This window comes from Alexandromys fortis, unplaced genomic scaffold (assembly GCF_014885135.2).
Source record: "Alexandromys fortis isolate MF-2015 unplaced genomic scaffold, M_Fortis_MF-2015_v1.1 scaffold_39, whole genome shotgun sequence".
Taxonomy (NCBI): Eukaryota; Metazoa; Chordata; class Mammalia; order Rodentia; family Cricetidae; genus Alexandromys; species Alexandromys fortis.
In genome coordinates, this window is record NW_026067918.1 from 8,232,659 (window position 1) to 8,294,534 (window position 61,876).

The 61,876-nt window shown below is 50.1% G+C and overlaps 4 protein-coding genes across 6 annotated transcripts; 2 read left to right on the top strand and 2 right to left on the bottom strand.

Moving 5' to 3' along the window:
- The first annotated feature begins 14,037 nt into the window (after window positions 1–14,037).
- On the top strand, window positions 14,038–23,974 carry Slc16a5 (solute carrier family 16 member 5). 2 transcript variants are annotated; one of them, XM_050140361.1, is made up of 4 exons: window positions 14,038–14,381; window positions 17,224–17,367; window positions 19,192–20,001; window positions 22,289–23,974. In XM_050140361.1, exons 1-4 carry the CDS (start codon window positions 14,183–14,185, stop codon window positions 22,543–22,545), a joined length of 1,410 nt encoding a protein of 469 aa, XP_049996318.1. In that variant the 5' UTR covers window positions 14,038–14,182; the 3' UTR covers window positions 22,546–23,974. The 2 variants fall into 2 exon arrangements, with proteins under 2 accessions (XP_049996318.1, XP_049996319.1); XM_050140362.1 differs by lacking the exon at window positions 19,192–20,001.
- A 1,815-nt stretch (window positions 23,975–25,789) lies between these two features.
- Armc7 (armadillo repeat containing 7) lies at window positions 25,790–36,585 on the top strand. 2 transcript variants are annotated; one of them, XM_050140428.1, is made up of 3 exons: window positions 25,790–26,131; window positions 26,224–26,367; window positions 34,747–36,585. In XM_050140428.1, exons 1-3 carry the CDS (start codon window positions 26,041–26,043, stop codon window positions 35,106–35,108), a joined length of 597 nt encoding a protein of 198 aa, XP_049996385.1. In that variant the 5' UTR covers window positions 25,790–26,040; the 3' UTR covers window positions 35,109–36,585. The 2 variants fall into 2 exon arrangements, with proteins under 2 accessions (XP_049996385.1, XP_049996386.1); XM_050140429.1 differs by having other exon boundaries at window positions 26,224–26,303; window positions 34,747–34,887.
- On the bottom strand, window positions 36,543–38,015 carry Nt5c (5', 3'-nucleotidase, cytosolic). Its single transcript, XM_050140427.1, has 5 exons — window positions 37,763–38,015; window positions 37,430–37,530; window positions 37,297–37,357; window positions 36,975–37,089; window positions 36,543–36,876 (listed from the first exon to the last, which is right to left on the bottom strand). Exons 1-5 carry the CDS (start codon window positions 37,940–37,942, stop codon window positions 36,731–36,733), a joined length of 603 nt encoding a protein of 200 aa, XP_049996384.1. The 5' UTR covers window positions 37,943–38,015; the 3' UTR covers window positions 36,543–36,730.
- A 3,488-nt stretch (window positions 38,016–41,503) lies between these two features.
- Window positions 41,504–60,111, bottom strand: Jpt1 (Jupiter microtubule associated homolog 1). Its single transcript, XM_050140386.1, has 5 exons — window positions 59,931–60,111; window positions 47,132–47,274; window positions 46,574–46,674; window positions 45,643–45,661; window positions 41,504–41,758 (listed from the first exon to the last, which is right to left on the bottom strand). Exons 1-5 carry the CDS (start codon window positions 59,984–59,986, stop codon window positions 41,610–41,612), a joined length of 468 nt encoding a protein of 155 aa, XP_049996343.1. The 5' UTR covers window positions 59,987–60,111; the 3' UTR covers window positions 41,504–41,609.
- Between the last annotated feature and the right edge of the window lie 1,765 nt (window positions 60,112–61,876).

Consider the following 61,876-nt stretch of genomic DNA (forward strand, 5'->3'; position numbering starts at 1 on the left):
GTGTCTGGATTTCTGCTTAACTCGTTCCAGTGAACCAGACATGTTTCCTAGGTGACTTCTGGGCCCATGACTCTTAGGTGGCCCAAGGCTCAGCGTTATAGATCTGTTTTCTGTCCTGGTACAAGTTTAATGGGTGTGTTTGATTCCCGTCTCCCTTACCCTCCTATCTGAAATCAATTTCAGTTCTTCAGGGAAACCCTCACCAATACCCACAGCGCTCACTTCCTCTGCCTCAGAGCTTGTAGCCCAGTGTGTGGCTTAGTGTGGTGTACTCTGAGTCTGCTCGCGCTCGCTCTCTCTCTCTCTCTCTCTCTCTCTCTCTCTCTCTCTCTCTCTCACACACACACACACACACACACACACACACCGGTGGTGGTGACAAATGCTTTTTTAATCCCAGCAGAGGCAGATGAATCTCTGAGTGTGAGACCACACTGGTCTATAGGGTAAGTTCCAGGACAACTAGGGCTACACAGAGAAACTTATCTCAAAACACACGCACACACGCACACACACATGAGTGCATGCACACACACACACACACACACACACACACACGAGGATTTCAGGATTTCAGTTCTGAGTTGGCCCCTGGGTGGCAGGGGGTAGAGTGAGTAGTTTGGAGAATTTCCATAGGGAGATCTGAGCAGACATCAGTTCATCCCACACAGGGCACTGACCACAGGCTAAAGAAACTGTTCCATCCCAGCCGACTTTTGAGAACTGACTTCACTGGAGTCTTGGGTATACAGGTAAAGGGTTACTCCTAGGAGGGTGAGTGACTCTCAGGCTCCTCCGCCACCGATTACCCATCTCATCATGGATGACAAACCACAAAAGCTACATCCCTGGAGCTCCCTGCCCAGATGGCAGGCCACTCCACTGAAGAGCGGCTGCTCTGTCCCAGCAACCATTCACTGCTTGTAATCTTGGAAAGGAACCTTGGGGGTCTTGTAGCTTTCTGAACTTCCCAAGTCTTGGCAGTTTGGGGAAACTTGAGCTTTGTGTATTTTGTTAGTTTCCTGTCTTAAGGATTTCTCTCCTCCCTTCAGGAGGGACTGTTTCAGTTCAGAGTAAATAACTACACAACACTCCACCCCTTCCTTCATCTCTCACACTTAAATTCCTTCAGTTTAGATAGAGTGATATAGATGCCTGGTTGTTTCCTTCCTCTTAAGGCTGAGCAACAGCTGGACCAGTTACCGGTCTCCATGGTAACTCTGAACTTCTGCAGAGGAGAGGGAAAGGGATTCCTCCGTGTCTAAGGCAAACAGCAATATTCCACAGATGTAAACACAAACATTTAGACAGGTCTCTGAAAGACGTACTATGTTCATTTAATAAAACAATCGTATTTGCATCCGTACTGGGGTCTATGAACCCCTCTGACTTACAGTACCAGATGTGGTGAGCCTTTCCTGAGAAGCAGTCCTACGTCCATTCAGAGAGCAATTGGTAGATCCCATAATGGTTGGGACAGCATTGCCTAAGTGGGGACATCTTGCCTGGTTATGCAGGCAACGTAGCTCACAGGATCCAAATGGAAGAATGTCTGTCAGAGGCCACTCTCTAGCAAGCTGTGTAGTGCCTTCTGGCACTGTGAAAGCCAGACAATAGGAAGAGAGCTTCTAATTGGCTTAGATGCAGCATGACTTCTTGATGCCCTGAACCAAAGTGTGTGGTGTCGCCGGCATTGTAACATCTGGCTTTGGCATGCCTCCGACAGCTGTGAGAGTAGCGTGGTTTGTGGGGCCTCAGGCACTCTCCCGACTCACAACCTGTAATGAGTTGACTCAGGCCTGGTTTGTAAAAACAGACAGAAGACTATGACATTTTATGAAAGTGACACTTAGGTGGGTGTGGTGACATGTGCCCTTAATGCCAGCATGTGGGAGAAAGAGGGCGGTAGATCTCTGTGAGTTTGAGGTTACCTTAGTCTACATAGTGAGCTCCATCCAGGCCAGTCAGGGCTACAGAGTGAGACTGTGTTTCAAAAAAAAAAAAAAAAAAAAAAAAAGACAACAGAAATGTTAGCAACGACCCATATAGCATGAACGAGCAACAGTAGATACAGCTGCGGGGACAGGAGACACCAGCCCAGCTGGTCCTCCATAAGGCATCCAGCCGTCCCCCACTCACCACCTGTGGGCACTCCAGTGCTTCCACGGTGCCCTGTGTGCCTCCTGCCCCTCCCCAGGCTAGGCGGGGTAGGTTTGTCCTTGCCTGAGCGGCAGGCATGAGAAACCTGTGCTCTTGCTTGCTGTACCGGCCGCTCAAGCTGGCTTCGCGGGCTTAACAGGCTCTGGGCTTGTGCCATGACCCTTGCCTCTCGTTTAGCTACACGTGATTGTTGATGGAGCCCTGGGCTGAATACATTCTTCCAGGGGAGAAATGTGCACAGCATACTCTGACGGAGTCACTGCTCGCTCCTGGGACAAACTTAGTCCTGATCGCCTGCACCACCGCGGTGTCATTCACTCCTTCTTTCACACCGTTGGTGTGTGCGTGTGGTTGCTCAGGCTTTCGAAGCCTCACGAGCCCACAGGCGGCTGTCAGATTCCTCCCTAGGAACTCTGTCTCAATCCCACCACATTTGCTTTAAGTAACGGAGACGGACCCAGCGTCTGCCTTAGCACCTTCCCGCCTACTTGGCCTGCCAGGCTGTGTCATTCAGATCTTTAGTGCCTGTTGGGAGCGTAGCCCGAAGATCCTGGCACCCGCAGAGCTCCGGAGAAACCAGGAATGATGAACATACAGGGTTGTCTTTCCATTGTGAAACATGAAAAACCCGGTCTCCCAGCCAGAAAGCTGAGAACTGGAAATGGTTGACTCCCCGATGATCTGTTGGGTCAGGTCATTCAAGCTCTTACAGCCAAGACTGGAGGAGGCTACTAATCTAAATGACCCTGATAGCCAAAGGGCTCCTCCAAGCCCCCACAACTCAGACCAGAGGTGGTTAGCAATGACGTCTACACTGTATGGCTGAGACCAGGATAGACCCTCCCCATTGTGGTCCAAGACCAGACCAGACCATAAATTATTTCTCTGACCAGAGGGGAGGCGTGGGAATAATTGAGGCACAACTCACATGACTCTATCTGGAAGGAGATTTTCAGGGATCCCTCATGAAATCCTGAGTTCATATCCTGAAAATCACCCGCGTTTATTCTCCAAACAGCTTTTATACCAAAACGCAAACCGAGGGGGGAATTCATTAGCATTCTGTCTCCTAGGTAGCCGGGAGAATGACTGTGGTCACATCCACACCTTTGTCTTCCTGCTCTGTGTGCCTGCTCTGTGTGCCTGCTCTGTCACGTAGACTGAATTAACACCTCTTTCCCAGGTGACCTCCCAAAATTACAGAGAAAGAGCAGAATGACATTAGCATATCCTGACCCTTTGTTTAGGATGGTGTCAGTTTGTCTCAAAAGGCAAGGTGACCACCTTCTGTGCGGCAGGTGCAAGCAGTGGCCTGAAATTCTGGGCGCCATATAATGTAGAAATATGGGCCTATATAATACAGCCCCACACCTCCCTCAGGCCCTTAACCTAGAATGGGTAACCTATCTCTAGAACTGCTCTTCTTGGAGGAAAGGATGTGTGCCTGAGTTGAGTTTCAACATAATTATGCTTCTTTGTGCACCAGGGATTGTATTACACAAGGAAATGTTTTTTCAGGTTGTACTGGGCTTAAATACATCGGGAATGATCCGCTGCCTATCATTAGGCTCCCCGAAGCCTGATCCAGGTTGATGAAGTCCATCTGCACCGAGTTTTCATTATCTCTTCGTGAGGTTCACTTCCCTGTATGACACCTGCAGGGACCCCCCCCAAGCACCTGTCTGTGCCATTCAGATGGTCCAGAACCTCCCCTACCTCATGAAGGTAACATTTCACCCCAACCCAGAGGTCCCTTCCCGTGTGAGTCAGGGTTCCCTAGGGTAACAGCACTGATAAGCGTGATCTCTGTATATACAGAAAGGGGATTTACTGGAATGGCTTACAGGCTCTGGTCCAGCTTATCCAACAATGGCTGGCTGTGAGCAGAAAGTTCAAGAACCGGGTAGCTGCTCAGTCCACAGGACTGGAGGTCTCAGCTGGTCTTCAGTTTGTGCTAGGATCCCGAAGAAGTCGCCTCTAAAGCCGGTGGGGGAGTGGACTTGCTAGCAAGGTGAGAGCAAGCAGGCAAAGAGCCAGAAAGCATAGAAGCCTCCATTAACGCTGGGGGAGAAAGACAAAGAATCGTTCCCAGGGACAGGTGCAAAAGGGAGGGACATACACATGAGACATTCCAGCAGCCTGTCCCACCAAAGTCCACTGTTCCTGATGTCCCAGCAGAGGGCACAGGCGCTATCAAAACTGGATCTGTGACTAGGCTGTGTGCTCAGTCCTACACTCTCAGGAGATAGGGTGACAAGAGCCCTGGGCAAGCCTAAGAATCCTGGCTCTGGACCTGCAGCCACTATGATCACACCCCAGCCCAGTGGGAGCCTCTGCCTGAAGAGGCGTCTCAGTTCAGGATAGGGAGAAGGGTGTTCAGAAACCTATCCACTTCATCTTGACAAAGAGGAGGTCAAAGTTTAGGGTGGGGCTCCCTGGAGGTCCGAGGAAAGCTGTTTGACTTTTACACAGAAGACAAGGTGTCTCCAGTTGTGAGTCCCCGCCAGAGCACAGGGTGAGGAGGGGAGACAGAGAGACCGCGTGGTGTGGAGATGCTGTCCTTCACAGAACTGTGCTGGGCTAGGGCAAGGGATGGCCGGATATTATAAGTACAGCCTTCACTGTCTCTGCTACAGGACTAACAGGACCACTGAGCAAATCTCATCAAGCAAATCCCATCTCTTTCTCCCAGCCATGTATCTGAGGGAGCTCAGAATAAACTGACTCTCCCCATGTGAGTGGCCCATGTTTGACAGGTAAAGAGAGAATACCAACACTGACTTGTGAACTGTCAGCCAAAACAATGATGCTCAAGCCCAAAGGTGGCCTCTACATGAAAGGTCCTTGCAGTTGGCATCAGGACAGAGACTCCCACTCAATCTAGAGTGAAGCCATCCCACTGGGTGAAGTGATGTCTTTTTGTGGGTTGGCTGAGGAAAAGCTTCTCCTGAAGGAGTACACGCATCTTTCCAAGTATTTATGGGACATTTGTGTAGCTTCAGACGAGCGTCCATTCAACCCTTTGCCCTTTCTTTTGTTTCTTTATTTCAGAGCTGGAGTTGTTGGCCAGGATGCCTTGTGCTGGGAGCTGCCATCACTCTTGTCTACTTTTTCAAATGGGGTTGTTTGTTTTTCCTACTAGTGAGCTGAGGAAATTCTTTATGTTGTGAGTTTTGGCTGATTAATTAACCGACTAATTAATAAATGTGTACACTCATGTTTATGTGTGTTTATATGTGTGCAGGTGCAAGGTACGTATGTGCCCATACAGGTGGGGATCAGAGGTCAACTTTGGGTGCTCCTTGGGAGTCACCCATCTTGTTTTAGGGGTCGGTTGTTTGGTTGGTTGGTTTGTTTTTTCGAGACAGGGTTTCTCTGTGTAGCCCTGGCTGTCCTGGAACTCGCTCTGTAGACCAAGCTGTCCTCAAATTCACAGAGATCCACCTGCCTCTCCCTCCCAAGTGCTGGGATTAAGGGCATGCACCATCACCACACCAGGCCTTGTTTTGTTTTGTTTTTAAGAATTACTTTGTGGAGCCGGGCGATGGTGGTGCACGCCTTTAATCCCAGCACTCGGGAGGCAGAGGCAGGCGGATCTCTGTGAGTTCGAGACCAGCCTGGTCTACAGAGCTAGTTCCAGGACAGGCTCCAAAGCCACAGAGAAACCCTGTCTCGAAAAACCAAAAAAAAAAAAAAAAAAAAAAAAAATTACTTTGTGGAGCTGGAGAGATGGCCCATCAGTTAAGAGCACTGACTGCTCTTCCAGAGGACCCTGGTTCAGTTTCCAGCACCCACATGGCAGCTCTCACCTGTTTGTAACTCCAGTTCCATGTCTTCTGACACCCTCTCACACACAGACATATATGCAGGCAAAACACCAGTGCACATAAAATAAAAATAAAGTATTAATAAAATTTACTTTTTTGGTGTGTAGGTGTGTGTGTGTGTGTGTGAGAGAGAGAGAGAGACAGAGAGAGAGAGAGAGAGAGAGAGACAGAGAGAGAGAGAGAGACAGAGACAGAGACAGAGAGACAGAAGAGGGTGTCAGATGCCATGGAACTGGAGTTATAGACGGCTGTGAGCTGACTAGTATCGGTTCTGGGAACCAAGTTTGAGTCCCCTGGAAGAGTAGCATGTATAGAGGACAACTTTTGGGAACTGGCTCTCTCTTCCCATCAAGTCAGACCTGAGAATTGAATTCATATCATCAGGCTTGGTTGCAAGCGCCTTTTCTCCGTGGCATGCGTCATCTTTCCAGCCCAGAGGGACCCCTGTTTTCTCACTCCTACTCCTTGGGCCCTGAAGCCAGAAGAGAAACACAAGGAAGCCAGAGAGTGTGCTTCTGGAGTACGAAAACTATAGTGACCGGCAAATGTACTTGGATCGTGACCCTGGACAGTCAAATCTACTAGGGTCCCTGACCAGGTGACCCCAAGTCCCCATGAGGCCAAAACTCCTACAGAAGCCCCATCTGAACTCCCTGGTTGGTTGGAAGGTGGGTTCCACCCACAACAACTTGCAACCTGGCCTTCCCAGGCTTGCTTCTTCACCTGTCCCTGCCTCACAGCCTAAGGGACGGGGACTTGCTGTGCGTCCCTGCCTCACCCTCCAAGTAATCTGCTGTCCCTGTTGCAGGAGGGTGGGGCAGCCGCCACAGGGTTAGAGGGAGTGGAGCAGCCTCTGGCCTCTTTAGGGCATAGGAGAGTATGACTGGGCAAGTTTCTCTGCCTCCAGAGTATCCCTGCCACCCTGTACAGAGTCCCTGACCATCCTGATGCACAGCCCCTGCTGGTGATCTCCGGGTCCACCCTGTACAGACTGCCTGTCCCTGACCGTCCTGATGCACAGCCCCTGCTGGTGATCTCCGGGTCCACCCTGTACAGACTGCCTGTCCCTGACCGTCCTGATGCACAGCCCCTGCTGATGATCTACGGGTCCCTTCCTGACTGTGGTGGCTTCAGTGGGGGCAAAGAGCAGGAACACCTGTGCCCAGCTCCAAAGCCTGGGGTGCCTGAGGACTGCGGTACCTTGAAGTGTGGGTTCTCCAAAGTCCCTGTCCTCTGGGGATAAATAGCAAGGCTGGGCCTGCCTAGGCGTTTGGGGCTGTACCTGGTGGGACAGGACAGGCAGAAAGAGCGAAGGTCATGTGCGGACATATGTGCTTGCCAAGTGACATCCGCACTGCATGAAACAGTAGCTGCAGCCTGGGCCTCGCACCCCATTCCCAAAGGGGCCTCTGGCATCTCTGTGAATGCCGGTGCAGAGGCAGGGGGACTGAGTTCCTGCACGCGAACACCGCCACCTGCCCAGCACCACCCTGAGGTTCGGACTGATAGGGTAAAAAGTTTATCCAATTAGATGGAGATGGGAGACAACTCAGTGGGTAAAGCACTTTCTGAGCAAGCATGAGGACTGGGGTTTGGATCCCCAGAAACCCAGGAAATGCCAGGTTGGCCAGTGGCCCACCTGTAATTCTAGCCTCAGGAAGCAGAAACCAGGTATTCCCCAGGCAAGCTGGCTGTCTAGACTAGCCTTATCAGTGAGCTCTGGGTTTGATAAAGAGAGCCTGCTCCGAAGAATAAGGTGGAAGAGCCAGGATTCCCACATCAGACTCAGGCCTGCATGCTATTGTGTGCAAGTGCAGGTGCACCCAATGCAAGTGTGCACTCATACATGAGAAACATGCATACAGACATGAGAAACATGCATACAGACATGGGACACATGCTTACAGACATGAGAAACATGCGTACATGAGAAACATGCATACAGACGTGAGAAACATGCATACAGACATGGGACACATGCTTACAGACATGAGAAACATGCATACATACATGCTTACAGACATGAAAATGAGACGACTTCAGCCTGGAGAGATAACTCAGGGCTTAAGAGCACTGGCTACTCTTCTAGTAGACCTGAGTTCAGTTCCCAGCACCCACGTGATGGAGACTCACAACCACTTGTAAATTTAGTCCAGGGTTGGGGGGCTCCAATGTCCTTTTCTGGCCTGGCTCTGAGACCAGTCTTAGGATGCTAGGGCACCCCTGAGAGTTGAGGTTGACAGCTCCCTTGGCTCAACTTCACCCCCACTTAGAGAAAGTGAGAACAGAGAGTCTTGATTCTGTTTTTTCCGATTCCCAAGTATTCACCAGAGAGGGTCCATGATCTGTGGTTTCCAACAGGAAAGAAAGCCAGATCACCTTGGGTCTTGAGTTCTTTTGTCCCTTGGGAATCACAGATGGACCATATTAAACTTTGTGCTCAGCCTAGGGCTGATTGGGGGAAAGAAACAGACCCCTGTTCCAAGTTAGGTGGGTGATGGAAGGAGTGAAAGGAGTTACCGAATGAGAAAATGGCCCGTTCCAGTCAGTGTGAATACTAGCTTTTGCTTGTTTTGTTTTTCAAGACAGGGTTTCTCTCTGTAGCCCTGGCTGTCCTGGAACTCACTCTGTAGACCAGGCTGGCCTCGAACTCACAGAGATCCGCCTGCCTCTCCCTCCCAAGTGCTGGGATTAAAGGCGTGCGCCACCACCACCTGGCTTACTTTTTATTTTACATTTATCTTATTTTATTTATTTATTTATTGTTATTGTTCGGGGAGGGTGTGTGTGCGCATGGCATGTGGGTAGTAGTCAGACAATAACTTTCAGAAGTCAGTTCTACCTTCCAGTGTAGGTGCTGGGGATCAAACTCCCAAGTTCAGGTTTGTGCAGGAGGCATTTTCTCCTCCGGAGCCATCCAGTCAGCCCAAAACCACTACTAAAGAGTGTTGTGGAATATTGCTTTAACTATGTAAAGATGTGTTACATTTGTTTAACAATGTAAAGACCTGTTGCTTTGCCTGCCTGAGGCGCCTGATGGGTCTAATAAAGAAAACCAAAGTCCAAAAGCTAGGCAGGAAAGGGATAGGCAGATCTGGCAGGCGGAAAGAATAAATAGGAGGAGGAATCTAGGGAGGAGAGAGAAGAGAGGGATGTGCTGGGGTCAGCCAGCCAGGCAGCCACCAGCCAGCTAGACACGGAGTAGAATATACAGAATGAAAGAAAAGTAGAAACCCCCAAGGCAAAACATAGATGAAGAGAAACAGGCTCATTTAGGTTATAAGAACTCATGGGACAAGCATAAGCTTAGGCCGAGCATTCATAACTAATATACGTCTCTGTGTCATGATTTGGGAGCTGGTTGGCAGTCCAAAAACAACCCGATACAAAAGAGTATGAGAAGGGCTAGTGTAACGTAGAGCAATCAAGGAGGCTGGACTAAATCTTGAAAAACTGATGTGATTTCTCTTGGGCCAAGAACTTGAGAACCAGAGCAGCCAAGGTCCTAAAAGGGACCAGATGGAGCAGAGCGGGGGCTGAAGAATCACAGGAATGCATGTGTGTGACGCTGGCGTTCTGGCAGCGTGAGAGGAGGCAGCCCTTCTACAGGAGGGATGAATCTGCAGGGGTCCCAGAGGACACTCGGGGTCCTCGGCGCTCACACAAGGGTCCCTGTGTACAGAGGCGAAGCCCTGGCTCTGACTGACCTTGGTTTGGGGGCCCTGGAGCAGAGGTCTCCTAGGGTCTGGAGCAGAGGTCTCCTAGATTGCCAGGAAGAGGCAATCCTAACCCTGACAGGACCAAGGAAGGTCGGGAGTACGGAGTATAAAGGTCACAGGCACCTGTGCTGTGCAGGCCTGATAAGGGCGTTAAACGAGATTTCTCCATCTAGAGCGTGGTGATAGCTTGTTTGTAATCCAACAAATAAAACTTGCCTGAAGATCAGGGTGCAGGGCTGAGCCACTAGTTAGCTATAGAGGCCAGGCGGTGGTGGCACACATCTTTAACCCCAGTATTCCAGAGACAGACTGTAAATTCAAGGCCACTGTGAATTCAAGGCCACCCTGGGCTACACGAGATTGAATCAGTCTAAAAGAGAAACAGAATTCACACAAAGGTGGCCCCAGTATATGGATCCCATGCCTTTAATCCTAGCTCTAAGGAGGTGGAGACAGGAGTGATATGGCTGGGTAGAGAGAGGAATAGAAGGCACGAGGAGACAGGAAGCTCAGATGAGTCGGAGAATTCAGCCGGGAGAGGCAGTCGGAGGTTTCCTAGAGACAGGACCCCGCCCCTTTCTCTGATCTCTCAGCTTCCACCTCCTATGTCTGACTCAGGTTTTTATTACTAAAAACAATTAGAGTTCGTGCTACACTAGAGGCCTGCTCATAGGAGAGCAAGAAAGAACCAGAACTGGTCAGTGAGGAGAGGAACCTGTGAAGGGCTGGAGGAAGGGAGCAAGGCTTGTAAACTGGGGAATGAGCTAATACAAAGGTTTAAAGCCTGGGTGAGTTGGGGAGCGGAGCTGGCCTTGGGGAAGGGTATAGAAACTTGACCTTGGGGTAGAGAGCCCCCAGAAGCACCTGTGGCTTTTCCATCCGCTTTAAGAACTAAGAGAGGGCAGAACCAGTTTCCTGGGGCAGCTGGGAGAAAGATGGCTCAGGGGTATTACTGGCGCTAAGTGTCCCATGCAGGGGAGCAGAAGGAAGCAGGTGATGCCTTCGTCCTGGACATAGGCCCCTCACATCCCGACACTGTGATGGAATAGCCATGTAGGCAGAGCCCCTAGGTCCTCTGTGCACAGGTGGGGTTTGGAGCCTGGAAGAAGACAGCTTAGAGTAGATCCAGCTTAGGTGAGCCACGAGCCGCTGTGCTGTGGGCCTACGGACCAGTGTGTTTGTTTCTTCCCACGTGGTCAGAATGCGCTGACTATCAAGAGTCGCAAACAGTATCAGCGTCACTGACTTCACTCCTCGCGTCCCCCGGAGCCTGTACCACACCGCTGTAAGCCCTTCAGTACACTCGAGCTCTGGCGGCCTGGGGACCCACACACATGCCACAGCGCTCTGGTGGATGTCATAGGACAGCTTTTAGGAGACAGCCCTGCCCTCTGTTTCGTTTTGAGGCAGGATCTCTCCTATCATTTCTGCTGCTTCTCCACAATTTTCAGGCTAGCGGGTTCCCAACCTTCGCCTTCTGGGGAATCCTCCTGTCTCTGTCTCGTATCCGGACGCAGTTTGAGTAGTGGAGTTACAGATGCAAGCTGCCAGCTTTTGTTATTAATCACATTTGTTTATTTGCGTATACATAGATCAGAGGCAACTTTTGAGCATTCACGCTCTGTTTTCCCTTTCTTCCATATGGGTCCCAGGGGACTGGAGCCATTGGTCTCGGCCACAAGCGATTTTACTGAGTCATCTCGTGGGCCAACATTCAGTCTTCTAACTTTTCATGTGGCCTCTGGGGACCCAACCTCAGGCCGTCAGGCGTGCTGACCAGCACTTTTACCCTCTGAGTTGCCTCCCCAAGCCCTTCTAGTCTACTGATAGCTCTAAGACTCAAGTTATGCCAGCTGGTGGTGGTACACACCTTTAATCCCAGACAGGACAGAGAAACCCTGTCTTGGTAGGGGAGGGTGCACAGCTTGACTCAGCTTGACTCACATTAGGGGCTGGAGAGATGATTCAGTCAATAGGAACACTGACGGCTCCTGCTGAGGACTTGAGTTCAATTCCCGGTACCCACCACAGTCAGCCCACGATTGTCTATAACTTGAGCTCCAGGGAATCCAGTACCTCTGGCCTCCATGGACACATGCACTCACGTGTAGACACACATTCTTAAAAATAATACAAATAGGGGGCTGGAGAGATGGCTCAGAGGTTAAGAGCACTGACTGTTCTTCCAAAGGTCCTGAGTTCAATTCCTAGCAACCACATGGTGGCTCACAACCATCTGTAATGGGGTCTGGTGCCCTCTTCTGGCCTGCAGACATACATTGAAGGAATGCTGTATACATAATAAATAAATAAATAAATAAATAAATAAATAAATAAATAAATAAATAAATAAATAAATCAAATAGTGCTGGACAGTGGTGGTGCACTCCTTTAATCCTAGCACTCGGGAGGCAGAGGCAGAGGCAGGCCAGCCTGGTCTACAAAGTAAGTTCCAGGTCAAGCTCCAAAGCTACAGAGAAACCGTATCTTGAAAAAACCAAAACCAGGGGCTGGAGAGATGGCTCAGCGGTTAGGAGCATTGCCTGCTCTTCCAAGGGTCCTGAGTTCAATTCCCAGCAACCACATGGTGGTTCACAACCATCTGTAATGAGGTCTGGTGTCCTCTTCTGGCCTGCAGGCATACACGCAGACAGAATATTGTATACATAATAAATAAATATTTTAAAAAGAAAAAACAAAAACAAAAAATAAACCACAAATAAATCTTAAAAAAAAAAAAAGAGTCAGCTATTTGGTGGTGGCACACCCCTTTAATTCCAGAATTTAGGAGGCAGAGGCAGGTGAATTCAAGGCTGGTTTACAAAGCTAATTTCAGGACTGAAAAAGTCCTTTCTCAAAAAAAAGAAAGAAAGAAGAAAGAAAGAAAACTCAAGTTACATCACATTATACCTCACAGAACACACAGGTTACAGATGATCTTGAAGAGGAAGTACAAGGGGGGGGCATGAGTAAAGAAGCCGTCACAGCACAGCGGGGCAGAGTCTGCAAGGGACTGGCGGACAGACAGACAGGCGATGGAAAGGCAGAGCGCCCTACCCCCACCCCGCTTGGACAGACCACAGGCTGAGCTGAGTCGGGGACAGTTGCGAGTGTCACCTGGCAATCTGTTGGGCCGAGGCTGTGAGATGTGGAGGGTCAGACACGGACTGAGAACTGGTGTTCCGTTACACTCCACCCTGTCTCTCTTCTTATGTCTTTGACGAGGAGGTTGCATTGTTCCTCGGTCTGGTGTGCCCAGAGCTCACAGAAGGCATGAGTGGGCATGAGTAAGTCTTATGGTGGTCTCCACAAATGATGGTGCTCGCGGGCATAAACGAGAGGCCGCAGCTGGGAGCTTAGCGTGGGAGGCTGAGTGAACTGCCACCCGTTCAAGGCCAATACTGACTACACAGAGAGTTGTGGGCTACCCTAAACTATGGAAGAAAGACTTCCTTTTATAGTATTAACTAATTAAGTCAGGTGATGCACCTAATTAAGTATAGTGATGCACACCTTAATCCTACCACTCAGGAGGTAGAGGCAAAGGGTTTTCTGAGAGTTAGAGGAAGGAAGGAAGGAAGGAAGGAAGGAAGGAAGGAAGGAAGGAAGGAAGGAAGGAAGGAAGGAAGGAAAGAAATAGGGATGGGCAGAGGAAATGCAATAAAGGGAGCGGGGAAGATGGTGTCATATTTCTATGTATGTGGGGTGTGCTCAGAAAAACGTCCTTAGCAACAGGATTCAGCCGAGCTGGGTAGCTCAGACTCTTGGTCTTCAATACCTCGTAAAAGGAGTATTATAAGGCGGTTCCAAAAGGAAGGAATGTTGTATACGTAATAAATAAATAAATCTAAAAAAACAAAACAACAAAAGGCTCCCCTTGCAGCCTTCAGGCCCCGTGTCCTTGCTGAATGCCCTCTGCAACAGCTTGCTTACTGAAGGTGAACTGGGTTGATCCTGAGGTGTGGCGAAAGTTGGTGCTGGAATGAAGGCTGCTTGGTACAAAGGAAGTTTGGAAACGGATTCATATCCAGCTTGAGAGACACCAGGACCTTACTGACCCATGGTCCACTCATCTGGAAACAGTTATCAAGTGATTTAGAAGGCGCTGCCTGCCAGTTCCCAGGTGATGTAATAGCTGGAGAGAATTCCACTGACCCACCTGTGCCATTGGCCACTGCCCGCCCCGCCCCGCCCCAGCGGCTTTCCTGCCACCTCCAGTCAGGCTGTCCCTGGGAAGAGGGTGGAAGGAAATGCCAAGGCCAATGCGAAGGCCTCTTGCCACCTCCCAGGGGGCGGTGCCCCTCCTTGATACTCAGGGCTGGAGTATAAGGAAGAAGCAGTTTGAGTCACCCAGGCAGGGTGGCAGGTGGGCTGAGGGAGGGCTGGCAGCCTGCCAACCACAGCCTCCCGTTCTCTTCTCTACCTGGCTGTGGTCACAAAGTAACCGTAAGGCTGTGGCAATCCTAGGAGCTGAGAATGCCCCAGGTTCTGGAACAACCAGATGGCCGATGGGCCTGGGTAGTCCTGCTGGCCTGCGTGGTCACCCAGGCCCTCACCTTGGGCTTCCCTTCCTGCATCGGCGTCTTCTTCACTGATCTGCAGCGTGACTTCCAGGCCACCAACAGTGAGACCTCATGGTTTCCCTCTATCATGGGGGCCACGCTCCATGGTGGGGGTGAGCATCTCGAAGAGGGGGTGAGGGAAAAGGGACGAAAGGGTCTGCTGGGGGCTCTGTGGGGTAGGGGACACACGATCTTCCTGAATTACGAGGTCCCTCTCTCTGAGGCTATAGGCTTCACCTCCTGGATGTATCCCTGAGATTTGCTTGATTTGATCAGGGCCTGCCCCCCCCCCCCCCCCGGCTAGGATCCAGTCTTGTTCCTAGAAGTCTGTGCTGCATTGGGATTGGAAAGTGGGGGTGGCACCTGAGGCACACAAGCCAGGTAATGATTCCAGAGTCCTCCTGGTGACTGATCTAGAGCAGAGGCATTCAATGACAGGCTGAGTAACCGCTGGCATTAGGACCAGCAGTCCCAGGCCAGGCCGTCTCTCAGGACCTTTTCTTCCCTCCAATAAGGAGATAATAGCCAGCATCCTGCCCAGGGCCCATGTGACATGACGGGGAGACCTCGTGTTTCCTGGAGCTAGTAAGAGCTAGGAAATACATGGGGCTGTGAATTGTTAGTATATTAGAGATCCTCACTGTGGCTTCATGATAGGAAAGGACAGGCCATAAAGAGGGGTCACAGGAAAAGCCACCCCCACACACAAAGTCTGGAGCTTAGAGAGAAGACAGACCGCATCTTCCCTTTCTCCGTGTTCTCCTGCCACACCAAGTGGCACCAGGGACATCTTCCCAGCACCTAGGAGGGTTATGCTATAGAAAGAGACCTCAAAGGGGGCTCGGTCAATGAGAGCAAAGCCAATTATCCTCTCTCTCTCTCTCTCTCTCTCTCTCTCTCTCTCTCTCTCTCTCTCACACACACACACACACACACACACACACACACACACACACACGTTTGTTTGGCTTTACTGATCCCAGCTCCCCAGCAACCTTTCTGCCACTCCCTCCATCAGAGTAATGATTGGTTATTCTAGATACTTCTCTCACACAGAGAAAAAAGGAAATTAGCAGAGAGAGGGTGATGGTGCAGCAGGGGGATTGTCAACCTCCATGAATGCCCTAGGGCTGGGGAGTCCAGTGGGAATTTCAGGTGGATCTTTATCACGCAGGTCGAGGAGGGGTCTCGATGAGAGACTGGAGACTAGGCATCCCATGGAAACCCCAACTCACCAGCCAGCTTTGGCCTCACTATCCTGTTGCACACACACACACAACTTCTGTTGGTGTGAGATTCCTGCCTGGCCATCTTCTCGCCTACATAAGTGTGCTAAGCCTGTTGCTCACCCAAAATATTGGCCAGTAAAGGAAGGAACGCAAACACCAAGGGCAAGGCTGGCAGAGATTGAGGAGGGAACAACAATACCCAGCCAGGCAGAGGGCACAGGTGGCTCAAGATCTCCATCCCAGCTCCACACCCTCCTCACCTGTGAATAGGAGCTCTTCCCAAGGTCACCTTCCCGAGTCACGTAAAGTCCCAGAGGTGGGGAAGACACACCCCTTCCAAGGCTTGTTTCAGTTCTGCCTTGGCGGGACTGTTTCTGAGTGACAGACCGTTACCCTCCCTCTGTTGTTCTCGTGTCAACACTGACTCAAACCACACTTCCTCCCATCAAAGATCCACATACATGTGCTGCGTGTGCATACACTTTCTCTGCCCTCTTAAGTTATCACAAGAAACTCCATTGTATATGTTCCCTGGGGGCAGGATGCTCAAAGATGTGGGTCTGTGAGAGCTAGGAACAGCTGGCCAATCTGGCTGGTTTCTACTTGCCAGATGTAGTAGGGCTACTAAGAAAGCAATTGGGGGTGAGACAGCCCCTTCTCCACAGGGAGCCAATTGTTTAAGTTTGGATTCAGGGAGCAACAGTTTGGATTCCTTTCTTCCTTCCTTCTTCCCTCCCTTCTTTTTCTCTCAGTTGCCTCTCTATATCCCTCAGATCAGGCTCTCCCTGCTTCCAGCCTCTCTGTTTCTCTCTCCCTCTCCCAGTATATCTCCCTGTTCAATCGTTCTCTCTCTCCCAGTCAATCTCTGTCTTTCTGTGTGTTCAAAAGACAGAGCCCGCCGGGCGATGGTGGCGCACGCCTTTAATCCCAGCACTCGGGAGGCAGAGGCAGGTGGATCACTGTGAGTTCGAGACCAGCCTGGTCTACAGAGCTAGTTCCAGGACAGGCACCAAAGCTACAGAGAAACCCTGTCTCGAAAAACCAAAAAAAAAAAAAAAAAGACAGAGCCCAAGGCCTACAGCAGAACATCCTCTCGCCCCCTGAGCTACCAGTCCCTAGGTGCATGTCCTCGGTACATAGACTGGGTAATGGCTGGAACCAGCGACAGAGGGCAGAGGGAATCTAGCCTGATCTGTCTCCCTGACGCTCCAAAGCTCAGAGCAAGGAGGTGCAGAGTAGTCCAGGACCCCAGTCAAAGGCACAAGGTTGGAAAGTGATGGGTCCAATCTTCCAGAAGACTGTGGAGTTGGTGAGAGCAAGACCTGGAGGTGCAGACTGAGACCAAGTGTTCTAGGGGGCTCTTTCTAGGGTGAACCCCAAGCCACGGTGTGATGCTCATTTAGGTCATGATCCCAGATCGGTAGACCCACATGGAATTGTTCTCAGCTTAGGTGAGTGGAGGGTTCTGTATGCTCTTTAGATGTCCTTATTGTGGTCACATTGTCTAACCACTCATTCTCTAGGGGAGGAAACCGAGGCAGAAAGGAGCGTCAAGCCTTCCTGGAACCACATGGCCAGCCTGTGGAAGGGTGGAGACCAGAAGCTAAGCTAGCAGATTTTAGTTCTCTCTTAAGGCCCTGACTAGTTCCTCTCAGAACCCCTCTCCCAGCCCTACTGTGCCCTGACTCCAGATCTGCTCACCCACTGCCACTGATCTCGCCTACAGGACCCCTGTGCAGCATCCTGATAAAACGTTTTGGCTGCCGAGTGACCATGATGCTAGGGGGCATGCTGTCCAGCCTGGGCATGGTGGCCAGCTCCTTCTCTGGCTCGCTCAGCCAGCTCTTTCTCACGGCGGGATTGATCGCAGGTAACTGTCACGCTACTCAAAGGCGCAGGGTGGGTGGGATTGCTGTCAGCCCAGGGGAGAAAGACAGTCACGGGATAGGTCCATTAGAATGTTTAAATGCTTGAGAGTACGGGAGAGGACAGGGCTGGGGATGTGAGAGCCTCCTGCTCTGAGAGGATGAGACCAAGCAGGAAATGAGTCAGGAGGAAAGATACCCGGGGCTACATAATGAGATCTTGTCTTAAGGATCATTGTGAATTTGAGGCCAGACTGGATGGCTGGAACTTTGTAACTCTAGATGTAGACCAGGTTGGCCTCAAACTCACAGAGATGTGCCTGCACAGCCTCCAGAGTGCTAGGATTAAAGGTGTGCGCTACCACAAAGAACGGTCCAGTAAAGAAGGGGAAAAAAATGATGCAAACCAGAGAATTTACTGGTGGGAGGGGCTGGATTACTGGTGGGAGGAGCTGGATTGCTGCTGGGAGGGGCTTGATTATTAGTGGGAGGGGCTCCATCGCTAGTGAGCGAGGAGACAGGACAAAGGACAGAAATAGAGATTTAACCCTGAGGCCATTGTGAGCCACTGCCCCACAGACAGCGGACAGAGGAGTGAGGGGGTCAGGAACCGGGCTTTGGACTGCAGAGAGGAAGAGACCTAGATCGCCACCTATGGGCAGGCAGGTGGGAGACTGAGTATGTAGTGGCACAGGGCTGGGGGATTCCTTTTGCACTGACCACTATGGGGCAGAGGCGGCACAGAAAGAAGCAAGAGATCCCTCTGGGGAGGTGGTGTCCAGGCAGAAGGCACGGCCCTGGGAAAGGTCACAAAGTATGGGATCAGTTTGCTGTCCAGAGGAGGAGGAGCGTGTAGGGTTTGGTCCTTGTGATTGACAAGAGTGGCTTCAGATGGATCCCAGGACTTAGGCCAAAGTCAAACCGCAGTCTTCCAGGATGGAGGAAACTCTTAGGTTGTTTAAGTGTAAAGGAAATCTTTGGGAGGCATTCATAGCTGATGTTAAAATGTCACTGGGAAGAGCTCGAGAAACGGCTCAGTGGCTGAGTATATACTGCTTTTGCAGAGGACCTGAGTTTAGTTCTTAGAACCCATGTTAAGAACACCATCATTCCAGCCCCAGAGGATCTGACGCTTCTGACCTCTGCAGGCATGGAACTCAGACACACACACACACACACACATACACATATATACATATGTGCAATTAAAAATAAAAATAAATCTAGGGTCAGAAGAGATGGCTCAACAGTTAAGAGCACTTGTTACTCTGGCAAGAGGACTTGGGTTCAGTTCCCGGGACCCACAAGGTGGCTCACAACCATCTGTAACTCCAGTTCCAGAAGATCCTATGTCCTCTTTGGAGCTCCACACGTACCAGGCATGAACATGGTGCATAGACACACATGCAGACACAACACTCATACACATAAAATTAATAACTCTAGAAGAAAATTTGTTTGAGACAAAGTCTCACTATGGAGCCCTGGCTGGCTTGGAATTCCCTATAAAGACCAGGATGGCCTAGAATGCATAGAGATCCACCTTCCTCTGCCTCCTGAGTTCTGGGATTAAAGGCATGCACCATAATAATACCTGGATTAAAAAGAAAAAAAGATAAGGTTATTGTAGAGTTGTGCAGAGGAGAACTGGGAGGAAGAGCTCAGTGAGAAGCTCGCAGGCAGGTCGTCAGGTACCTTCCATCATGGGAACTTGGAGAAGTGTATCTGGCCTAATGCCAAAGGAGACAACATGAGCCAAGACTCCTACTCCGTGTGGAGGTGGAAAGTCCTAGAATGTCCCTGAGCTGATGTCCCCTCTCGCACTACAGGCCTGGGCATGTGTTTCAGCTTCCAGTCAAGCATCACAGTGATGGGCTTGTATTTTGTCCGCCGCCGGCCCCTGGCCAATGCCCTGGCCTCCATAGGCAACTCTCTGGGTGTCACTCTCTGGCCGCTGCTGGCCCGATACCTTCTGGAAACGCTGGGCTGGAGAGGCGCCTTCCTCATCTTTGGTGGCATCCTTCTTCACTGCTGTGTATGTGGAGCCATCCTGAGGCCGGTTGCCACCCACGTGGCCCCTGAGCCCAAAGAGGATCCCCCTCCACCTCCCAAGACACCTACGCGCAGCTGCCTGGCAACGTGCGTCTCAGCCATCCGGTACCACCTGGCCTTGGACCTCCTTCGGCACAAAATGGGCTTCTGCATATATGTAGTGGGTGTGACGTGGATGATGCTGGGCTTCCCGCTGCCGCATATCTTCCTGGTGCCGTACGCCATGCACCACGGGGTGGACCAGTATTGGGCGGCCATGCTAATGTCAGTCGTCGGCTTCTGCAACATCTTTTTGCGGCCGGTGGCGGGGCTGCTGGCAGGCAGGAAGAGTTTGGCTGCCTACCGGAAGTATCTGTTCACCGCGGCGATCCTTGTCAATGGACTCACCAACCTAATATGCACAGTGTCGGCGGACTTCTCAGTGCTCCTGAGCTATTGCCTGGTGTACAGCCTGTCCATGTGCGGCATCGGGATCCTCATCTTCGAGGTCCTCATGGACACTGTCCCAATGGACCGGTTCTCCAGTGCACTGGGCCTCTTCACTGTCTTGTGTGGCGTGGCTTCTCTCATCTCTCCACCGCTGGCTGGTGAGAGCCGGGGAGGGAGGGCAGCCAGGCCCAGGTGGGCCTGTAGAGGTAGGACCTAGGGAGCAAAGCAAAGGAGAACGTCTGAGCAGATTTGAGCCCAGTCTACCATTGCCACAAGGGACTTGAATCTGTGATCCTCACCTTTCCCCCAGAAGATCAGGGACCATGCTATAGTGTGTTATCTACCTGACAATCAAGGTATGAAAATATAGGCTTGGCCAGACTTGGTGATACATTGCCTGTAATCCCATCAGTTGGGAAATGGAGGCAGGAAGGTCAAGAGTTCAAGGTCACCCTAGGCTACAGAGCAAGTTTGAGGCCAGCCTGGGCTATATGAGACCCTGTCTCAGCCTCCCCGTCAGAGAAAAGAGAGAGAGAACTAAGAGCACTTGCTGCTCTTACCGAGGACCGGGTTCCTTGCTGGCACCCATGTGGTAGTTCACAACTGTTCATAACTCCAGCTCTAGGGAGTACAGCACCCTCTTCAGGCCTCCACAGTACACTTATAAACATGCAGGTAAAACAACCATAATACATAAATGAATCTCTTTTTTTAAAATATTTATTTATTTATTATGTATACAATATTCTGTCTGTGTGAATGCCTGCAGGGCAGCAGAGGGCACCAGACCCCATTACAGATGGTTGTGAGCCACCATGTGGATGCTGGGAATTGAACTCAGGACCTTTGGAAGAATAGGCAGTGCTCTTAACCTCTGAGCCATCTCTCCAGCCCCAAATGAATCTCTTTTAAGAAAGGGAGATGCTGGAGAGATGGCTCAACAGTTAAGAACACTGTTGCTCTTGCTGAGGACCTGGGTTCAGTTCCCACTATCCCATTATGGCTTCAGGGGGCCCCCTTCAGGCCTCTGTGGGTACTGCACACATGTGACATGCATTTACACATGAACACAAAATATTCATACACTTAAGGTAAGGTGGGTTTTTTTGTTGTTGTTGTTTTGTTTTGTTTTGTTTTTTTGAGACAGACAGGGTTTCTCTGTAGCTTTGAAGACTGTCCTGGAACTAGCTATTGTAGACCAGACTGGCCTCAAAATCACAGAGATCCGCCTGCCTCTGCCTCCCAAGTGCTGGGATTAAAGGCATGTGCCACCACCACCCAGCTTAGTAAAAGATTTTTTTAAGGAAGGGGAGAGAAGGAAGGAGAAACAGAGGGAAGAGGTTTGCACTCCAGGCCTATGTGAATCTGTCGTCACCTTTTCCGCCCCTCTTCTCCTATCAGTGAAGCACAATGATAAAAGGCACCGCCTTGCAGTAAGGATCCCAAGGTCCGAAGCAAAGGGTACACTCAAGGATAAGAGCCGTACCTGCATTTACTGTAATTAACAGCCTGGCTCTCCCGCCTGTGAGTCCCAGGCAATTGTTCTTTCTCTCTGAGCTAGAATGCCAGCTGCAGAATGCAGAGGGGAACACGTCCAGTTCTACCCAGACCAGTCACAGAGTGCACCGGGTCAAAGCCCCACTCTTGGGCCTGACCTTCAGGGATGGCAGCAAAGGGACACGTGGGGGCTGATGCTAGGAGGAAAACAAGCAGAATTTGTAAGATGAGGCCCACAGAGGAAGGCTACTGCACGCTGCACACCTGAGGGAGACCATCAGGGCGGGTGGGAGAAAGCTGGTCCTGGGGATAGCCAGCACTCAAGCGGTGTGGCGGTGACTATGGCCAGACTATCTACACTCAGCTCAATGAATTGCTTTTTTGGTTTTTCAGCTTTGTTTTGTTGTTGTTGCTGCTGTTTTGTTTTGTGTTTTTTGTTTTGTTTTGTTTTTTTTGAGACAGGGTTTCTCTGTGTAGCCCTGGCCATCCTGGAACTCATGCTGTAGACCAGGCTGGCCTCGAACTCATATATTCACCTGCCTCTGCCTCCCAAGTGCTGGGACTAAAGGTGTGTGCCCTCATCACCCAGTATCAGTGAGTTCCAGTTTCCCAGGAAGCTCTGCAGGCAAATGAATGCCTAAAAAGATAGGGTTAGCGACAAAAGTCATGGCTGGGCAAACAGCTCGGATTCCACTGACCCTTCTCTCCGTTTGCCCTGCCACCAAGGGTAAAGGGCCCCTTGGTTCTCTCCTGGGGAGGACATCTGCCTAGGCCAGAAGCCAGGTGTTTCCTCCCCTCCTTTTATTCCACATGTATCTACTGTGCACCTCCAAGGTACCAGCCCCAGTTTCTTGTGAATCTAAAATCTCTACCCTCCTCAAATACACAAGTTAGTTGGAGGACCCCTTCTAGCTTCTGTGGGGGAGTAACTCGTTTTCTGTCCCTCAGGGCTCCTGCTGGACATGACCAACAACTTCAAGTCCATTTTCTACGCCTCAAGCTTCTTGCTCATCTCAGCCTCCCTCTTCATCGGCGGGGGCTTCTACGCCGAGGAGAAGAAGAAGAAGCTGAAGCAAAATGGGCAAGCCAAGGTGGAAGATGCCATCTCAGAGTCTGCCCCAATGCAGGGTCTTAGCTCGGAAGACAAGGACGGCGCCAGGAAGCAACTGTGCCCTGAAAGCATATGCTACGTGACTAGTGTCTAAACACCAGAGGTCACATGCGACCTGCCTCCGAGCTGAGCTCTGGGGTCCGTGAGAGACCTTCCTCCCAGGAAGCAGAGTGTAGAAATGGGCCTTCCTGGCCTTCTTCCTTGGGTCCCAAGAAGACGGATCTGAGTCCTACGTGAGCAGCTATGCCTGGCTCATCTGCGCTGTCTCTCACAGTTGCTCCTACCTGACATCCTAGGTCTTCCCACCCAGCCTTCCTGTGTCAACTCTCTTCGTCCTCCCTGGCCTCCAGAGAATTCGGAAGAATTCTCCTTTCTTCCAAGAACTTTCTCCTCCTCTCTTCCCAAATAATCAGCCCTGACCCCTTAGGTCAGGAAGATTAAGGGAGTTGCTTCAAGAGGTGGAGCCTCACGTTGACTGGAGCCATAAGAGAGGCAGAGATGGAGGGCCAGGATGAGAAGTGGGCCTCAATACAGGATGGGGACAAAGTGGCTGTTTGGTGGCGCTCTGGTCCTGATACCTCTGGAGAGGACAGGAGAGGAAACTGCTGTCCTGTAGGGCTCCTCCTGCTTGGGTCGTCTCAGAATTTATGAAGTCTGAGGAGTCTCTGCCATCAAGCAGGGCCTGAACCAGCATCTTCTCTTTTACCCCACTCTGTATCCACATAGGGAAAGGCAGACATTTGGCTGACCGAGAGGCAGGAAGGCTGGCCGGCTAGGCAGCCTACGGAACACTGTAAAACTGGGCTTGAGCAAACAGTAGCCTGTGCTCTGCTCTTGGCCTTCTGAAGTTCCCCTTTCTTGGGGATGTGTTGGAGGTATCAACCCCGAGGCAGTCGCGGGCTAAATCAGCCACAGTTGTTGCTAGCCTGACCCCGAGGCCTGGAGTTATGCCCACGTACACACTTCTGTGCTGCCCTCTGAGGTCAGCACACAGGGCTGTCTGTCATCAGCCCAGGCTTGTTCCAGCAGGGCACTCCAGGGAATGGGAAAACAGACTGTTTGAATTATACACAAAAACATTCCCTGCAGGCAGCGGGTCATAAACTCTGAACTAATAAAGAGGAAAACAGGCCTGAGTAAATTTCCTCTGCTCTCCCAGCTTGGCAGAAACTTCTTGGTCTTGTTTGTTGGTTCAAGCTCAACCAGGCTCCAGCGAGAAAACCTTATCAGGAAAAATGATTTTATTTTCATGGCTGTCGCCAGCTTTCCTCCTCCACATATCCATCTGGCATGAATAAGCATCTTTAGGACTAGCCTAGCTCCTCAAGATGCTGTCGCGAGTGCCCCCTCATGGCCAAAAGCAGTACTGCAGCGGTGCACTCGCTTCGTGGTCACTATCTCTAGACCTTGGATGGAGGTGGTAAAGGTGCTTACTGCCAAGCCTGGCAATTTGGGGTTGATCCCAGGGACCCGCGTGGTGGTAGGAGAGGTCCCACTACCACAAGTCATTCTCTGGTCTCCGCAGGTACACTTGTGGCACGCACACACAAAAATAAATACACATAAAAATAATTTTAAAAAAAGTTTGGCCTGTATGAGATTATGTCACAGTCAGACTGAAAAGTCTGCCTCTGTGTCTAACCACCCCTGCTTTCCTGATCCCTACTTGGTCCTGAGCTTGGCCACCAGGCATAGCTTGTGCTCAGAACGGAAAATGCCAGGACCTGTTTTTCCACCCTAATGGAAAATGGAGTTGGGGCTGGCTAACAGGTCCACTTCCAGGAGACAGTAAAGGAAAGGTATCCACGACCTCCCGCTAGGAAACTTTCATCTCACTTGCCCATTGGTAATAATGGCAACAATCCAAGGGCAACAAGCAAACAAGAAATGAGAATAGGAATGTAGCTTAGAATGGAAGTGTGCACCAGTCTCTAGGTTCAATCTCCAGCCTCAGCTAAGCCTAGAAGTGTGTGTTGTAACCCCAGCACTCAGAAGGTAGAGGCAGGAGGATGAGATATTCTTAGCTACATAGTAAGTTCAAAAGAAGAAATCTCTAGCTGGGTGGTAGTGGCGCACACCTTTAATCCCAGCACTCCGGAGGCAGAGGCAGGCAGATCTCTGTGAGTTCGAGGCCAGCATGATCAACAGAGCAAGTCCCGGGACAGGCTGCAAAGCTACAGAAAAACCCGGTCTCGAAAAACAAAAAAACAAAAAAGAAAGAAATCTCTGGGCGAAATTCCTTAACAAGTATTTATTGAGCATCTACTGTGTTCCAGGGACTAGACAGAGAATGAATCCAAGTCACTCTGCCTTCAGCACAAATCCAAAGGCTGAGGTTCTTTCCCAAAGGACCCTGCAAACAAGGGAGACTTGAATGTTTCCAGAACCCACACTTTGCTGATCCCCTCAAAATCTTCTAGGGACAGTCTGAGGCCCTTCCCGGCCACAAAAGGGTGTAACTTGCTTCCCTGTTGTCCCCAAGTTTCTGGCTCCTGGTCCCCAGGTCTTTCTAATCAGACACCAAGGAGACTCCTGGCCTTCTTGAGCTGAGATGTACTTCACCAGGCTAGACAGGCTCCACAAAAACCACTGGGCCCAGAGTTTTCACGGGGCAGCCTCAGTACTTAAGCACCCAGACCAGGGCAAAACTCTTGTTCCAGGTTGGTACTGGGCAGGGATTAACCACAGCCTTGAACCCTAGACGTGGGGGCCAGGAAAAGGTAAAGTACATAACCCATTCTGCTATAACCCAGGACCCTGGTACCAAACAGAACTAAGTACCTGATCCCTGACCCTTGCCCTAAAAAAAAACTTTCTGCCTGCATCCTCCACCTCCATGGCGACAGCATGGCAAAGCTCCCTCCCGCCCTGATGCTCCTTGGGACCCTTAGATCTTGTTTTGGTTTGAGGGGTGTTTTGTTTTGTAGGCAGGGTCTTTCCATGTAGCCCTAGCTTGCCTTGAACTCTGGCTGTTCTCAAATTCATAGAGGTCCTCCAGCCTCTTCCTCCGAGTGCTGGGGTTAAAGTACCACCATGCCTAGATAACCATAAAGTCCTTCAGTCAGTCAGTTCCATCCATCTTTCCCTCCCTTCCTTCCCTTCCCTCCTCCCCGCCTTCCCTCCTCCCCTCCTCCCCGCCTTCCCCTCCCCTTCCCTCCTCCCTCCCTCTCCGTATCCCCCCGCCGCTGCGCTGCTGACTCCTAAAAGCCTAGAGCTTGCGAAATCGCTGGGGAAGCCCAGCAGGCGCTTAGTAACCACGCCCAATCCTTTCTGGTCCTGCCCCTTCCGCTCCCTGGGCCGGGACTAGAGCGATTTCCGCCCTGAGCCCGGAAGCGGTGTGGAGAGCGAGGTGAGGGGTGTGTCTATGGTATCCAATCCTTGCCCGGCTCTGCCAGGATCCTGAGATCCCTACCCATCCCCAGATCCCATCTCCAGCTGCAAATCACTGCAGATTCAAACCCAGGACCGGACCGGGTTTGCCTGCCGCTCTGTCGCCCCCGGGACAGATCAGGGTCCAGGCGAGGGTTTTGCGCGACCTTGTGGCCTCTTCCTTCCCACCCGTCCTCCCGGCTCCTTCGCCGCTCCAGCCATGGCACAGAAACCCAAGGTAGACCCCCACGTCGGGCGGCTAGGGTACCTGCAGGCGCTGGTCAATGAGTTCCAGGAGACCGAGAGCCAAGGTGAGAGGTGTGGGGTGGGCGCGAGGGACCGGGCTGGGCTCCGATGGCAGCAGCCGCACGGGCCCAACCCCGGGACCGCTTTCCCATTGCAGATGCCAAGGAACAAGTCCTTGCCAACCTCGCTAACTTCGCCTATGACCCGGGCAACTACGAGTATCTGCGGCAGCTGCAAGTCCTAGACCTATTCCTCGATTCGCTGTCAGAAGAAAACGAAACGCTAGTGAAATTTGCTATTGGTAAGGGTTAGGCCGGCCCCTAGATATGGACTAGAGCGACATCAGAGACTTAGAAGTGAGTCCTTCAGCCAGGCGTGATGGCAGTCGCCTGTAAACCCAGTATTATGAGAGACTGAGGCAGGAGCATTGCTGTGACTCGGAGGCCAGCCTGGGATATAGAATAAGTCACTGTCACGAAACAAGCTAGTCTTTAGGCTAGGAATCTCTTCTGCCAGGGCAGACCTCCCAAATATGTGTGCCACTGCCTCCCCCACATAACAGGTCTGGGAGTCACTGCCAGCTCTTTGTGTCTTTGCTTCCTCTTAGAAAAGAGATAACGAGGGGGCTGGAGAGATGGCTCAGAGGTTAAGAGCACTGTCTGCTCTTCCAGAGGTCCTGAGTTCAATTCCCAGCAACCACATGGTGGCTCACAACCATCTGTGATGAAATCTGGTGCCCTCTTCTGGTGTGCAGGCAGACATGCAGGCAGAATGCTGTATGCACAATAAATAAATTTAAAAAAAAAAAAGAAGAGATAATGAGCAAGGAAGCAAGTTGAAACTGCTTTGGAAGGCGGTTGGAGCTTGCTCTTGCTTATTAAGAGGCGCGCAAAGGTGACCTAGGACCCCTGGGGTTAGATGATAGTAAGACCGTTCGAATTAGACTTGGTAGATTTGTTTTTCACTTTGTGTGTGTGTGTGTGTGTATGGGTAAGTATGGGTATGTACACCACAGCAAATGCATGAAAGTCAGGAAAGTTTTTCAAAAGTCAGTTTCCACTGGGTATGGTGGCACATGCCTTTTATCCCAGAAGAGGTAGGTGGATGTCTATGAGTTCAAGGCCACCCTAGTCTATCTATTAAATTCTAGGTCATCTAGGGTCACATAGTAAGATTCTGTGTCTGAATGAACGAACGAATGATAGTTACTGGTTCTCCGCTTCCGGTTTGCTGAGGTGGGCTCTCTTGTTTCTTCTGTGAGGAGCAGCATCTATAGCCGGCCCATGAACTTCTAGCTGATCCTCCTGTCTCAACCTCTCGTCTCTCCTAAGAGTGCTGGGATTACAGATGCTCAACGCTGCATCTATATATATATTTTTTAATATAGGTTCCTGGTATGGACCTCAGGTTGTCAGCTGTGCAGGGCAGCTCTTTTACCCACTGAGCCATCTCCTCTGCCCAGTGATAGATAAAAAAGGTGCTGGTCCCAGTTCTGGAGAGACTGTGAACAGTTTGGGGAAAAGCCTTTGCCCTGAAGGAGTTCGTGTTCTAGAAGGGGGAGATAGGTGCCAACAAACAAGCCAGATGGAGCGGTAGGAAGCTGCGTAACTTCAGCTTTGGCCTTCGTGGATGTGCAGTGTGGACAAAGGCCCTAAGCAGGAAGGCGTTAGAAGAGGGGGCAGCAGGTGTATTGGGGCTGCTTTAAGTGAGGAGTCGGATGGGGTGGGGTGGAGTTAGAGCGGTTATATATAACACAGGGACTTTAGATCCAGGCCATGGGAAGAAGTCTAGAATTTAAGAACAAACAAAAATTCTTTTAGCACATACTTTTGTTTGTTTATTTTTGAGGCAAGATTCCTTTGTGTAACAGCTTTGGCTGTCCTGGAATCACTCTGTAGACCAGGCTGGCCTCAAACTATAACAAATCATAAATATAGTTCTGAAGCCTTTAGTCCCAGTACCCGTGGGGCAGAGGCAGGTGGATCTCTGTGAGTTCAAGGCCAGCCTGGTCTACAGAGCAAGTCCCAGGACAGGTTCCAAAACTGCATAGAGAAACCCTGTCTCAAAAAAACAAACAAACAAACAATATATATATATATATATATATATATGTATATATATATATATATGGAGAGAGAGAGAGAGAAAGTTCTGGCATTTTGGGTGGGTGGAGGCAAGAGAATCAGGAATTTAGGGTGATTTTTCAGCTAAATAACAACTTTGAGGTCCAAGGGGTGGGGGATCTTTGGTAAACATAATTTTGCTATTTATTAAAGACAGTATTTGCATACTAGCAAGATGGATTGTTTGTTCATTTTTCACATAATCAAACCTGGCTGAATGTTTGGTACTGTGGGACATAGAACATCCTCAGTGTTTGTCAGAGTTTAACAGCTTTGTAAGGTCAGTGCTGAAAACTCAGATTTACAGAAACACACAGTAACAGATGGTAGGTGTATGTTTAGGGCTGGGACTAAAGCTGTGTATACCATGCCCAGCTGACCAGCGCTCTGGAGGCAGAGGCCAGCTAGGGTCTACATAGGGAGACCTTGTCTTCAGAAACAACAAACCCTACAAACATACTGATCTTTAGATGTGTTCTCAGGTACCTCCATTTGTGCCTCTGCCCCACTGCTGTTGCCCTGTGAATGGTGACAGTGGCCAGTTTCTTTTCCTGAGCTCTTCTCTTATGCCTGTCCACCTTCCCCTGGTCTAAGTCTCTAGTGTCAAGTACAGCTCCAGCTCGCAGCCTTAAATCTCTGGGACTCTGCAGATTAAATTGCTCTTGTATTTACCGTATGCAGCTGAAAAGGAGAGTCCCAGTGGGACCTAGAAGCAGATTCAGTGGCTCATCATTTCCCTTCCTTGGATCACCTCTGGCGCTAGAGGGGAACCCTGCCACACCCCTGCCCCGCTACCAAGAGCACTGTGTCCACCTCGGAGTGTCTAGCCTTTGTCCCTGATCTAATGGGGACACTGAGGTGATCTCCCTGGGAAGCAAGCCTGGCTCAGCTTATCTCTGCAGTTCAAGGGTGTGCAGGTCTTTTGGCCTGGGTGGAAGGTGGAAGGAGAGTCAAGAGGCAGATTCGGAAGAGAGTCTTCAAAGGATGTAGTCCCAGCCGTGACTGCCACAGAGGCCTCATGAGGGACTGTTTGGTTCTGAAGTAGCCAGGCAAGAGACAAGCCAGGTCAGATTGCCCTGGGCCAAGTCTTGCAGAACCCAAACCAGCATCTGTCTGTTGGCAAACAGAGTGAGTTTTGATATGAAGGAGCTGGGCTGGGGGATCAGACTGGTTTGGATTCAGTTACCATCTCCTGTGTGATTTCCCTCGGTCACCTGTCAGAGGGAAATTGTAAGTAGCTACTCGTCAGGGTCTTTGCCTGCCACTACAGGGTCCCCTAGGCCTCTGCCCATGGACCTGAATCCAGATCACTTTTGAGCTACGATGTCTCTTCTCCCAGGTGGGATGGAACAATATCCCATCAAGGAACCACCCTTCTGCTCAGGGATTCTCACCCTCTAGAAAAGCAGGGACAGTAGGTGTGTGGATCCTCAGCCTCACAGCGGATACCTAGGCAGGGTTAAGTGGAGAAAGCCTAGCGTCAAGCATGCTGGTTATACCTGCCCTAGCTCCCGGGCCATAGCTGTCTGCTCCTGCAGCACTAGCGTGCGGTGGGGGGGTGAGGTCAGTGTGGGCCTGCTCTCCTTCCTGGTGTTGCCGCTCACCCTGGAGATAATGCTTGTTGTCAGCAGCTAGGAGCTGCAGTGGGACCCTGTTGCAGTGGGACTTGGGCTGGTGGCCTGACTGACCTCTTCCCAGATACATCTGTGTCCTTGGAGAAATGAGATCTTCCACAATGGGTCAAAGTGTGGGCGTCAGAGGTGGGGGCTTAAAAACAACAGCACACGTCCGAGATGTGGTGCGGGTGAGATGATTTTATGGTTTTTGAAGTTACATTGCATAAAGAATCTCCCTTACAAACCAGGTTCAAAGATTCAGTAAAGTTTAAGGGCCAGGTTTAAAACTTAAGTGGAGGGGCTGGAGAGCTGGCTCAGTAGTTAAGAACACTGGCTCCATTTCCAAAGGTCCTGAGTTGAATTCCCATCAACCACATGATGGCTCATAACCATCTGTAATGAGCTCTGGTGCTCTCTTCTGGCCTGCAGGCATAAATGCAGACAGAATACTGTGTACGTAATAAATAAGTTTCTTTTTAATGGAAGTGGAAAGGACCAATGAGATGGCCCGTGGGGAAAGGTGTTTGCTGTCTGGCCACTTTTCAGTCCCCAGGACACACACTGTAGGCGAGAACTGATCCCCAAGTCGTCCTCTCTGGCTCTGAGACAGGAGCCTGAGATCTGGGGGCGCCACTGGTTGCAGTTATCCGCCAACTGTGTAGTGCCCCGAACGCCACAGTAGCCTCTTGTCAACATAGCCAGGTCCAGCTGTCAGTTCCAGGGAAGAGTGAGGTGGGATTGCCCTGTGTCGAGCAAGTGGGACGAAACCCTTCTCACAGATCAGGAAACCTCTCCTCAGCACGGCTGACTCCCACTAGTTGTGACATTAGAGCTGGTGTTAGCCTCGCCTTCAAGGATCTGAGCTCTGCAGAAGGGACCCAGCAGGCAGAACCCAAGCTCAACTCCAGGACCTCATCTCCCCTGCTTTTGTTGCTATGACACTGCCCCCTCTGCCACAGTTAGGAGTTAGTGCTAGTGTGAAGGCGTACCGTACTGCTGCACCTGGTGCTACATTTAGTCACAGAGGAACAGCCAGAAGCAGGCAGATCTCTGAGTTCAAGGCCAGCCTGGTCTACAGGGTAAGATCCAGAACAGCCAGGGTTACACTGCAAAACCCTTTCTGAAAAGAAAAAAAAAGCTGCCCATGATTGCGACTGTGGATGAATTATGGGGCGCCAGCTACAAAGCTAGACCCCTGCACACACTCATTAATGAACAAAAGAGCTGAGCTGCAGCCCCGGCTAAGAACATCCTGTGCATCTCTCTCATCCCAGAAGCGGTGGATACAGAGCAACGTAATAAGTACCTTGCTTCTGTGAAAACCGTTGGTTCTCAGAACAGCACCGGGTACTTGGCAGTTTTAAAGCTAGATTAAACAAGTGGCCTCTACCCAGGCGGTGGTGACGCACGTCTTTAATCCCAGCACTCCGGAGGTGGAGGTAGGTGGATCTCTGAGAGTTTGAGGCCAGCCTGGTCTACATATACAGAGTTCCATGGCAGCCAGGGCTACATACAGAGAAACACTATCTAGAACCCCTGTCCCCCATCCCCGCCCCACCAAAAAAAATGACCTGAGAATTCAGGTTAAATTGCCTTCTTGTATCTTGCAATGCATAACGATGCCACCAGGTGGTAGTAGTGCTCAAAGGCTGCCTACAGTGTCTTTGGAAAGCAACAGTGTGTTTCTCTTTAGATTTAATTAGATGTCTTTGGCATTGGAAAGAACTTTTCCTTTCAAGAAAAGTACAGGCGGAGTGCAGTGGCTTGCATGCACAGTCTCATCTTTCTGTGGTTCCTGTCCTTAGACTTGGGCCACCACGCAGATACCACGATCGGTTTTATATTTTTTTGAATGAAGGAAGGGCTTACTATGTTGTCCAGGCTTCCCCTGGGCTCCTGAGCTTGAGTGATCCTCCTTCCTCAGCTGCCCTAGTAGTGAAGATTGTGAGTGTTTGCCACCTCACCCTACTCCACCGGCTATGCCAGCCTTGTGCCCTGATGTGGGCAAGGTCTTAAGTGGAGGGAACCTCTTGGCCCTCCTCAGGGAGAGCTCACCCAGTCAGGAGGTGCCCAGTGCCGATGGAGCCTTGTCTATGTCACCTCTTTAAATCCCCAGGAAAATCCTGAGAGCCCCTCCCAGCACCAGTGCCTCCTCTGTGACTCCAGGCCACCAGCTTCTCCCAGTCCAGCCCTCCATCCCAGGTTCTCCTCGGCATTTCCTCTCCAGCCTCTTGGGGTTTCTATGGTTTCTGGTGTCCAGCGGAGCCTTCATCTCTTGCCTCGAGCTGTTTTTTTCAGCCTTTGTCTGTCTAAAGTAAATTCTTCAGCTAGTCAGGACTTGCCTTTCTCTCATCTTTCTTTTTGATGGTGCTGGGAATGAACCAGGAACCTAGGCGAGCACTCCACCACCAAGCCACACCCCAGCCCCGCCCCTTTCTGTTTCGTGACTGCCTTGTAAGTGCAGTGTGGAGAGTGTACAGTGAGATGCACTGAATGGCAGGCAGTTTAATTAATCCTTAAGTTCATTAAGGTATGTGCCCCTACATGTACCGGCTCCTCTGTCGAGATGTGGCTTGTTTCCCCCATGTGCCCCGTGCAGGCGTAGCTCTGACCTCTGTTTCAATGGCTTGCTTTTACCTGGTCTAGCTCTTTATATGAGTGAGATCATACAAGATCCATCCTAAATCTGGTTTCTTAATTAAAAAAAAAAAAAAGAGGGTTGTAGGGAGGCATGGTGGCACAGGACTTTACTGCCAGCATTTGGGAGGCAAAGGAAGATGAGTCTCTGTGAGTTCAATGCCAGCCTGATCTACATAGCAAGTTCTAGACCAGCCAGAGCTATACTGTAAGACTCTATCACCTATGCTCGTGGCACACAAACACACACACACACACACACTAATTAATTCTTTCTATGTGTGCATTCATGGGTGTGGAGGCCAGAGGTTAAGGGTCTTCCTTTGTGGCTGTCACCAACTCTGGAGCTCACCACACACACACACACACACACACACACTCCTGGTCTCTCCTCTCTCTGCCCCTATGAAGAGGTTTCAGACCCACACGATCATGTCTGACTTTCTGCGGTGCTCAGGTGCTCATCTTGCGTGATAAGTACCATCTCCCCAACTCCAGCATTGATTTCCTTTACCTTTAGGACTTCAGAAGATTTTATTTCATGTATGTGTATGTGTGTGGTAGGGGTGCAGGTGGGGTAGGTCCATGTGGACACAGAAGAGGACGTCGGGTAATCAGGCAATATGGGGCTGAGTTAGAAGTGATTGTGAGCTGTTTTATATGGGAGCTGGGAACTGGACCCAAGTCTTCAGCAAGAGCAGTGTGTGGTTTTCTCTCCAGTCTTTGTTTTTTTTTTTTTATTTCTTTGTTTCTGTTTTGTTTTTAATTTATTTTTATTTTATGTGCGTTGGTGTTTTGCCTGCATGTAAGTCTGTGTGAGGGTGTTGGATCCTGGAGTTACAGACAGTTGTGAGCTACCATGTAGGTGCTGGGAATTGAACCTGGGTCCCCTGGAAGAGCAGTCAGTGCTCTTAAGGACTGTGTGGTCTCTCCAGCCCAAGAAGGCTGGAGAGGGGAAGCCTGGGCAGAGCCTGTCCTCCAGTTCCAAGGAACACAGGCTGCTTCCACCTTTTTTTTTCTTCCAGCTGTCCTGGAACTCATTCTGTAGACCAGCCTGGCCTCGAACTCAGCTTGGTTCTTTTTTTTTTTTTTTTTTTTAGTTTTTCGAGACAGGGTTTCTCTGTAGCTTTGGAGCCTGTCCTGGCACTAGCTCTTGTAGACCAGGCTGGCCTCGAACTCACAGAGATCCACCTGCCTCTGCCTCCCGAGTGCTGGGATTAAAGGCGTGCGCCACCACCGCCCGGCAGCTTGGTTCTTTTTTATGGTGGGCAGCTGTTAGTTTGTTTGAGACAGGGTTTCTCCATGTAGCCCTCTCTGTAGCTGGCCTCAGAGTCAGAGTGCTGGGCTTAAAAGTGTATGCCACCATTGCCCAGCTCTGTAGCCCTTCACAGCGGGCAGACTCAGGGTCATGGACTAGGCAGGGGCTCTGGTGGGTCATGTGGGGCCATCTCGGTGCCCCAGCCCAGTCTGTGGTCTCAGAAGCTCTCAGCCATTCTCCTGGGCCTTCACCCTCCTCTTCATCTTCAAGAGATGCTGCCAGCTAGGCAGAGGGGCCTAGCGCCCTGATGGCCGGAAGCTGAGTAAGCGCAAACAGGAAGCCATCTTCCTGCACCGAGGAGCCGAAGCTAAGCAGTGTTTGTCTGTAAAAGTTAGCATCTGTCCCCACGGCCAAGAGGTCATTAGGTCAGGGGACCTACCCTGAGAACGGAAGAAGGGGTCCTGGTTCTTGTTTTTATATCAGTGTTTTTTGTCTGTGTACGTACATGCGCTACATGCATGCCTGGTGTCTATAGAGACAAGAGGGCATTGGAGCCCCTGGAATTGGTCACAGGTGGTTGTGAGCCACCATGTGGGTGCTGGGAACTGAACACGGGTTCTCAGGAAGAGCTGTCAACACTCTTAACCTCTGAGCCATCTCTTGATAGTTTTATTTATTTGTTTGTTTGTTTATTTATTATTTTACATGCTGGCCGCAGTTTCTCCTCCCTCCTCTCCTCCCAGTCCTTCCCTGCTCTTGACAGTTTTTTTTAATCCAGAGTCACTGGTCTCTCACTCTGAACATTCCTCCTCTCCTCTCTAGTCACAGCGAGGCATGGTGTTGTGTCTGCTTCACTTAGGGCTGATAGAGCAGGCTGGACTTTGAAGCCTTGAGAAGTCTGGGCTTGGGTGACCTTGCAGTCCTTGTCCTTGGGCAAACTTTCCCCAGGCCTGGGCACTCCCCCAGGCTCACTGGCCAGAGGTGCTGGGAGGAGAGATGAGAGAGCCAGGACCACAGCACCCGGGCTCAACCTTGCCTTTCTCCAGGGGGCCTCTGCAACCTGTCCCCGGACAAGGCCAACAAGGAGCACATTCTGCAGGCCGGAGGCATCCCGCTCATCACCAACTGCCTGTCCAGTCCCAACGAGGAGACGGTGTTATCTGCAGTCACCACACTCATGTACCTAAGCTCACCCGGCACGGGCTCCCATCCCGAGCTCACCTCCTTGCCCGTGGTCCAGTGCATGCTGCGCTTTTCTCTCTCAGCCAACATACGGCTCCGGAACCTGGCCCAGATCTTCCTGGAGGACTTCTGCTCCCCAAGCCAGGTGGCTGAGGCGCGGAGCCAGCAGGCCCATTCGGCCCTGGGTATCCCACTGCCAAAGACCGAGGCCCCACAGCAGCCCTGATCCAAGAAGACCCCAGGGCTCTGCCACTTTCTGCCTGAGACCAGTCCTGGCATAGGAAGCAGAGACCAATAGCCGTCCATCCTGTCCACGTGATGCCTGTTCGGCTATATGAAAGGTAGGATCTCTGAGCATGACGGGTGTTTATGCTAGGAAAACCAGTAGGGAGGAATGAAGGAGCCAGACCTGAGATGCTTAGAGGAGAGAAACAGCTGGTGTGACTCTCATGGGCTGGCGCTCCCAACAGTGCCGACAGAAGACCAGCTCGGTGCCCCAGGCCCAGCCAACACGCTCCTATAGAAGCTTTGCACAGTGGTGCTCAAGAACAGCTGCTAGAACCAGGACTCGGGAGAGTAGCACGAGTGCCCCGAGGATCTTTGATGGCTAGAGATCAGCTGGCCTTATCCGCTGGGAGGGTGCTGTGGGGCAACCCCTCCAGTACTGAGGCACAGCAGACACTGACTTGGGTAGCTCTGCCGCCCAGAAACAACTGTCCACACAGCCCTGCCTTTTTTCTAGGCACCAAGTGAGGAACACAGATGAGGTCTCTGCCCTTGGGTGTCACACCTCAGTGACTGTTAACCAGGTGGCCATCGGGCATTAGGAGCAAGGCCCTCCAGGAATTAAGAGCAGAATGAAGACAGGACAGCGAAGTGTCCCTTTAGAGAGGCCCTACATAGGGTCCTGGGACACAGATGGAAAGACAGTGACTTCAGCTCCTCTTGTGACCAGGCTGTGGACCCCTCGTGTACCAACTGCCAACTGTGGCATCCCTGACCCTTCAAAAAAGCTGCTCTGCCCCCTCTGCCTGTGACCAGATCTTCTGACGCTGGGGTGGGAGCCCTGCATACGAACCCTTCATGGCCGGGACGAGAGCCTACCCAGGTCCACTACCCAGGTCCGCTACCTGCCGTTGTCCCAGAAGCCACCAACCTCCAGGACCCAGAGAGCACAGCAGCTCAAACCTGTAATCCTATCACTTGAGAGACTGAGGCAGGAGGATAGTCATGAGTTTGAGACCAGCCCCGCAACTTGGGGGACTTGGACAACTTGGGCTATGGAGTAAGATCCTGTCCCAAAAGGAAAAAACAGGGTCCCAATAATGTCTGAAGGACACCAAGATTCTGTCTCCCTCCTGTGCCAGCGAAAAGAAAAAAAATGAGACTAAAGTCCACAGTTGGTACAAGAGGGTAGACCTGATGAGAGGTTGGGGTTCAGGAGAAATGGGGGAGCTTCTGATCTCTCAGCACTGTCCCCCTTAGATGGGGAACGAAAAGCTGTGTTCCAGGAAGGCCATCTGCAAGGATGTGGGAATGAGGCTGTGGATGCGGCCGCTGCAGGAGGGGAGGAAGACTCTCAGAGTTGCCGTTCTCTGCCCCACCCCAGCCCGGCACAGACCCTGGCCTTTCCTAAGACAAGGTCTTCAAAGAACAGATGCCTTGCTTTGGGTTTTTATTTTTATTAAAATCCTCCTAACTGATTTTCTGTGCCAGCCCTGCTCCTTCTGGGTGTAGCCTTCTTGGGAAGGGCCAGATGGCAGTTTGTTCAAGTGAAGGTTCCAGTGGCTTCCTGCGTGGAGAAGTCACCTGTCTGTGCAGGTTCCTGCTGACCCATCCCAGGGTCCTTCACAGGCCAGCTCGCTTGCTGTCAATGATCCCCTTCCAGTTGTCACTCCAGGAAAGCAGCCTTCTCCTGGTGGGGGGCAGGGCCAGGTGCCGATTGTGGCAGCAGGTGAACAGGATGTGCTCCCAGCTTGGGGTCTTCTCCAAGCCTGGGGCAGGAAAGGCAGTTTGGGAACGGTAATCCGGTTATTTGCCCTAATCCCAGCAGGCCAGCTGCCTGGAGGTGATCATGGTTAACTGGCCCAACCTTGAATGGTGTCTTTGTCGTCAATGAGTAGGTCCCCCGTGACCACTGTCTTGTCCCTAGTCAGGATAATCCGCTCCACAAACTGAGGCCCCAGGTTCTGCTCCACCCAGCGGTACTGTATGGGAATATTGGGGGGGAGGGGGTAATAAAAGGCAAATTGGTCAATGGGCTTGCTAGGCTCTAAATGCAGGGTCAGTGAGGCGTTGGGTTAAGTGAAACTAAACCCTCCAAAGTGCGGTACCCCTTCTCCCCAACCCCCACTTTCTGTGCTTTATTTTTAAAAATCAAATTTGGAAAGTTAAATCTGCGCAGGCGCCGGCACCTTCTCGCCCACACAGTGGTCGTACTTCCGCAGTGGGCTGGTGCAGATGAAGACCTCGGTGCTGCAGAGAGAGGGGGCAGTTAGGCCTGGGGAGCTGGCTGACCTCCCGCCGCCCCTTCTCCACCCTCCTTACTCTTGCATGTCGTTCATCTCTCGCAAAGCGTCCACGGCCCCAGGGATGGGCTCCAAGTTCAGGAAAAAGCCTGGAGCTTCATACACACTGGCCAGTTTCTCCTGAAAAAGACAGATCTCGTCCCGCTGCTGCCTTACAGCAGGGGGAGCCCCAGAGAGGACCCACGATAAACAGCCCGAGCCCACGCTGGGGATAGAATACTGGAGGTGGATGGGCGCGCTCGAGCTTTCTGGTTGGGGGTGAACTGTAGACTCAGAAGCTGGGATGCCTGGAATGGAACCCAGGTGGCCCTGCCTAGGGCGAGGAAGCGAGGTTCTCCGCCGGGCCTCCTACCGCCAGGTCCGGCCGCAGGGCTCGATATTGTTCGCTGGCGAGGAAGCCGCGGCGCTGCTCCAGCGGCACGTGCGGCTCCCCGGGGAAGCGGCGGCGGAAACCCTGGAGCAGGCCAGACTCGAAGTCGGCCAGCACGCCGTCCATGTCCACCAGCACGCGCACCGGCCGCCGTACCTCCATGGCCGCGCCCGGGGTCCCCGCCGAGCGGCGCAGCAACGACAGAGGATGACAGTCCCGGAAACAAGCTGCGGGGGCGGGGCCCGAGCCGGCTAATTTACATAGGGTGCACAGCGAGGTGCCCAGGACGGTCCTGCCTCCCTTACTAGGCCACTTCCCCTATGAAATTTCAGTATTCCTCAACCCAGACCTCCCTGAGATCCGAAATACCCTTGCAATGTGGGACCCGCTCCACATGCTGAATGCGTACCCTCTCCCTTGCTTGTGCAGAGTGAAGGTGGGCAGGGAGCACACAGGGACCCCAATTTCCAGATCATGAGGCTCCCAGTTCAAGAAAGGACCATTTAAAGACAACTGTGGACATGAGCTGGGCTCGCAAGAGATGGAGTCCTAAGTCAGAGTTGGTTTCAAAGAGTAGTGTTGATTTCAGGCTAAGTCCATGCCCTTTTCTGTGCAACCAAGGTCTCCACTATAATCAAAAGCCGTTTCCTTCTAGAGAAAATGTTAAACTTCACACACACACACACACACACACACCTGTTTTTGTAGATTTCACAAAGTTCTTGGCGACTCTCACATCGGTTACTAACCAATAAATGCAGATTTGAGTGAGCCCTCTTTAGTGACTCCCTCCACCCACCCACGGGGTTTCTCTGTAGAACTGGCTGCCCTGAAACTCGCACTGTAGATCAGGTCTGCTTTTGCCTCTGAGTGCTGGGATTAAAGGAGGGTGCCACTACACCCCGCTGTCTCCTGACTCCTAAACCATCCTGATAGAAGCATCACAACAGCCGGGCGGTGGTGGCGCACGCCTTTAATCCCAGCACTCGGGAGGCAGAGGCAGGCAGATCAACAAACTAGCCAAGTGTGGTGGAGCCGGTTTTTGATCCCAACATTCCATTCCGGAGGCAGAGGCAGGCAATCTCTGTAAATTCCAAGACAGCCAGCAGGGCGGTGGTGGCCCACGCCTTAATCCCAGCACTCAGGAGGCAGAGGGAGGCAGATCGAGGCCAGCCTGGTCTACAGAGTTCCAGGACAGCCAGGGCTACACAGAGAAACCCTCTCAAAAAGCAAAACAAAATTTTAGAATTCTGTACGTGTATACAATGTATTTTTACCATATTCCCTGTGGACTTCAACACCTCCTGGATCCCCTCCCCCTCTTTTGTGACAGTGTTTTATGCACCCAGGTTTGCCTCAAATTCACTATGTACCTGTTGAGGGAAGGGCTACTTGTTTGGTAGCTTAGACCCGAAATAATCACAAAGAAACCATATTATTTAAATCACTGCTTGGCCCATTAGCTCCAGCTTCTTATTGGCTGACTCTTACATATTAATTTAACCCATCTCCATTAATCTGTGTATCACCACATACCTAAGGCTAATCTTGAACTCCGGATGTTCCTGCTTCCACTTCTCAAGTGCTCGATTAAATGCATGCACGATTTATTCCACATTTTGCGTGTATGCCTGAAGGCCAGAAGAGGGCACCAGACCTCATTACAGATGGTTGTGAGCCACCATGTGGTTGCTGGGTATTGAACTCAGGACCTTTGGAAGAGCACGCAATGCTCTTAACCACTGAGCCATCTCTCCAGCCCCCTCTATTCCACATTTTAAACAAGATTTTGAGTGTTCTGCCCACATGTATGTATATGCGTATATGTACATCACGTGTGCAGTGCCTGCAGAGGCCAGCAGGCTTCAGTTGTGAGCTGCTGTGTGCTGAGAACTGAACCTGAGTCCTCTGTAAAAGCAGTGTGTTCATATGACTTCACAGACTCTTTTCTAACTTAGGGTGCTGAACCCCCTGCAAGTTTCCAGTCCACTATGTTCCCACAATGCTGAGACTGGCAGAACAGCCAGCCACTCCCTTGAAACACCAGTGATAAGACGGGACTAGTAGTGGGCCACTGGACACGGGAACAAGCAGTCTTTACTGCTGAACTCCCTCCAGCTCAATAATCCCAATCCTCAAAGAGGTGCCATGTGGCTCCAAGGTCTCACTTTGGAGTAGAGGCTCCAAAGATGTGGCAAGGTACCCTGGTCTGTCACATAGGTGGATATGTGAACCAGGTCTTTTTACTTATTGTGTATACTGTATTCTGCTTACATGCATGCCTTCAGGCCAGAAGAGGGCACCAGATCTCATTACAGACCATTATGAGCCACCATGTGGTTGGTGCTCTTAACCACTGAGCAATCACTCCAACCCAGGAGCCTGGTCTTAAAGCCAGATTTGGCCACTGCACATGACACCTTGATGGTTGATCTGAAACTTCCTGTTCAAGCCCAGAAAGCTTCTACCTTCTCACTGCAGCCTTGTTTAAGGAGCACCCTGCTGTGGTTCTGACTCTCCCCTTGTAGCCTTCATCATCTGATGTGAGCCATGTGGTTCTCAAGGGAGGTCTGGTCTTTGGAAGTGGGGGTGGGATCATATGCTGGGATAGGATGAGGTGATGGTGACACGGGGCCTCCACACAGAAAAGACTAGCTGCAGAGGTTCAAAGTCAGTGCCTCCGCCGTCCATGCTGGACAGCTGTGGTGGTATACACCTGACTCCAGGTGTGGGAAGCAGGAGACTCAATACCAGTCAGAGCTGGAATGAGAATCTGTTTCAAAAGAAAACTCCACTTCCCTTTGGACTTTCATCACACTGCTCAACTTCAGATGCTTTATGAACCAGTGGACAGGATTATTTCTAGGAAAGTCAAGGCCCAGGAAGGACGTTTAAGGGCCAGAACTGGGTGCAGCTCCGTCCCCAGCACTGCATAAACTAGGTATGCTAGAACATGCCTCTAATACGCATGCGAAGGTGAGTCAGGAGTTCAAGACGAGCTTCACCTGCACAGTGAGACTCTCCCTCTCTCTTTCACACACACAGACACACACTTAAAAAGAAAAAAAAAAAAAAAAAGACAAACCACAGTACTTCAAAAGGTGGATATTGTTTTACTTTAAGCAACAGTCCAGGACCTAGAAGTACAGGTTTCAAGGATGAGACTTTCTTCATGGTCAAGCGTCATGCACATGGCACTGAGTTATTCTATTACGATGTCCCTGTGGGACCCGCGCCTACAGCCCCACTCTGGGACTGCCTCCTTGTGTGCTTCACCTTGGAATTCCAGGCAGCTGATCGTACACCTGAAGCTCCTCTGCACCTGGGTGGCTCTGCCCAGCAGCTAGCTGGTCACAATGACCCTGGCTTCCGTCCTCTTGCAGGCAGCAGGCGTGAGATGCACATCTTTGTATCATTCCACTTGGACAGGAAGGTGCACTTAGCAGAGGACGCGGTGATGGTGGAGCAGACACCAAGGAGCATGCTCCATCGCAGCCCCTGTGGCTGCTGGGTATCCCACCACAGTAAGCCAAGTACAGCATCCAAAACCCTGGTACAAATGCGACGCTAACAACATCAGGAACCAGATCATTTGTTCTTTAAAGACAGTCTACTACTCCAGTCTACTAGAAAACACTCATGCCAGGGCCCACAGACCCAGAAGTCAGACACAAGAAAAAAGAATAGAGAAAGCATGGGGGATTAAAAAAAGACAGCAGTACATAAAGTGCTTCTCTTTTAATGAAACAGATCCAAAAGATGTACAGTTGTGCAGTTCACAAGCATGGAAAAACAAACAAACAGAAGGACAGAGTTCCAACAGAAGAAGCTAACCCAACACCAGGCTGGACTTGCCACCAGGGGGGTTTCTCCTGGATGGCGCTGGGGCTGGAGCCACTGGGCTGGGCACAGGAGCAGCAGGCACAGGCTTCTCTTCGATCTGCCCCAGGTTGGCTTGGAAGTCTGTGTCCACGTTTTCTAGGAAGACAGAGTTTAAGAATGGCTCAAACAAATGGAAAAACCATACGGAATACAACAGTCAGCCAAAGTCCTCACTCGGAAATGGAATCTCTTGGTGTTGCCCACTTGTTGCCTTTAATCCCATGTGATGGAGGGAGGAGAGTCAGGAGTTCAGGGTCATTCTTTGCCATATAGAATATTAAAGACCAGTCAGGGCTACATAGTGACATCTCTTTAAAAAGATAAAACACCAGACATGGTGGCGCACGCCTTTAATCCCAGCACGTGGGAGGCAGAGGCAGGTGGATTTCTGTGAGTTCAAGACCAGCCTGGGGGGGCTGGAGAGATGGCTCAGTGGTTAAGAGCATTGCCTGCTCCTCCAAAGGTCCTGAGCAACCACATGGTGGCTGACAACCATCTGTAATGAGATCTGGTGCCCTCTTCTGGCCTGTAGGCATATACACAGACAGAATATTGTATACATAATAAATAAATAAATCTTAAAAAAAAAAAAAAGAGCACTAGCTGCTCTTCCAGAGGTCCTTGAGTTCGATTCCCAGCAACCACATGGTGGCTGACAACCATCTGTAATGAGATCTGGCACCCTCCTCTGGCATGCAGGCATACATGGAGGCAGAATGTTGTATACATAATAAATAAATCTTTAAAAACAAAAACAAAAAAAAACAAAAAAAAAAGACCAGCTTGGTCTGCAAAGTGAGTTCCAGGACAGCCAGGGGTAAACAAGGAACCAGGGGAGGGAGATAGACAGCTCAGCAGTTAAAGGTAAAGGCATTGGCTGCTCTTCTAGTTCAGTTCCTTTGCCAGCACAAAGCGGCTCACAACCATCTTACTCCAATCCCAGGGTATCCAATACCCTCTTCAGACCTTCTAGAACCCCCCACACACACACACAGTGGGTACACATACATACATACAGCAAAACACCCATATACATAAAACTAAAAAGCAAACATGGGGTTATTACTTCCACAGCAATCTGACAATAAATGCCAGTGTTCAAACTAGTAATTCTAACGAGAAATACCTTTGTACAGCAATCCTGAAGATCAAGCCCAGGGTTTTGTAGTCAAAACAAACATCAGCAACCCTGAAGATCAAGCCCAGGGCTTTGTACGTCAAAATAAACATTGTATATACTAAATTGCTATTTAACCCATCTACAAAATAACCAAACAAAGCTGCCAGTGCTGAGCAGACAGCATTCACAGTAAACTTCAGGGTCAAAGGGAGAAATGTTGCCTCTGTCTTTAGGGAGGGAGGAAGACTGCTGTCCAGATTTCCTTTCTCCCCCATATCCATGTTTCTACTTTGGCAAACTGAGGATAAGCCCAGGCCACTTACTTCCTAAGGCCATCATTTCCGGTGAGCCTCCACCCAGACTCTGCCCTCACTTTTTTTTTTTTCCTTTCTTTCAGACAGGGTTTCATTATATATCCCTGGCTAGCCCTGGAACTCACCAAGATCCTCCTGCTTGTTTCCCAAGTGCTGGTGTTAAAGACAACAGACATCCAGCTCATGAGCTGGTCCCTTCTCCCCCTTCTTCCTGCACCTGGAACCTGCACCCAGACTGTGCCTGCATTTTTCTGTTTCACCTTCCAGGGTGCTGGGACTAAAGGTCCAGTCCGCCCCTAAGAGCCAGTCCAAATTCCTCCTTGTACCGACCCTTGTATTTGCTTGCCCAAAAGGCTGGACAATTTGCCTTCTATCCAACAGAGCCTTTCACTTGCAGATGCTCAGCACATCCTCCTTGCCGCTGACTGAAATGGAGCTGCCCTTTATCCACCAAGGACCTTTGTTGTGACTTTATGACAAATGTGTAAAAGCTACAGCAGTCGGGAGCCCAGATTAACCAGGGGACATACATATGACCATTTAAAGAAGACTCCACACTTGAGTTCAGTGAGCAGGTTTCCCTAAGGAGCAGGGAGGGAACCATTATTCTGTGGGGCTCTCTCTTGTCTCCACACTTCCCTAATTTTAAATTACATTCACCTGCTCAAATCAGAAAAGCTAGCTAGGGCTGTATCTCAGTGGGAGAGCACTTGCTAGCAGTCACAACATGGTGGCTGTGTGTGCGAGGGGCTGTGTTTAGCAGGTTCTGTTAAGTATGGTCTAACAGTGGCAGTGTTGTGAAAATGTGGAGGAGGTCCCAAATCCAACCCTTATGCTGGCCAAATGACAGAGGGACAGACAGAGTGGCACATGCCTTTGATGCTCAGGGTTCTCTAAAGTCAAGGACAGCTTGGTCTACAAAGTGATTTTTTTGGTCTGTTTTTCGAGACAGTTATATTTTGTATCCACAAGGAGGCACTAACATTTCCTTTGTTACTGTGGTAGGTATGTTTAAATTTCACTATAAAATTATATTGTAATGTGAAAATTAATATGTATTCAATTAAAATTGCTACCCTGGAACATTGTAAATTTTTCTTAAGACTCTAGCTGTCCGGAACTAGCACTGTAGATCAGGTTGGCCTTGAACTCAGAGATCAGCCTGCCTCTGCCTCCTGAGTGCTGGGATTAAAAATGTGCACCTGGCTACAAAGTGATTTTCAGGCCACACAGGACCATATATATAGTGAGACCCTGTTTTCTAAAAAATGTGGTTTTTGTTTGGTTTGGTTTTTTTCTTTTAAGACAGGATCTATGTAGTCCTGGCTGTCCTGGAAATATAAACCAGGCTGTCCTTGAACTCACACAGATCCTCCTGCTGCCACCTCACCAATACTGGGAGATTAAAGGCCTGTGTCATTATGCCCATCCTAAAGCTTTATTTATAAGTGCTTCGCCTGAGCATGCATGATGCTCACAAGAGTCAGGAGGCTGCTGGATCCCCTGAAACTAGAATAACAGACAGCCGTGAGACACCATGTAGGTGCGACTCAAACCTGAGTCCTCTGCAAGAGTAGTCAGTGCTCTTAGTCACTGAGCCATCTCTCCAGTCCAGAACCTCTTATGAAAAAACTGTCAGTAAGCATATAATATTGGCCCTATTAATATGTTTCTTTTTAAAGAATTCTTTGGTTTGGGGTTTTTTTCTTTTTAGTAATTTTTGTTTGTTTTTTCAAGACAGGGTTTCTCTGTAGCTTTGGAGCCTGTCCAGGAACTCCCTCTGTAAACCAGGCTGGATCTCAAACTCACAGAGACCTACCTGTCTCTGCCTCCTGGCTTTCAGTACATTCCTAATACAGTAAACCTTGACTTCAGTGGGCCGGCAGAAGAGGCTCTGGAGGGTAAAAGCTCCAGCTCCCAAGTGCTGGATTAAAGGCTTGCACTACGTGACTTAAAATACACACACACACAAACACACACACACACAGTTTGGGTTTTAATTCTCTAGTGATTTTACTTTTTATTTTTATGGGCATTGGTGTTCTGCCTGCATGTATGTTTGTGTGAAGGTATTGGGTCCCTTGGACCTATAGTTACAGAGAGTTGTGAGCTTGTCGCACGGGTGCTTGGAATTGAACCCAGGACCTCTGGAAGAAGAGTCAGTGGTTAACAGTACTTGCTACTCTCCAAAGAAACTAGGGTTTTGTTTTGTTGGGTTATTTTGTTTGTTTTTCAAGACAGGGTTTCTCTTTGTAGCCCTGGCTGTCCTGGAACTCACTCCACAGACCAAGCTGGCTTCAAATTCAGACAGCGGCAGGCCTGTGCCGAATCATTGTGATTAAATATATGTGTCACCACCGTCCGGCTAAAAAATATATTTTAATAAGTAAAATAAATGTGGTCACACTGACTACTCTCAGCTCCATCCTTCCTTTCTGGAGTATGGTGGCCCCGGAGGTACACTCAGGGCTCTTTCCCTGAGTCACACATGAACTTAGACCTCTGACAGCCCTACAGGAGCAGGGGCAGCACGCAGACGGACTTACCATGCATATCACCTTCTCCCTGGAAAAGAAAATTTCAAAATTAGTTACTGTTTTAATTCTGCAACCCAAAAAACGGTTATAGTTCAGAGTAGCTAATCTAGTTGAAATTAAATGTGAAATTCCATTTTGGCAAATGCACGATCCAGCAACAAGCTCAATACAATCTGGGGCAATGCTACACAACTGTCCTGGACAATGAACACCCAATGCCAGTGAGACACACACACACACACAGTCTTCTCTCTGAGACTTGCCCTATGTAGCTGATAAAGGGCCCTATCCACCTCTGCTGCACAACCTCCCCACAGCCTCAGGGTAACCAGACCGGAAGAGTTCCTTCCAGACACACCCAGGGGGCTCACTGGCAGCTCTAACTGCAGATGTGTCCCACAGTGATATCTGTGTTGTCATTTCCTGGAGTTCAACACAAACATTTAGACAACTAACATAGCCCTTCAACTCCAAGTTGCTAGCTAGATACAGAAGGTTCAAAGGAAGTGCAGTGCATGGGCTTCCGAAGGCCCCAGGGTTAATGCTGAGGGCCTAAGACTAACCTAACAGTAACACATTTAAGCGGATCAGTTATCTGACTCCCTGCTTCCCTTAGGTTTTTGTTTGGAGGAGGGTCTCATGTAGCTCAGGATGGCTTAGAACCCTGTGTAGATGATCCGGCTGCCACCACCACCCCCAACCTATTGACCTGGCTTTTTGTCTGATTTTATACTTTAATTTTCATCACCAAGTCTTAGCTCATTCCCTTAAGGAGATCTGAGCAATTAAAAAATAAACTTTTTTCAAGACAGGGCTTCGCTGTATAGCTCCAGCTGTCTTAGAACTCACTCTGAAGATCAGGCTAGCCTTGACTTCAGAGAACACTAAAGGCCTGCGATGCACCGCCACCCCAGAGAGCCCACATTGTTCTCACACTGACCTTGAGGTCTAAGAAGTCTCCAGAAGTCGCTTCAGAGGGGTTACTTCTCTGCGCTCCAGGTGACTCAGAATCTTCCCTGCCACCAGTAGTAGACTTGGCACCTAGAAACCAATACACACTTTCTTAGAGACTATAACAGAAGGGGCTAGAGAGGTAGCTCAGCCAGTAAGAGCATGGGCTGACCAGGTTCTTCCTAGCACCCACATGTTCACATACAACATGCAGGCAAAATATTCACACACTCAGAAGAATTCCCAGTCACCCTGCCTGAGTCTACCCTACACTGGATCACAGGTGTGATGTGCACCCAGCCAGTGTTAGACTTCTTGCCTCTTTGGGTTCAGCCTTTGTTAGTCAATACCAAATCCAGCTGGATCAGTGACTTTGAATAGGGGTTACCTTGTAAAACCAGTCCCTGCTGCTGGGTGTGGGTGGGTAGTGGAGGCAGGCCAATCTCTGAGTTCAAGGTCAGTCTGGTCTAGGGAGTGAGTTCCTTGGCCCACAGGGCTGGGTAAGGAGAAATCCCTTAGTAGCAAAAACAAGACAAACAAACAGCACCTGCTGACTTTGCCCAAGACGGAGGGTTTTCTTCAGGTGTCCCAAAGATGCTAGAAGCCATCTTGTTCTTCCTCACAGGCTGTTCTGATGGCTCATCAAAGCCTAGTGAAAAATTGGATCCACCACCTGGAGGCCGCAAAACCCTGGAAACAACGGTAAGATGTTAGCTTCAGATCACACCGAAACACTCCTTGGCACAAATATGTTCAAATACCTTTCACTTCCCTTAGTGGTCTCCCCTGCTTCAAGACTGACTCATCTAGCTAGGAACCCGCTGCTGGGGGTCGAGGCCAACAGTGCTCTATCTGTAAGGTCATCCACCACACCCAAAGCTGCAACACTGGCCTGTCCTCCAGATAACAGACTGGTGTCCCTTAGAGAAAGGCTAAGAGGGAGAAGGGTCTCTCTGGGCTTAGCTGAATATATCTGCAAAGCCATTCAGAGAAACATCTTGTTATTTATTCATTTGAAAGAATTTCCACTTTAGATAAGGCAGCACACACCTGTGACCAGAACTTGGGAGACTGAGGCAGGACCTCCAGCCCCGGTGAACTATAGCATCAGATAGTCACCGAAGAGGATAAATAAAATTTTTATTCTCAACTAAATGAAAAACAAAAAAAACCCAAAAAACAGAAGATGCTCAGCAGACAAAGGTGCTCACCTACTAAACCTGAAGACCTAAGTCAGATCCCCAGCACCCATGGTAGTTCACAAACATCTGTAGCTGCTCTGGAGAATCTGACACCCTCCTCTGGCCTCTGCAGGCACTGCACACTCACGGTACAGACAAAACTCTCATATACATACAATTAAAATATCAGGGTTGGCCATATCTAAATCACAGTTCCCAAATCTATGGCTCAGGGAACACAATGGAAGAGGAGCCAGAATACCAGGATGTCTGCTGCAAAAACAGCCTCTCTTAGAAATGGCTGTGCAACAGGCCTGGAGCAATGACACTATCAAAGGACACACTAGGGCTGGAGAGACCGCTCAGCAGTTAAGAGCACTGACTGCTCTTCAAAAGTTCTGAGTTCAATTCCCAGCAATCACATGGTGGCTCACAACCATCTGTAATGAGATCTGGTGCCCTCTTCTTGCCTAAATAACAATGTATAAATAATAATACTAACACCTAGTCTGATCCCTAGACAAAGAACTACAGGCGACTAATGATTTCTGGTAGAGGAAGAATTAGCCTCCTCTCTTACTGGTTATCCAATACAAAAATGTCAGCTCTGTAACCATATACATACAAACAAGAAACGAGGACTCAGTGGGCTGTGCTGTATTTACACACACAGGTGGATGTAAAGAAGACGTCCAACTTGCTGGTGAGGTGAGGGGCTGAGGGGAAGATGGAAAGTGATGGAATAAGATTTTAATTAAATATGTATAAATAAATAAATAATCTGGAACTGGAGAGGTGGCTCAGCAGTGAAGAGTAGTGGCTGCTCTTTCAGAGGATCAGGGTTCAATTCTCAGCATCCACATGGCAGCTCACAAACATCTGTAACTCCAGTTCTGGGGAATCTGACATTCTCCTCTGGCCTCCATGGGTATCAGGCAAGTACATAGCACACATACATACACACAGGCAGAACACTTACATAGATAAAATAAATGCAATCCTTCTTAAACACCAACAAATGCTGCTGAAAACCCCGAAGCCCACTTACTATCCCATTGCTTTTATAAAAATTAACTTAAAATTACTGAAACCTAATGTAAGACCTAAGACTTTTGGAGCTGGAGAGACGGCTCAGAATTCTGTATACTGCTTTTACTGAGGGACCCAAGTTTGGTTCCCAGAACCCACACTAGTGGCACACGGCCACTTGTAACTCTAGCTTTGTACACTGTACTCACATGCACACACAGATAGACACTTAATTAATACAACAATACAGGCAGGAGGTGGTGGCACACGCATTTAATCCCAGCACTCAGGAGAAAGAGGCAGGTGGATCTCTGAGTTCGAGGCCAGCCTGGTCAGAGAAAGTCCCAGGACAGGCTCTAAAGCTACAGAGAAACCGTGTCTTGCGAAACAAAAACAAACAGAACCACCCTTGGCCTCGGTAAGTAAAAGCATTTGCTAAGTAAAACCCAGCATCCCCAGTTGTTCCTTGGTCCCCATCACCTCCATCCCCCCAACCCTCCCCACCTTTTGTTTTCCAAGACAGAGTTCTCCTGTGTAACAGCCCTGGCTGACCTCAAACTCAGAGATTCCCCTTCCTCTGCCTCTCGACTGCTGGGGTTAAATGTATGTGCCACCACCGCCGGCTTAAAGGAAAGATAACTTTTTAATATTTACTTATTTATTCATTATGTACAGTGTTCTGTAATATACATCTTCAGGCCAGAAGAGGGCACCAGATCCCATTACAGATGGTTGTGAGCCACCATGAGGTTGCTGGGAATTGAACTCAGGACCTCTGGAAGAGCAGCCAGTGCTCTTAACCACTGAGCCATCTCTCCAGTCCAAGGAAAGATAACTTAGGAGAGTTGGTTTTCCTCTACCATGTGTGCCCCTGGGATCTAACTTGGGTCTTGAAGCCTGGCACAGGTGCTGTTACCCACTGAGCCATCTGGCCAGCTTCTGAAGCTTCACAAAGATGCATGCATGCCCATGTTTACTGTGGCACTGTCCAAAAGCCAAGTGAGGTGAGCTTGTGCCCCATCACAGAGAATGTGCCATACAAGCTCCGTGGAACTTTGTCAGCCAGAGGGCGGGGAGGGGGTAACTTGCTAGAGAATAGTTGTACCTGGAGATCTGTGTAGTAAATCAAGGGAACCAGATACAGAGAAACAAATACATCACATTTGTCCTCATTTATGGATCCTGTATTGCAGATACATAAAACCACTTCTATTTTGCCATGAAAGCAGAAGGGAGGACCAGCAGGGAGAAGGGGGTGCACTGGAAGCACAAAGCACACTTGAGACAAACTGTCTTTGTGAGCTAGGTGGTGACTCAAACCTATAATCCCCGAATTTGGGAGTTGGAGGACTAAAAATCAAGGAACTCAGGGTCATCCTAGGCTGCATGGCAAATTTAGGCCAGCCTTGGCTACCTGAGACCATCTTAAAACCAAAAAGAAAAATCCTGAACTAATGAAACCCATCAGTACGCACGATAAAGACATGACCCCCCCAAAAAATGTGTTTTGAACTGGGGTTTGGAAAGATGGCCCTGAGTTTAGACGCACTTGTTGCTCTTGCAGGGAGCACTCACGTGGTGGTTTCCCAGCTCATCAGTCCCAGAGGGTCTGATGAATGACCACTTTCAGACCCCAGGCACAGACATGCATCTGACTGCCCTGCCAGAGCACCCACATGGCAGCTCACAACTGTCTGTAACTCCAGTTCCAGGAGATCCAACACCCAAGGCAAAACACCAATGCACATAAGATAAAATTTAAGGAAAAAACATAAAATAAATCTAAAAAATTTTTAATTTGAATGGATAAAAAAAATGACTCCATTAGGTAGGCATAGTGGCTCATGCTGCCGATCCTAGCACTCAAGAAGCTGAGGAAGGCCAGCCAAGGCAACAGACTGAGATCCTGTCTCAAGATATCAAAAAACAAAGTGTGTTTGTTTCCATGTCTTTCTAGTTTATTCATTTCTGGTTGTAAAGTCAACAGATAGGCAAAAATATGCTGCGACAAGAATCCTTTACAATTGCCTCATGGCTTGATAACACGTTCAATTTCATAAAGCATGTGTGCCTGGAGAGGGCCTTCCCCAGCACCGGCTGTGTCTGGTATATCCAGATGCTGCCTGATTGACAGGCTGTGGCTCAGCCTGTAATCCCAACACTCAAGAGGCCAAAGCAGAAGACCACAGTTAAATTCAAGGCCAACCTAGGCTACACAGACTGTCAGAGAGAGGCTAGGCAGTACACACTGTGATCCCAGCACTAGGGAACAGGAGGGTAACGTGGTCTACATGGCAGGGGGCAGGAGTGAGAAGGGCATCCTTGGCACAAGAGGCAAGCCAGACAGCAACAGGAAGTTGACAGATGAATACTTGCCAGGATAGTACCCTGCATATACAAGATGCTTTTCCAGCACAGGAGAACAGATGAAAGGTGCCTATAATTCTAGGCAATTTTTTTTTTTTTTTTGGTTTTTCGAGACAGGGTTTCTCTGTGGCTTTGGAGCCTGTCCTGGAACTAGCTCTGTAGACCAGGCTGGTCTCGAACTCACAGAGATCCGCCTGCCTCTGCCTCCCGAGTGCTGGGATTAAAGGTGTGAGCCACCATAGCCCGGCAATTCTAGGCAATTTAAAACACAGCAAGTTTCACCCCCGGAGCTGGGGTGGAGAGCAAGATCAGCAGCCTCAGCGACTTGGAGACTAAGGTAGGAGTCAGGAGTCAAGAAGGTAGATACCACCTTAGCACCTTAGGCAACATGTGTCCCAAATATACAGGCAGTGTCCTTGGCTATTTTATGGTTTATTTTATGTGTGCTCCGTCCCCATGGGAAGCACGGAAACCAAGGCAGGCACTTCTGTCACAACCTGCCACTGCTGCCACTGTGGTGACCAAAATAAACCGGGTCTTCTATATAAAAAAAAAAATCATTATTCTGTGTGGGTGGGTGGTTTATCTGCACACATGTCTGTATACATGTACGTGCATGCCTGGTACCCGAGGACAAAGAGGGCGTGCCTCTCTCCTGGGACTGGAGTCACCACGTGGACGCTGGGAAACAAACCAGGCCCTAGAAAAGCAGTCAGAGCTCTGAAGGACTGAGCCATTTCTGAGCCCCAAGACAAAACTTCTTAAAAATTCAAATCCTGTCCCAACTACCTTAACACAAGGACATTCATGGAGTGGGAAGAGAGTGAAGAGCAGCTGGGCGTAGCAGCGCAGCCTCTAATCCCAGCACTCCAGGGCTGGGGTGGGGGCAGAGGCAGGGAGACCTGTGAGTTCCAGGCCAGCCTGGTCTACACAATGAGACCCTGTTTCGAAGGAAAATCCACTGGTAGAGCACTTGCCTATCCTGTGTGAGGGCCTCGGTCTGACACTGCAAACCCAACCAGAGAGAAGCAGGGAGGGGAAGGGGAAGGCTGCCTGGAGAGGCCACACACCAAGCACTGCAGGGCAAAGGGGCAGGAAGATTACAATTCCAGTCCACCTGGGCTACAGAAACGTTTAACCAAAAAGAGACTGAGGCTGGAAACCTGCTGTTTCCTGACCCAGTATGTTAAAGACCACAAGTTTCATTTTTTGAGACAGGGTCACAGGTAGTAGTAGCTCAGGCTGATATGGAACTCTTGGATTGTCTTGCCACAGGCCCTTGTTTGGAATGTGCCTTTTGTCCAATCACATTACACAGCTTCAATCTCACCTGTGCACAGAGCAATGCCTACTCTGTAAAAACCCAAAAGGCAGTTAGTTAGGTGCAGCAGTACACGCCTTTAATCTTCTGAGTCCTAGGCCAAACTGGTCTACATAGTTGGGTTGGTCAGCTGCAGGATAGCCAGGGCTATGCAGAAGGTCCCTGCCTCAAAGAACAAACAAAACACAGGCGAGCTTCTGGGTGGTTCACACTGGAGGCTCCTGGAGGGCAAGCACCTACACTGGCCAGGGAAGTCCAGCACCTACCTCCTCTCTCTACTCTAAACCTAATTATACCCTTCAGGATAAACCCATAAATCTAAGCGTTTCCATGAATTTTATGGCAAATTAATTAAACCTAAGGACAGGTTATAGGAATCCTGACTTACAGGCAGTTAGTTAAAAGCACAGGACAAGAAAAAGGGGGAGGGGGCAAAAGTCATGCTCTGTATCTCGTGCCTATAATCAGAATGTGGGGTGCCGAGGTCTGGTGTCAATGTGAAGGCAGCAGGGACTACAGAGAATTCCGAACTAGCCAGGCTAGAAATGGAACCGTGCCTTAAAAAGAAAGAAAAAGAAAAGTGGCTACGAGTACAGTTCAGTTGGAAGAACATTTGCCTAGCATGCCCAGCTCCCCGGACTACAGACACTGGGCATGGTGGGCACCGTCAATGTGGGGGCTGCACTAGTTCCAGGTGTCACAGCCAATCCAATGAGAGCAGCCACATCTACCCATGGCACATCTGCTAGCGGGTGGGGGCCACACCTGAAGTGATAGGAATCCACATGGATGGTTTTCCCTCCTCAGACTAGAAAATGAAAGCCATTTAGAACAAGGTATACTCATTGGGGAAACGGTATAAAGACATATAAACATACAACTGTGAACAAACCTCAAATGCACAAAACTCCTCAGCCCCGAGTGCTGGGATTACAGACGTGAGCTACTATGTCCAGCTGGGAACAGACTTCCTAAGGGATCCAGTGTTAACTGCCTAACCTCTATGCCTCAGGTTTTTCTATAAAATGAGGGGAGGGAATAGTATCTGTCCCAGACTGTTATTATAGGGGCATCATACAAATATATATATATAAATCTGGAACATAGCGATCATGTACATAAGCTATTATTAAAACCATCTACAAGTCACCATGATGCTACAAGGGTGTTCCCTCTCACTAATGGATTTCAGATTAATTTTGATGTCTTCCTATTTTTCTGTACTTCTGTTAACCTAAAATTCTTTTAAAGATTGCTTCTGGGACCAGGCAGTGGTGGCACACACCTTTAATCCCAGCAGAAGCAAGCGATTCCAGGACAGCCAGGGCTACACAGATAAACCCTGTCTCAAAAAACCAAAAACAAAACAAAACAAAAAACTGCTCTGGATAGATGGGTGAAGGTGCCTGCTGCCAAGCCTGACACTTGAGTTAGATCCCAGGAACCCAGAGTTTAAGGAAAGGACTCCTCAAATCCCCAAAGCTATCCTCTCACCTCCATACACATCCAGAGGAAATGCACACATGCACACAGGTACACTCACTCTCCTTAAAGGAAAAGGGGACAGAGAGATGGCTTAAAGAGGTTAAAAGCACTGGCTGCTCTTCCAGAGGTTCTGAGTTTAATTCTCAGTAACCATATGGTGGCTCACAGCCATATGTAATGAGATATGGTGCCTTCTTTGGGAGTAAAGGCAGACATACAGGCAAAACACTGTATACATAATAAATCTTAAAAATACATGCATGCATGCATACATACATACATACATACATACAGGGTCAGATTATGTCTACCAAGTGTCAGCATCATGCTGCTTCAAAGTCAAAGTGATATTTGAATGTGCAGTGGAATTTTAGTTGTTGCAGAAGACGTACAATAAGGAATGTTGATCCAGTGATTCCATGGAGACCACAGAAGAGGCTATAAAGAATGCCGTCTCAGACAGAGAACAGGGTTCCAAAGTATTCCGAGGCTTAAAGGGCTGCTACGTAGACTCCAAGCCGGACTGGCTTTATATGGTTCCATTTTCCTCCTGTTAGACCGCGGTGTGCTCGTGCAACAGACGAGTGGATTACAAGGAGTAATTCCTGTAGGTGGTCGTGTGTGGGCTCAAGGCTGGAGTGGTAGAAAGCTCAGAAGAAGCCGGAAAAGAAGACTTCAGATACAATAGGATTATTCTGTAGCTAAACCCTTTTTGATTCAGTGTCCTCTTCTGGCCTCCAAGGCCACCTGCCTTGTACACACCCAAACGCAATTTTAAAAATAAACATTAAAAAGAAATGACTGTGTCTGAGGTAGACACGGTTACAGAGACAGGTCACAGGGAGTTTGGGGCAGCCCTGGGCTATATATACAGGCTGGACTACAAGAATAAGGTTTCTCTCTACACAGGATCTAACTATATAGCCTTGGCTAGCCCAGAACTCTCTGTCCTGCTTTTCCAGACTCCTGCGTGCTGGGGTTACAGATGTGTGCCATCAAGCCGGACACCAGTGTCACACAATAACACTTTCCCTTCTGTCCACGCTGGATCCATCCCTAGGTAGACATCCTGGCTCCTGCCCTCCTCGCTGGACTCACACTGCTTTTTTCTGCCTTGTCCAGGCGCTCTAGTAACATGGCCTCTTCTCAGCTAAACCCAGAGTTCCAGCAACCTTCCTCCTCTCCACTCCCTTCACTGCTGCAGGCACCTCTACTTGGAGCCTTTCCTAAGGCCTCTGGCTGGAATTCGCTCCACCCTTCCCCTCAGAGCCATTTAAGCTTTAGCAAACCTCTCTCTCTCTCTCTCTCTCTCTCTCTCTCTCTCTCTCTCTCTCTCTCTCTCTCTCTCTCTCTCTCCCTGGTTTGAGACAGGTTTTCTCTGCAACTTTGGAGCCTGTCCTGTTACTCTGTGGACCAAGCTGGCCTCGAACTCATAGAGATCCACCTGTCTCTGCCTCCCAAGTGCTGAGATTAAAGGCGTTTGCCACCACTGCCTGGCCCAGCCAACCTCTTAAATCCCACTCCTCCTACACCCTGCTTCCTCCACAGGCTTAGGAGCAGCACAGCAGCTTAGTGCTCCTGGAAAGGGGAGCCACACATTCTTCTGGACACCTTCCTGAATCCCCACTGCCCAGCAGCAAGCACAGAGGCAGCATGGAGCACAGGACGGAGTGGTAATCTCCAACATGCTTGACCTGTGGGCAGCACGCAGTTTTGCTGTCAGGATTCTCGGTCACGTCACCCTGTTTCCCCACCACCACCGACCAGCACAAAACCTGCTCATAGTGCAGGGCCCCACAAAGCCAGCTGAGGCTGAGGCTGCCTAGCTGCATGCTGGGCTCAGCACTGGCGGCTCCAGGCAGCTGGCCAGCAGTCACTGACAGCAGGACTGGAGTCCTCAGGCCTGGCTGCCTTGTGGGCAAGTGCTCCAAGTGCATCAAGGGTCAATCAAACCCAGGGAGTTACTTTAAGGTTCTCCTGTTTTCTAGCCTTGGACTCTCTTCTGGAGGCCTCTACTTTTCTTTCCCTGGAATGTGACACTGGTGTCTCACTCAGTGAAGATGCCATGCTCAGGCCTGGAAAGAAGGCTCAATGCTTCAGAGCGCTTGTTGCTCTTCTGAAGGACCCGTTCAGTTCCCTGCACCCACGTCAGGCAGCTCATTCACGGCTACCTATAACTCTCCAGGGGATCCAACACCTGTTCGACTCTGTGTGTTCCCTTCTCAAAACAAATAAAATAAATCTTTTATTTTTCTACAGAAGGGATACAAGTTGAAGAGATGGCTCAAAGGTTAAGAACAGTCAGGCATGGTGGCATACACCTTCAATGCAGCACTTGGGAGGCAGAGGCAGGCAGATCTCTGAGTTTGAGACCAACCTGGTCTACAGAGTGAGTTCCAGAAACCCTGTCTAGAGAAACAAAAACAAAAACCAAAAAAAAAAAAAAAAAAAAAAAACACTGGTTGCTCTTCCAGAGGACTCATATCCAATTCCCAGCACCCACATGGTGGCTCACAACCATCTATAACTCCAGTTCCAGTGACTTGACACCCTCTTCTGGCCTCTGTGGGAACCAAGAACACATGTGGTACCGTACTTTCAGGCAAAATATTCACCAAAAAAAAAAAAAATTAAATGTAAAAGATACTTTGAAAAAGAACGGGGGGGGGGGAGGGGGGGCGGCGCACACAACGACATCAACTAGAGAAATAAAGATGGCTCAGCACTCAGCAGTGAAGAGTACTTGCTGCTCTTGCAGAGGACCTGTGATCAGTCCAGGGGCCCCATCTCAGGTGGCTCACCTCTCTAACTCCAGAGGACAGATGTCTCTGCCCCCTACAGGCACCTGCATTTATGCACATCCACATGCAGACATAATTTTAAACAAATAAATATTTGATCAGATATGGTGGGCATGTCTTAAATCCCAGTACCAGAGACAGAGGTACATAGATCTGAGACTGAGGACAGCCTGTTCTACACACTGAGTTCCTGACCAGCCAAGACTACACAGAGGGACACTGTTTCCAAAAAAAAAAAAAAAAGGTAAACATCTAAAGCTATATCTCTATGTCTGCAAATGCTTGTAATCTTGGCACTCAAGAGACTGAAAGAAGAGGTCCAAGCTAGAGGCCTAACCTGGGCTACACACTGAGTTCAGGCTAGTGTAAAGTCACACGGTCAAGATCCTATGCTGAAAAATAAAGAACTATGCTTTTTTTTAAGTCTCAGATATTAAACACACCCAGAGTAAATTTATTTTATAAATCAAGATAAATGTATTTAGGCATATACTTTATAAAGATGATAATCCTTACATTTAATCTAAAAAAATTTTTGATGGAGGGTATCACTTCAAAGCTGTAGCTAGCCTCAAGCTTGAAGCCATACTCCCACTTCTGACTCCCTAGTGCTGGCTCACACCCTCACCCAGGTTCCCAGGTAATTAATGTTTAAATTACTACTAGTGATAGAGATAGGGTCTGGGGTGACCTTTTGGGGTGAAGGGAAATGGGAGCTGCTGAGGATGGAGCCCAGAGTCCTGCCCAGGCTGTGGGCTGTGAGCATGCTAATCAAGCACATTGCCAGCCCTAGATGTTCTCATTGGCTGAGGTGTTTGAAATTTTTACCTTAAATGACCAAAGACACGTGAAATATTAAAATCAAAATCAACCTGCCTCTTTGTCCTCCCTCCCTTCTTCCCCAGGGAGCGGGAGGTTTTCTGCACTAAGTGTAACTAAAACCTCATGAAATTCTTCAGAACCATAGTGGACTTAATTTTTTAGCCATGAAAAAACGGGGGGGGGGGGGGTGTGCAACACCAGCACCCAGCCAGCTTAAAAACACACCAAAGCTCTGCCTGGTCCAACTTTTACTGGTCTTGCAATAGCAGGTACTACCTCCCCGATGACGTCAGCGTTGTAGAGACCATCTGAAATAGAGAGCGCTTCTCAAACAAAGGATTTGCTTGCAAGACAAAGTACTTCAGCTTTGGTTTCGACTCTTTCTTTCTGAACCACATATATGGTAACTGCTTCAGAACTGCCGAGTTAAGACCCAAAAATGTTATAACAGACAGCAATGTAAAAAATAGCTTCCTTTCTTCCAGTCCCGAGTGCCCATCTCTACCATGCCACATTCATCATAAGGTTGCAGAGCAAGAGGGAAGGGGGTGAAGAGAATCCGGAGAATACAGAAGCAGAAACACAAAGTTAATAAAGACCAAGGCATGGAACCTGAGCAACAACACCGGAGGGCAAGTGATCACAAAGGTGGCCGGAAACACTTATTTTGCATTTATTTGTCTCACTTGTCAAACATCCATGTAAAGGACCCAGGCTTTACAAAAAAGCTTTGAGGATGAACTTGACTCTCAAAAGGTTACACATTACACATTATCACACCAGTAACCAAGGCCTGACCAACAGAAAGTTGGCTTCATCACACAAAACACAATCCAGGGCTCAATCTGTCCCTGTGTCCTCTGTAACAAATTACCTCACTGGAGGATGACCGGAGGGAGTGACCGTGTCTCCAAGGTCTACACACTCAAGTTCTGCCCCACCCTCTAATTGCCCCTTCAGTTCTTTACAATCGCACCCATTTTTTTATTACTTCGTGAAACTGAAAGCAGTGACTTCCGTGGCCTGTCCCTCCCAGGGCTTCCTCCTAAACTACTCTGAAGAGGCTGTTTTTTGTTGGCAAGTTCTCAAACCTCTGTGAGATACTGTTATTCCACGGCTGTCTTCTTAGCCCCACAAAATGGCTCCCTTTGTGCCATTCGGCCAGGACCCCAAGGCTTGGCCACACACGACTGCGGGTCATCATCAATGGCCATCATAGATGGCCAGGGAAAGTGGAAACTAAGCTTCTTCTGAGCCTTTAGCAAGATCCCAGCGATGCCTTAAAGGACTGTGTGCAATTCGCCGAGACCATGTCGACTCCCTTCACAGAACCCAAACCCTCCCACCAAGTTAGAGAGGGCTAGAAAAAGGGTCCGAGCCCAGACACCTCGCTCCTCCCCAAAAATGCAGTCTACTTTGTGGCAAGCAATGTCCCAGCTTCCAGGAGGGGATACTACACACTACTGGAGAGACAATGGATGTCTCCATGGCCCCGCCCAAGCACAGACAACCTCCTCCTCCAAGGGAAACCTGCTCTGGGGTGAACTCATTCGGCCAAAGTCAATGGGAGAAGTGAAGAAGGTGACGTGGAAGGGCTGAGGTCCGAGGTTCTGAGCGCAGAAGACCCACTCGGGTCGTCTCGCGGCCCGCGCACTCGGAGGTGGGCGTGGGGAGGGGGAGGAGACCCGGGCTCTCCTTTGTTAGGCGCACGGAGGCACTCGGAGAAGAGGACCATCACTCGGATCCTGGGCTGGAAGTGAGGGAGGCGATGACCGGCCCCGCCCTGCCAGAGGTGCACCTGCTGCGCGGACCCGGGCACCCGGCGGGCCACCGCGGGGACAAGAGCCCGCAGACCCGCAGGCACAGGGCTCAGATCTGCACGCTGCGCCCAAGGCGGAGGCTAGCACACTGCCGAGGCCACAGGCGGCAGCGCGTGGCCCGCGAGTGGGACAATGGGCCCAGGAACCGGAGCTCGGCAGGCTCCCTGGGCTGTGGGGAGACCACGCCACCATCGCGGAGCCGAGCAGTATCGCCGCGGGTGGCTGAAAGCCGATCCTCCCGCACACGCTGGCGGACGCCAACCTGCCGTAATTGCCTTACGGCCGCCACCCACGGACGGTCCCCTCAGCCGTCGCTCCGTGGGAGAAAGGAACAGAGCCGCCCGATCGGGGCGGGGCCACCAGCCGAGGCTGTCCCGCCGCACAAAGCGGCGCCCACTCCTCGCTCTGCCACCCACCGCGGAGCGAGCTCGGCGCCCCAGGCGGCCCCGGGCCCGTTACCGCCAACGCCCCGGGGCCCGCACGAGCCCCTGAAAGCTCGAGCCCGGCCCTGTCGCCTTACCGGGAGCTGTTCCTGCTGTTGGGGTCCACACCCTTGAAGGTAGTGGTAGTGGTCATGGCGCCAAGGGGCGAGGTAGGCTGGCGCAGGGAGAACGCCGAAGGGGACTGGGACCAACCGGCGCAGACAGCTCCACAATCGCCACCAGCCGCGCTCCACGAGCCTCTGCCGCTGTGGGGTTCGCCGGACCCACGCTTTATAGGGCTCCTAGGGCCCACCCTCCGCGGGTCGCCATTGGCCAGTTTAAAACGATCTCTTCGTTTCTATTGGTTCCCTACGGTGCTAATCACAGTTCGGCATCAGGACGGGCTGCCTGGCCACGGCTCAGCCTAAGCCCCGCCCCCTTCCTGTCCAGGGACGGGCCGCTATCGTCTCCCCTTCCCCCACCCCGGCAAGCCTGTCCTGCTCCCCCACAAGTGTTCACTGTCACTTTTCAAAGTTCCTCGAGGGGCTGTTGAGGTGGCTCAGAAGGAAAGGCGCTTGCCGCCCGGCCTGACAACCCGACCTCCAAGACCCAGAAAGTGGAAGGAAAGACCCAAACTCCTGAACCTCTGACCTCCAGCTGTGTACTCTGAGGTACACACACACAAACACCCCTAAACACACCCCTAAACACATACACACACCTAAACACACACACACACAACTACCTAAATAAAATGATACCTCACTTGGGAGATTGAGGCAGGAGGATTACTCTGAGTTTGAAGCCAGTCAGTGAGACCCTATGTCAAGGAGAAAAGAAGGAGGGAGGGACAGAGGGAGCAGGTGGAGTACCGCAGCGTTTGCTAGTACTGCAGAGGACCCAGGTTCAGTTCCCAGCACTCACGGCAGCACAGAACTAAAAAAAAAAAAAAAAAAAAAAAAAAAAAAAAAAAAAAAAAAAAAAAAAAGATTTCTAAGTTTTTTGTTTTGTTTTATTTTTTAAAGGCCAGGGGTGATGTTTTGTGTTTTTAATCCCAGCAAGCAGATTTCTTACCCAAAAAGGGTGCAGGCAGGCAAGATCCCTATGATCCCAGCACTACGGAGGCAGGAGTAGGCAGATTTTGTGAGTTTTGGTTTGTTTGTTTGCTTGCTTTTTGGTTTTTTGGGACAGGGTTTCTTTGTATAACAGTCCTGGCTGTCCTGGAACTCGCTTTGTAGACCAGGTTGGCCTTGAATTTAGAGATTCACCTGCCTCTGCCTCTTGAGTGCTGAGATTAAAGGTGTGTGCCACCACCACCCTGCAATCTCTGTGAGTTTTAAGGCAACCTGGTCTACAGAGTGTATTCCAGGACAGCCAGAACTACATATGGAGACCCTGTCTCAGGAAAAAAAAAAAAAAATTAAAACTGAAAAAAAGAAAGAAAAAAAAAAGGTAGGGATGGCTGGAAAAAGTGGTTCAGGGCTGAATATCACTGGCTGCTCTTCCAGAGGCCCCACGTTCAATTCCCACACAGGATCTGACTTACATGCGCGTCAGGCACTCAGGTCGTGCACATTGAGGCAAAGCATTCATACACACGTAAAGGTTCTCTGGAGAAGTTTAAGAATTCAGGCAGTGGTGGCGCACACCTTTGATTCCCAGCACTTGGGAGGCAGAAGCAGGCAGATCTCTGAGTTTGAGGCCATCCTGGTAGACAGAGTGAGCTCCAGGACAGGCCCCAAAGCTACAGAGAAACCCTGCCTCGAAAAACAGAAAAAGAGTGGCGCACGCCTTTAATCCCAGCACTCGGGAGGCAGAGGCAGAGGCAGGCGGATCTCTGGGAGTTCGAGGTCAGCCTGGTCTACAAGAGCTAGTTCCGGGACAGGCACCAAAGCTACAGAGAAACCCTGTCTCGAAAAACAAAAACAAAAACAAAAGCAAAAAAAACAGAAAAAGAGAAAAAAAGAAAAGAAAAATACATTAAGTTTATGAGCACAGGAGACTACTTCCTACGTATAACCCCAGCAGCACAGACATTAAGGGC

Coding starts and splice junctions, on each gene's coding strand:
- Slc16a5 (XM_050140361.1), top strand. CDS start 14,183: ATGCCCCAGGTTCTGGAACAACCAGATGGCCGATGGGCCTGGGTAGTC. Junction 14,382..17,223: donor GGCCACGCTCCATGGTGGGG/GTGAGCATCTCG, acceptor TCTCGCCTACAG/GACCCCTGTGCAGCATCCTG. Junction 17,368..19,191: donor CACGGCGGGATTGATCGCAG/GTAACTGTCACG, acceptor CTCGCACTACAG/GCCTGGGCATGTGTTTCAGC.
- Armc7 (XM_050140428.1), top strand. CDS start 26,041: ATGGCACAGAAACCCAAGGTAGACCCCCACGTCGGGCGGCTAGGGTAC. Junction 26,132..26,223: donor CCAGGAGACCGAGAGCCAAG/GTGAGAGGTGTG, acceptor TTCCCATTGCAG/ATGCCAAGGAACAAGTCCTT. Junction 26,368..34,746: donor GCTAGTGAAATTTGCTATTG/GTAAGGGTTAGG, acceptor GCCTTTCTCCAG/GGGGCCTCTGCAACCTGTCC.
- Nt5c (XM_050140427.1), bottom strand. CDS start 37,942: ATGGAGGTACGGCGGCCGGTGCGCGTGCTGGTGGACATGGACGGCGTG. Junction 37,358..37,429: donor GAGATGAACGACATGCAAGA/GTAAGGAGGGTG, acceptor CTCTCTCTGCAG/CACCGAGGTCTTCATCTGCA. Junction 37,090..37,296: donor ACCACTGTGTGGGCGAGAAG/GTGCCGGCGCCT, acceptor ATTCCCATACAG/TACCGCTGGGTGGAGCAGAA.
- Jpt1 (XM_050140386.1), bottom strand. CDS start 59,986: ATGACCACTACCACTACCTTCAAGGGTGTGGACCCCAACAGCAGGAAC. Junction 47,275..59,930: donor AACAGCAGGAACAGCTCCCG/GTAAGGCGACAG, acceptor CGTTGTTTCCAG/GGTTTTGCGGCCTCCAGGTG. Junction 46,675..47,131: donor GTCTTGGGCAAAGTCAGCAG/GTGCTGTTTGTT, acceptor ATTGGTTTCTAG/GTGCCAAGTCTACTACTGGT.